At 44.0% G+C, this 72,089-nt stretch overlaps 2 protein-coding genes across 17 annotated transcripts in view; both read right to left on the reverse strand.

The window, feature by feature from the left end:
* Window positions 1-1,465: 1,465 nt before the first annotated feature.
* LOC106560272 (circadian locomoter output cycles protein kaput) lies at window positions 1,466-52,142 on the reverse strand. Of its 13 annotated transcripts, none has more exons than XM_014122990.2 (24): window positions 52,042-52,114; window positions 37,018-37,056; window positions 35,401-35,467; window positions 34,947-35,191; window positions 29,156-29,247; window positions 12,259-12,321; window positions 9,981-10,129; window positions 9,762-9,853; window positions 9,509-9,538; window positions 9,335-9,424; window positions 9,115-9,235; window positions 8,811-8,924; window positions 8,543-8,661; window positions 8,290-8,372; window positions 7,744-7,850; window positions 7,465-7,612; window positions 7,212-7,293; window positions 6,655-6,808; window positions 6,450-6,544; window positions 6,198-6,356; window positions 4,529-4,675; window positions 3,885-4,324; window positions 3,483-3,723; window positions 1,466-3,387 (listed from the first exon to the last, which is right to left on the reverse strand). In XM_014122990.2, exons 5-24 carry the CDS (start codon window positions 29,173-29,175, stop codon window positions 3,124-3,126), a joined length of 2,718 nt encoding a protein of 905 aa, XP_013978465.1. In that variant the 5' UTR covers window positions 29,176-29,247; window positions 34,947-35,191; window positions 35,401-35,467; window positions 37,018-37,056; window positions 52,042-52,114; the 3' UTR covers window positions 1,466-3,123. The 13 variants fall into 13 exon arrangements, with proteins under 13 accessions (XP_013978465.1, XP_013978469.1, XP_013978468.1 ...); XM_014122994.2 differs by having other exon boundaries at window positions 34,947-35,048; window positions 52,042-52,112; XM_014122993.2 differs by lacking the exon at window positions 37,018-37,056 and having other exon boundaries at window positions 34,947-35,048; window positions 52,042-52,142.
* Window positions 52,143-65,946: 13,804 nt separating this feature from the next.
* LOC106560273 (neuromedin-U) overlaps window positions 65,947-72,089 on the reverse strand; it is a 10,121-nt gene continuing 3,978 nt past the window's right edge. The window contains exons 5-9 of one of the 4 annotated variants that reach the window (XM_014122999.2): window positions 71,976-72,008; window positions 71,771-71,821; window positions 70,454-70,534; window positions 66,282-66,335; window positions 65,947-66,187 (exon numbers count right to left, since the gene is read on the reverse strand). In XM_014122999.2, coding sequence (XP_013978474.1) covers window positions 66,152-66,187; window positions 66,282-66,335; window positions 70,454-70,534; window positions 71,771-71,821; window positions 71,976-72,008 — 255 coding nt within the window. In that variant the 3' untranslated portion in view covers window positions 65,947-66,151. The remainder of the gene's footprint in view (window positions 66,188-66,281; window positions 66,336-70,453; window positions 70,535-71,770; window positions 71,822-71,975; window positions 72,009-72,089) is intronic. The other 3 variants (XM_014123001.2, XM_014123000.2, XM_014123002.2) reach the window with 3 other exon arrangements.

The raw sequence follows: 72,089 nt of genomic DNA on the forward strand, positions 1-72,089 counted from the left end.
GCTTAAGAGGATCTGCAGAGAAGAATGGGAGAAACTCCCCAAATACAGGTGTGCCAAGCTTGTAGCGATCATACCCAAGAAGACTCGAGGCTGTAATCGTTGCCAAAGGTACACACAAAGTACTGAGTGAAGGGTTTGAATACTTATGTAAATGTACTATTTTTTATTTTATACATTTGCTAAAATAAAAAATAAAATGTTTTTGCTTTGTCATTATGGGGTATTGTGTGTAGATTGAGGAGGAAAAAAACGATTTAATACATTTTAGAATAAGGCTGTGACGTAACAGAATTAGAAAAAAAGTCTAGGGGTCTGAATACTTTCCCAATGCACTGTAGATTGGAGCAGACAGCCTTGTTAGAGACCGGAGCAAGAAATGACCCCTAGAGGGCCCAGACATTCTACATAGTGTTGTGCTGTGATACCAGAGAGGTTTGATATGTGATTTTCTTCCACCAATAAACTTCCACCAATAAAAAGTGAAATAATGTAGGTTTCACACAGTCCTCAATAAAAATGTTTTGCCATCTATTAAGAAAAGTCAATTGAAATCGAACAGACCACAAAGATAAATGCTACCAATTAAACAATAACTTATTTCTGACCACATGATTGAGGATTGTCACACTGAAAATCGAGGAATGAGGGAAATGCCCAAGCAAGCATAACTAAATAGTTTGGCAATAGTTTTTTTCTTGAGATGAACATAACTAGTCCTGTCCCTTACCATGACAAGCTAACATTCAATACGACTACTACTAAAGTGCCATTCTACAGAGGCCCCTGACAAGAAATGAGCAGCTTGGAAAACCAGAGGCTCGATCCCCAAGAGCCCCACTCCACAACAGTTACAATAGAAACCTGGAAATCCCCTATGGAAGTTAATATGGCAATGTACAGTACAACCAGTTCATAGGACCCCACTCAACAAACATCATTTTAAATTTGCCATGGCAAGCGACACCCCATCAGCACGACAATCAAACCAACACCTTATAACGCAGTTACATGGGGATACGTACTGTCTGACAGAAGCGGCAGAGGAGCAGGAGCAGAAAAACTTAAAACATACCACATCTGTTATCCGTATGATCAATTGTTTCAATTCATTCTCTTGGCAGGTCCAACTAACACCAGTTTCACTTATTTCAGAGGTAATTTGTGTTCTAGGTCATGGATCAAATAGCCTTAGCATTCGCTCTATTCTTGTCTGGACTGGGCTTAGCCATAGTACACATTAGGAAACATTTTTGTAGTTTCTCTCCTCCCATTCAAACAACTGAGAAGCGGAGAATACTGTCTGTAAGGGATACTTAGTGTTAGAGAGGTATAAATAAGTGCTATATGTTTACTTTAATGACCCCAGCAGCTCAGATTAGCATTTTATAATCTCATGGTTAAAACAGTAACCCCCCCATCCCACCACACACTATAATGCCTCCAGCACTGTCTGACTGGCTTTAGATAAAACAGACAAACTCACTTTATTAACACATGAAGATTAACTCAGATCACAATTGCTAGCAGCATTCTGTCCAAACACTTATTTGATGAGATCCACCATCATTTAATGTTCTAAAGAGGAGAGATATCACTAATTTGTTTGTTCTGACATTGCCAACCCATAAAAAGCTTAATAGGAGATAAGCATGCTATAGTTGCAAGTGACAGGAGAAAGTAGGAGCATTTCATTCATAGAACAGACACTAGATTTCTAATGGCGCAAATAGGATAATGTGCAGAAATATCACTGTGTGAATTGCATTTCTGAGTTTAAGGTAATTTTTGTGGCCATTTAAAATGTAATTGAATATATATTTATATGAGAATACTAATTTTTCTACACAAGCCTTTAGGGCTAAAAAAGTACAGTATTGTAAAGCACTAGTATAGTCTGTACCTAGAGGTACTTTGCATGCATCGCTATGAGCGTTACAAGACCACTCTAAAACAGTCATAATGCCTCATATTTAAAGCAACTAATGATAAACACTAAGGACTTTTTAAAAGTAAAAAATGTTTATGAATAGCTATGGTAAATGTTATGAGGCATGATGGCAGAGAAAATAATGAGCTCATAAGCTTTCCATAGGATACATTTAAAGTCTATTTGGTAAACTTTGGGTCTTTGCTTTATTTACAATTTAAAATATTGTTCTGAGTAAAATCATGTATCTATTTAGTCCTCAACATGTCGCTTTGGACCACAATATATATTCTAAAAAAATACTGTAACTTTAAAACATTTCTGTTTTTAATCTCAATAGAGGAGTTTTATTAAAACTACGAAAGTGAGGAAGAGAATGAAACAAACTGTGACACGACCAGCAGCATCAACTACACAGACACCCACGGCCCCAAAAAGACACCTGGCCCACGGGAAGAAAAGATCAGCCATTAAGTGTGTTTAGGTTTCCTTTTTTCCATAGAGTACTAGAAAAAAAGGTATATTCAAAGCTACAAATAACAGACTATGCTTTTCATTTCATGCATCATATAAAATATTAGTCATTTTTCTTTTTTCCCCATATATTTACATATTATTTTTTGTTCTGTACAATAAAAGTTCAATCCACATGACATTCTTAAAAATATTTTCTGACCCATAATTACTTTGACATGAAAAACAATATGAGAAAAACAGAAAACAAACGAGGCGTCTGTCTGCTGTCTGTAGGACTTCTTTGAAGCCTTGATTGAAGCTCCAGAATGGATCGTCCTGCATAAATAAAATCTGTGAGGGTGACGGGAGCACACACTGAACACACAAGAAGAGGGCAGGGTAGGAGACAAGCACTGGCCCCTGTCACAGTGGTGAGGGGACCTTGACAGAGTGGAGGTCTCTGTGGGAAAGTTCTGAGCATGGCCATGAAGTGGAGCGACTCCGTGCTCACTGTGAGCACAGCATTGTTTTCAATCTGACGCGCCAGTGGCTCATGAGTTCAGTGCAGGCAGCCAGAGACCCATCTATTGATCCATCCATCACTAACTCTACAGACCAAGTTGAAGCAGGGTAGCCTCAGAGGCATAGTCTCAATACTGCTTCCTCAACCGATCTCTTCACCCCATCACACAGACAAATAGACTTGGTTCAGTCCACATGTCTGATCGGATGTTGCCAGGTTACTGGGGCTGTGTGCTGGAGCGGCCTGACATGCTATCTGCCCTGTGAGAGGCCAGCTGCTGCTCCTGTTGCTGCTGTTGTTGGAGCTGTTGTTGCTGTTGTTGTTGCTGCTGCTGGAGCTGTTGCTGCTGCTGCTGATGTTGCTGTTGTAGCTGCTGCTGCTGCTGGTGTTGTGTGCTGGCGAAGGCTCCTTGCTGCTGCAGTGGGAACGCTGTTTGCAGGATCAACTGGGTGGACTGGTTTCCATGGAGCAGCCGAGGGCCCTAGAAAGGAAGAACAGAAAGGTGAGTGGCTGGTCAGAATAGGGACAAGTACCGGATCTACCTTTAGAAACGGTACTCTCTGGTGGTCACCTCACCTGGAGGAACTGTGTTTGTTGCTGGGCCAGCCCTTGCTGTGTGGCTTCGGCCTGAGACTGAGCCTGCTGCTCCTGCTGCTGAGGCTGCTGCTGGGCGATGCTGATGGTCTGAGTCTGGCCCTGCTGAGGAGCGAACGCGGTCACCACCTGGCCCATGAACATGGTTGTAGGGACCATGACCGCTCCACACGCCATCGGCCCAGTCACCAGCTTAGTCAGCAACTGAGAGCCAGCAGGGAACCTGAGAGAGATGAGGGAGTGAGCGTGGTAATGAATGAGCAACAGATTTAAAAAAACAAAACAGACACATGAAAATGTATGCAAATCCCGTGGATAATTAGCATATTTCTCAGTAACATCAGCCGCTGAGTGTGGCGCATACCGAGTGAGAGGAGAACATACCCTGTTGGTGGCATCGTGTACCTGATCTGTCCCGAGCGGTCCTGGGCAAAGTTTGCCATGGCAGCTGTGTTGTTGCTGCTGTTCTGGGCCAGGCTGGTGGCGATCTGGACCACATTGGCCTGGTTGGGCTGAGAGATCATCATGGTGTTGTAGAGGGAGGCTGGCAGGGCACTCTGCTGGGGCGGCAGAGAGTGAGTCGACCGCACTGAAGACTGTGAGAGGACAGAGCTGGTGTCTCGTAACAGGTTCTGTTGTTGGGGCTGGGACTGCTGCTGGGGTTGTTGTTGGACCGTATGCTGCTGTGGGGTGCTGCCCTGCAGACTGCCTGCAGACACCACTTGGCCCTGCATGGTGAGAGCACCCCCTGGCTGCATGGTGGTCCCGTGGGCCAGCTGCACAGAGCCCAGGCTCAGCCCACTTGTACCCGGCTGGAGAAACATCTGCACCAGAGCAAATACCACAGAGTAAGACAAATCTCCTTTCATAGACAAACACAGGCATAGTGACACATACATGCATCCATGCAAATGTGCAGACCTTTTGGTTCAAGTACTTACACAGTTCTACATAAGAGGGCAGTGGTGGTTAGTATATGAGGCCCTATAGCGCTGTTCCCCAGACAGACAGTAGGGGGCAGTGCTCACCTGTAGGCCATGGCCCTGCACCTTGTTGAGCTCTTCCTGGATCTGCCTGAGCTCCAGCTGCTGCCTCTGGATGTTGGCCTCGATCATCCTGGTCCTCTGCTCCAGCTGATCCTTCAGGTGCTGCATTGCGTCCAGCTGGGTGGAAAACTGTACCATGGGCTAACAAAGTTACCTGTCTTTCAAAGATAATTTGTAAAAATCCAAATAACTTCACAGATCTTCATTGTAAAGGGTTTAAACACTGTTTCCCATGCTTGTTCAATGAACCATAAATAATTAACAAACATGCACCTGTGAAACAGTTGTTAAGACACTAACAGCTTACAGACGGTAGGCAATTAAGGTCACAGTTATGAAAACTTAGGACACTAAAGAGGCCTTTTTACTGACTCAAAAACACCAAAAGAAAGATGCCCAGGGTCCCTGCTCATCTGTGTGAACGTGCCTTAGGCATGCTGCAAGGAGGCATGAGGACTGCAGATGTGGCCAAGGCAATAAATTGCAATGTTCGTACTGTGAGACGCCTAAGACAGCGCTACAGGGAAACAGGATGGACAGCTGATCATCCTCGCAGTGGCAGACCACATGTAACAACACCTGCACAGGATTGGTACATCTGAACATCACACCTGCGGGACAGGTACAGGATGGCAACAACAACTGCCTGAGTTACACCAGGAATGCACAATCCCTCCATCAGTGCTCAGACTGTCCGCAATAGGCTGAGAGAGGATGGACTGAGGGCATGTAGGCCTGTTGTAAGGCAGGTCCTCACCAGACATCACCGGCAACAATGTCGCCTATGGGCACAAACCCACCGTCGCTGGACCAGACAGGACTGGCAAAAAGTGCTCTTCACTGATGAGTCGCGGTTTTGTCTTACCAGGGGTGATGGTCAGATTTGTGTTTATCGTTGAAGGTATGAGCATTACACCGAGGCCTGTACTCTGGAGCGGGATCGATTTTGAGGTGGAGGGTCCGTCGTGGTCTGGGGCGGTGTGTCACAGCATCATCGGACTGAGCTTGTTGTCATTGCAGACAATCTCAACGCTGTGCGTTACAGGGAAGACATCCTCCTCCCTCATGTGGTACCCTTCCTGCAGGTTCATCCTGACATGACCCTCCAGCATGACAGTGCCACCAACCACATTGCTCATTCTGTGCATGATTTCCTGCAAGACAGGAATATCAATGTTCTGCCATGGCCAGCGAAGAGCCCGGCTCTCAATCCCATTGAGCACGTCTGGGACCTGTTGGATCGGAGGGTGAGGGCTAGGGCCATTCCCCCCAGAAATGTCCGGGAACTTGCAGTTGCCTTGGTGGAAGAGTGGGGTAACATTTCATAGCAAGAACTGGCAAGTCTGGTGCAGTCCATGAGGAGGAGATGCACTGCAGTACTTAACGCAGCTGGTGGCCACACCAGATACTGACTGTTACTTTTGATTTTGACCCCCCTTTGTTCAGGGACACATTATTCCCTTTCTGTTAGTCACAGTTTATGTCTCAGTTGTTGAATCTTATGTTCATACAAACATTTACACATGTTAGGTTTGCTAAAAATAAACGCAGTTGACAGTGAGAGGATGTTTTTTTGTTGTTGCTGAGTTTCTGTGTCACTGACTCTAGCAAAAGAAACTGCCAAATTACCATCATGAGGAAGATTTCTCACCTGGACACTGGGCTGGATCTGAAGCTGCTGCTGCTGCTGTTGTGGTGGTGGTTGCTGCTGTTGCAGCTGTTGTTGCTGCTGCTGCGGTTGTTGTTGTGGAACCATGGATGGGGCCATGTTCTGCCCCGTGTTCTGGGTGTGCTGGGAGCTCATCGATTGCTGTTGGATACAAGCACAGGAACTACATTAGGAACCAAATCACTATCAAATATAGAGAGGCTTGACCGCAAGCTGAAAGAAACCCACTCTGACCTGACTGCTGATGGATGATCTTCGCTGTGATGTCATCTCAATAGCAGAGACGGACTGGCATCCCGGTGTACCCCTGTCTGTCTTAAGCTTAGGTGCTGAGAAGGAAAAAACAAACACCTTACTCTTGGGATCAAAGAAGCTCTCAGGACAGATGACATCATATTAGACAAGATGGATGTAGTAACGTCATGTGGTCAGCGCTTACAGGCTGGGTTGGAGATGGCAGTGTGGGACGAGGACTTGCGGGAGCTGTGTGAGGAGGCCGAGGGCGTGCGGCTGCGGTCAAAGCCCTCTAGGGCCTCCTTCAGACTGGAGGTGTTGAGCTGGTGTTGAGATTCAGAACCAGAGTCCTGAGACTGCTGTGAGATGAGAGAGCAGAGAGAACAGTCAGTAGAGACTCACTACTAGAACTCCCAAGCCTTGTTAGGACACTTGGGAAATACATCCTTCCTTCCTCCCTTGCATGAGGTAATCACTGATCTAACACAGTTGGATTGGTGTAAAGAAGGATCGTACAACTGGGATTGAAGGACGCATTCAAAACCCATAACCCCGCTGTTTGCTCACCAAAGATGTTTTATCATCATCCTTGTTGTCTGAGCACTTAACCATGTCTTACTCCAGTGAGAGTCACAGACAGTGAGACATCTTATCCCTTAAACTGAACAAGACCTCATTAACCAAACTCAGCCACCTCTTTATTCCTGGACTAAGTGATTTCTTATATTCAGCAAGTTCGCACATTGGTCTGATGTGTCTCACCTTATCTACCGCAGAGATCTCTGGCGGTGACTCCTCAACAATCCCCAGCTCTCTGCGCTGTTCAGCCCTCACCTCAGCATAGCTGCTCCACAAGAGAGAGACAGGGTTGAACATCATGCCTGATGGTAGTGTATGTGATAGTGTTTAGGATATCAATGCAATACTGCTGGTTATATGTGGTATGACTGACACATTGATACTTGTTGCGAGATATGCATATGAATATCCTTTTTTGTGATTAGTCGATCTTCACCTGACGACAGTGTGCGTGCAGACGATGAACTCGGGCCTGGAGTTCCACTGGTGGTAGGTGATGTAGTAATGGGTCTGGAGCCAGATCCACTGCTGCCCTTTGGTGAGAAACCTGTAGTAGCACGATTTCCCCTTCCCATACTGCATTACTGCAGAACACAGCAAGAGAGAGAGAGGAGAAAGATGATGTCACAGATCTGTACATGGGACAGTAAAACACAAACACACTCATAAAATGTGCACTTACAAAATACACAAATGCGACAAAAAAATGACTCACAGTGTTCGTGGCATTTGGCCAGTGTCTCCAGGTCATCTACATGGTAGTAGTCATATCCAGATGTACCCAGAACCTCAAACGGCAGGTAACCTATTATGGGCGGAGCCCTGGGGAGAAAAACAAGCAATGTTATTAATGTGACAGCATAACCCATTCAAATACAATGATATACAGTTTCTCAGCCTTTTAAGCAGTAATAACACATTAAAACCCCATACAAAGCATTGTATTACCCTCTGGACAGTGTCTACAAAGGTCCGTATAATAGAGGTTTTCAGTAGCAGTGAAACACTAAGTACTCCATCTAGTGCTGTTGCTCCCAAACACGGTTGAGACTCAGAGCTGTCTCCTCTAGAGAGCAAGCCGACTGACTGGCCCAGATATAGAACACAGCAGCCAGCTAACAGAGTTGAACCAAACACACTCTCACTGGGACTGTGTTCTGACTGCTGTGCTGAGTCTCACACAGCTGGAGGCTAACTCTCTCTTGCATGACATAGGCAAGTAAGCACACACACAGACATGGATATAGACAGCACACATTACCTGTGGTCCAAGAAGAGGAACTTCCATTCTAAGCTGTGTCTAGAGGTGAATTCTTCATTGGGTTCTTCAACAGTGCACATCTCCTGTGGGGTGAGTGAAGAAAAACTAGATGTTTACATCTCATACAAAGAAAATAATTTACAGTGCTCCTACTAAGAACACTTTACAGTACAACATGAGACATACTTGGTTACCTAGCTACCGAAATATGCCGTCTGTGATATATAAGTCTCTAGAATTCCAATTGTCTTACCTTGATAAACTGTGGTTTGGCTAATCTCACAGTTGCTATGAAACAGACTCGGTCCTCAAAAGCGGGCCGGAGTGACCGCTGGATCACCCCTTCCAAGCCATTTCGAGTTGAGTTAGGCACTATAGGAGAAAGGGAAAATTACAACTTAGTCATTGTTGCCTTTTGGTCGGTCTAAGTGCATTTATGGTCACAAACCAAATACAGACCAGCTACTTGTGTACTACATTCAAAGCCTAATTTTTCCTAAATCAATATAATGAAAATTTACCATTATTCAGGGACTTGAAGTTTCCGATGAACTTAACATACTCATACACAGGAGGCTCTTTGGGGTCGATCGTCCCTCGGAGCATGTGGCAACAGAATTCTAACTGGTTTTTCGCTGAAAACAAATGAAATCATACAATAAAGCAGAGTACAATTTGATAGACTTGGTTTAAATAAACTCATCTAGTTCTGAAACAAATCATCTGCTCATGGCATGCTGTGGCCAAATAAACTTGACATAGGCCATTTAGACCATGAACATGATAGAAACTACTAGACAATACAGAAACACCTCCAGTACTTACTCTTGAGATACTCTGGCGTTAGCGTCTCTCCCTCCAGTATGTGAGACGACAGGGCTTTATACACGTCTGAATGTTCCACCAGGGGCAGGAAGTTCAACAGGTTCTGATCCACCAGGTCAGACTGAAACAAACACACACATGTATGTCATCCTTGGTCATGGATGTCAACCTTACATACTGTAGGCATTAACTCATGTATATGTATGGAGTGAATACTTACAGGAAGATGTTCCAGTAGAGATGTAACACTCTCTGAGACATAGATTATGTTCCCATCTGTCATAATTGCTAGGAAGAAGCCGTCTAATGCCTAACAGATACAGAACAGTGTGTTAAAACACCATCTACTTGCAAAATAGAATGTGAGAAAGTGAACTATGTAGAAAACAGGTACCATTGCGCTCAACCTTGAACTTGAATAGTCCTTGGTGCGTTAAACCAAAAAGGGTGGGGGGGTTTTCTTGCTTACACAGCAGGCAGGGAAAAAAATTCACAGACGTTTCGTTGTCAACCTTCTTCAGTTAACTACAAAAACAGTACAGAATGTTGCTACTGATATCCTTGGACTGACATCCTTTCTTTCTAGATACTTCTTAGTGAAAGGATGTGAAAACTACTGTACTTTCAGTGTGTCAAGTGCCACTGACCTCCAGCATCAGCTGTGTGAACTCTTCATTACTAAGAAAAGGAGGTTTCCAGTCCTGTCGGATCTCACTTGACTCTGACTGCGCAGCTATTTCTGACAGAAACACAGATGGGGGAGTAACTAATGTGAAATACTCAGACAGCTTGGTAAAAACACAGAAATGTTCCTATTCTTCCAGACATGTTGATATCCGAGGGCTAGGAGGAGGAGAGGTCCTTACCTTTATGCTTGCGCAGGAAGTCGATGCTCTTCTGTAAGATGGTGGACTTGTCCATCTTCCGGGTGTTACCTGGCAGCATGGTACCCAGCTCCTTGATGAGGACATTGAACTGGTCCCTGCGCTTCTTCTCAGACTTGTTACGGGATACTCTGGAGGGTTGGACATGAGAAAGAAGAATACACATACTAAGATGCCAACAAAAACAACACAATGATTACAGGCAACATTCGCACTGAGCTAAAGGGTAGAGCTGCCACTTTCAAGGAGCGGGACTCTAACCCGGAAGCTTATAAGAAATCCCGCTATGCCCTCAGACGAACCATTAAACAGACAAAGCGTCAATACAGGACTAAGATCTAATCGTACTACACCGGCTCTGATGCTCGTCGGATGTGGCAGGGCTTGCAAACTATTAGAGACTACAAAGGGAAGCACAGTCGAGAGCTGCCCAGTGACACGAGCCTACCAGACGAGCTAAATAACTTCTTTGCTCGTGTCGAGGCAAGTAACACTGAAACTTGCATGAGAGCATCAGTTGTTCCGGACGACTGTGTGATCATGCTCCCCGCAGCCGATGTGTATAAGACCTTTAAACAGGTCAACATTCACAAGGCCGCAGGGCCAGACGGATTACCAGGACATGTACTCCAAGCATGTGCTGACCAACTGGCAAGTGTCTTTACTGACATTTTCAACCTCTCCCTGTCTGAGTCTATAATACCAACATGTTTCAAGCAGACCACCATAGTCCCTTTGCCCAAGAACACTAAGGTAACCTGCCTAAATGACTACCGACCCGTAGCACTCATGTCTGTAGCCATGAAGTACTTTGAAAGGCTGGTCATGGCTCAAATCAACACCATTATCCCAGAAACCCTAGACCCTCTCCAACTTGCACACCACACCAACAGATCCACAGATGATGCCATCTCTACTGCACTCCACACTGCCCTTTCACACCTGGACAAAAGGAACACCTATGTGAGAATGCTATTCATTGACTACAGCTCAGTGTTCAACACCATAGTGCCCTCAAAGCTCATCACTAAGCTAAGGACCCTGGGACTAAACACCTCCCTCTGAAACTGGATCCTGGACTTCCTGACGGGCCGCCCCCAGGTGGTAAGGGTAGGTAACAACACAGCCGCCACGCTGATCCTCAACACTTGGGCCCCTCGGGGGTTTGTGCTAAGCCCCCTCCTGTACTCCCTGTTCACTCATGACTGCACGGCCAGGCACAACTCCAACACCATCATTAAGTTTGCTGATGACACAACAGTGGTAGGCCTGATCACCGACAACAATGAGACAGCCTATAGGGAGGAGGTCAGAGACCTGACCGTGTGGTGCAAGGACAACAACCTCTCCCTCAACGTGATCAAGACAAAGGAGATGATTGTGGACTACAGGAAAAGATGGATCGAGCACACCCCCATTCTCATCGACGAGGCTGCAGTGGAGCAGATTGAGAGTGTCAAGTTCCTTGGTGTCCACATCACTAACAAACTATCATGGTCCAAACACACTAAGATAGTCATGAAGAGGGCACGACAAAGCCTATTCCCTCTCAGGAGACTGAACTTTTTTTGGCATGGGTCCTCAGATCCTCAAAAGGTTTTATAGCTGCACCATCGAGAGCATCCTGATGGGTTGCATCACTGCCTGGTATGGCAACTGCTCGGCCTCCGACCGCAAGGCACTACAGAGGGTAGTGCGTACGGCCCAGTACATCACAGAGGCCAAGCTTCCTGCCATCCTGGACCTCTATACCAGGCGGTGTCAGAAGAAGGCCCGAAAAATTGTCAAAGACTCCAGCCACCCTAGTCATAGACTGTTCTCTCTGCTACCACACATCTAGGTCAAAGATGCTCCTAAATAGCTTCTACCCCCAAGCCATAAGACTCCTTAACAGCTAATCTAATGTCAACCCATAATGCTGCTGCTACTCTCTGTTATTATCTATGCATAGTCACTTTAATAACTCTACCTACATGTACATATTACCTCAGCAGCGGTGCCACCACACATTGACATTGTACCGGTACCCCCTGTATATAGCCCCGCTATTGTTATTTCCTGCTGCTCTTTAATTATTTGTTATTCTTATTTATTACTTTTTCTTTGGGTATTTTCTAAAAACTGCATTGATGGTTCTGGGCTTGTAAGTAAGCATTTGTATTCGGCGCATGAGACAAATAAAATGTGTTTTCATTTGATCAAACTAAGCCTACGTACAGAGTTGTCTTTAATGTAGTGCTTGAGCTCATAAAGACCTCACCGTTTTGCTTTGTCCTTTTCATCTTCTTCCATTAACCCATCAAAGATACTGCTGGCATCATCCCTGAAAAACAAACAACCAACCATTTTTATTTCGGGCCAAAACACTGGTGCAGATAGCGTTGGTCAGACTGCTACCCCAGCCCAGTCCGTAGAGGGCAGTGTGAAGCATAGTCTAAATTTAGACAGAGCCCATGCTCGATGACTCAGCTGGTATTGAGGCAGAATGACCAGGAATGCAACTCATTTGCCTTGGAAGGCAGAACCTTTTACTTACTCAGCAGACTAGAACTGACGTCACTAACATGTAGGTCAGATGGTCATTATTAGAACCTTGACAAGTGGCATTGCTAATGTTCTGCCTGCAGTTAGAAAATAATAATCCTGAAGTAGTGTCAGCATGGATGTGACCTATTGTAGCCTATGGTGTTGTGTACGTGCCAGTATGCATGTAGCTGTGTGTATATAAGTGTGTACACCCAGTAAATGTCAATATATACCTCCAAGAACAGAATTAAAGCGCTCGTCTGTCTGTTTGCATGCGTGGATATTCAGGTGCACTTTCCTCAGGTCCAGGTGAGCGGTCACTGTGCTCCTCAGTCCTTCCAATCAGTTCTACATAGTTTTTATATACACTACATGGCCAAAAGCATATGGACGCCTGCTTGTCGACCATCTCATTCCAAAATCATGGGCATTAATATAAAGTTGGTCCCCCCTTTGCTGCTATAACAGCCTCCGCTCTTCTGGGAAGGATTTCCACTAGATGTTGGAATATTGCGGCAGGGATTTGCTTCCATTCAGCAACAGCAGCATTAGTGAGGTCGGGCACTGATGTTGGACGATTAGGCCTGGCTCGCAGTCGGCGTTCGAAATACATCCCAAAGGTGTTCGATGGGGTTGAGGTCAGGGCTCTTTGCAGGCCAGTCAAGTTCTTCCAAACCGATCTCGACAAACCATTTCTGTATGGACCTCTGTTTGTTCATGGGAGCATTGTCATGCTGAAACAGGAAAGGGCCTTCCCCAACTGTTGCCACAAAGTTGAAAGGTCATAATTGTCTAGAATGTCATTGTATGCAGTAGCGTTAAGATTTCCCTTTATTGGAACTATTCCTCCTCCAAACTTTACAGTTGGCACTATGCTTTGGGGCAAGTAGCGTTCTCCTGGCATCTGCCAAACCCAGATTCGTCTGTTGGACTGCCAGATGGTGAAGCGTGATTCATTTTTCCATAGAACGCGATTCCACTGCTCCAGAGTCCAATGGCGGCAAGCTTTACACCACTCCAGCCGACGCTTGGCATTGCGCATGGTGATCTTAGGCTTGTGTGCGGCTGCTCGGCCATGGAAATCCATTTCATTAAGCTCCCGACTAACAGTTCTTGTGCGGACGTTGCTTCCAGAGGCAGTTTGGAACCCGGTAGTGAGTGATACAACAGAGGACAGATGATTTTTACACACTACACGTTTCAGCACTTGTTGATCTCGTTCTGTGAGCTTATGTGGCCTACCACTTCGCGGCTGAGCCGTTGTTGCTCCTAGCTCTAGCAGGGCCGAAATTTGACGAACTGACTTGTTGGAAAGGTGGCATCCACATTGAAAGTCACTGAGCTCTTCAGTAAGGACATTTTATTTCCAATGTTTGTCTATGGAAACTGCATGGCGGTGTGCTTCATTTTATACACCGTCAGCAACGGGTGTGACTGAAATAGCTGAATCCACTAATTTGAAGGGGTGCCCACATACTTTTTGTGTGTGTGTGTATGTATATTTGTCATAGTTTTTTTCATACACTCCAGATACAAACCACCCATGCTATCCCAATAATAAATTATTCGATTTTTCCATTGTGTCAATGATGGCAGATTGATTGACTTCCAAGTTTTTTCAAGATGAGAAGAGAATCATCCAGCCCATTGCGTATCTCACTACACCCAGTGCTTGACTTGGGATGGAAGAATTGCAGGAGCTGTCTTTTTCCAAGTCGGTACATTAGACTATGTTCACAAATTGCATTATGCTATATAGACCTCTATACTTTGAACCATATTTTCATGACTTATTATAGCCTACATGAAAAAGTAAACATTACTGACACTGGAAAACTTTTGTCTGATCCCATGTAGATATACCAACTCCTGCCGTTGATCAAGGCACTTAACCCCCACATAGAACTGCACTGTTAGTCACATGTTATCAACATGTGGCCAACCCTCCATCAGGAGAGCTCCTGGGTGTGCAGGCTTTACTTTTTCAGCATCACAACCAAATACTTTTGTCTTTATAAAATTATTTCTTCATTCAATAAATCAGGGATCAAATGGATAAGGTAGGCTACATCAAAGCAAGATGTCTAACTAGATGACGGACAGACGGATCAAAGCAAAAGTTTGGACACCTACTCATTCAAGGGTTTTTCTTTATTTGTAGAATAATAGTAAAGACATCAAAACTATGAAATAACACATATGGAATCATGTAGTAACCAAAAAAAAACATGTATTTGAGATTCTTCAAAGTAGCCACCCTTTGCCTTTATGACAGCTTTGCACACTCTTGGCATTCTCTCAACCAGCTTCATGAGGTAGTCATCTGGAATGCATTTCAATTAACCTTATAGCTTGTTAAAAGTTAATGTGCAAATTTCTTTCCTTCTTAATGCGTTTGAGCCAATCAGTTGTGTTGTGACAAGGTAGGGGTGGTATACAGAAGATGGTCTTTTACCAAATAGGGCTAAGTCCATATTATGGCAAGAACAGCTCAAATAAGCAAAGAGAAACGACAGTCCATCATACCTTTAAGACATGCAGGGCAGTCAATATGGAACATTTCAAGTGCAGTTGCAAAAACCATCAAGCGCTATGATGAAACTGGCTCTCATGAGTACCTCCATGTCACAAAAAGAGCCGTGTTGAATAGACCAAACTGCAGCGGGAATATGGATGCTCATGTTTTAATTCAAAAAAGGAGTAACGCATCCACTGGAAAACAATATACACGACAGGAACAGTTTTGCAGGCACACAACACGCAGTGCAAAAACAAACCACCCACAACCCCAAAGAAAAACACACACACCTATATAGGACTTCCAATCAAAGGCAACTATACACACCTGCCTTCAATTGGAAGTCCCAATCATCCACCCAACATTTAACCAATACAAACATGCCACGTCCTGACCCCAAAACTAAAACACTAGCTCCATCTGCTGGTCAGGACGTGACAGTACCCCCCCCCCTCAAGGTGCAGACCCCGGAATGCACCTACCAACAAAAAAAAACAACACAAAACCCATAAACAATAACCCTAAAACAATAAGGGAGGGAAGGGAGGGTGGCTGCCGTCACCGACGGCACTGTGCTACACCCTCCCTCCCCAACCCACCTATCCTGGAGGTGGCTCAGGTGCAGGGCGGGGACCTTGCTCCACCGTCGGCGTAGCCCACTTCGGTGGCGCTGCTAACTGCGCCGGGCAGATGGGCCACTTGGGCTGACCCTGGCAGACGGACCACTCGTGCTGGGCCGGGGGACAGGAGGACCCCTCGGGCTGGGCCGGGGGACAGGAGGGCCCCTCGGGCTGGGCCGGGGGACAGGAGGGCCACTCGGGCTGGGCCGGGGGACATGAGGGCCACTCGGGCTGGGCCGGGGGACATGAGGGCCACTCGGGCTGGGCCGGGGGACATGAGGGCCACTCGGGCTGGGCCGGGGGCAGGAGGGCCACTCGGGCTGGGCCGGGGGGCAGGAGGGCCACTCGGGCTGGGCCGGAGGGCAGGAGGGCCACTCGGGCTGGGCCGGAGGGCAGGAGGGCCACTCGGGCTGGGCCGGAGGGCAGGAGGGCCCCTCGGGCTGGGCCGGAGAGCAGGAGGGCCCCTCGGGCTGGGCCGGAGAGCAGGAGGGCCCCTCGGGCTGGGCCGGAGAGCAGGAGGGCCCCTCGGGCTGGGCCGGAGGGCAGGAGGGCCCCTCGGGCTGGGCCGGAGAGCAGGAGGGCCCCTCGGGCTGGGCCGGAGAGCAGGAGGGCCCCTCGGGCTGGGCCGGAGAGCAGGAGGGCCCCTCGGGCTGGGCCGGAGGGCAGGAGGGCCACTCGGGCTGGGCCGGAGGACAGGAGGGCCACTCGGGCCGATCCTGACAGGCAGGGCACCCTGGCAGATCCGGGCAGGCGGGCACCTCTGGCAGAACCGGGCAGTCTGGCCACCCTGGCACGTCAGGGCAGTCTGGCCACCCTGGCAGTTCAGGGCAGTCTGGCCACCCTGGCAGTTCAGGGCAGTCTGGCCACCCTGGCAGTTCAGGGCAGTCTGGCCACCCTGGCAGTTCAGGGCAGTCTGGCCACCCTGGCAGTTCAGGGCAGTCTGGCCACCCTGGCAGTTCAGGGCAGTCTGGCCACCCTGGCAGTTCAGGGCAGTCTGGCCACCCTGGCAGTTCAGGGCAGTCTGGCCACCCTGGCAGTTCAGGGCAGTCTGGCCACCCTGGCAGTTCAGGGCAGTCTGGCCACTCTGGCAGTTCAGGGCAGTCTGGCCACTCTGGCAGTTCAGGGCAGTCTGGCCACTCCGGCAGTTCAGGGCAGTCTGGCCACTCCGGCAGTTCAGGGCAGTCTGGCCACTCCGGCAGTTCAGGGCAGTCTGGCCACTCCGGCAGTTCAGGGCAGTCTGGCCACTCCGGCAGTTCAGGGCAGTCTGACCTCTCTGGCGACTGTTGACTGGCGGGCAGCTCTGGCGACTGTTGACTGGCGGGCAGCTCTGGCGACTGTTGACTGGCGGGCAGCTCTGACGACTGTTGACTGGCGGGCAGCTCTGACGACTGTTGACTGGCGGGCAGCTCTGACGACTGTTGACTGGCGGGCAGCTCTGACGACTGTTGACTGGCGGGCAGCTCTGACGACTGTTGACTGGCGGGCAGCTCTGACGACTGTTGACTGGCGGGCAGCTCTGACGACTGTTGACTGGCGGGCAGCTCTGACGACTGTTGACTGGCGGGCAGCTCTGGTGACTGTTGACTGGCGAGGCTGGGTTGACACACTAGACTCCTGATGCGTGGGGCTGGTATAGGACGTGCCAGCCTGGAGACACGCACCTCCATGCTAGTGCATCTGGCGGGAAACACCGGACCGAAAGGGCGCACTGGCGGTCTTGAGCGCAGGGTTGGCATCACCCCTTCCGGCTCGATGCCTACTTCGCCCCTGGCACATGCGGGGCGCTGGTACCTTGCCTACCGGCCTGAAAATCCCAGGCCTCACCACAGCCCCAACCCCAAAGCACGGGACCTGTCCAGTCTGCCCCTACAAGGGTACGGGGAGCTGGCCTGGGGCTGTAATCTCGCCCGCCAAATAGCCCTTGTGCCCCCCCTAAAAAATTCTTGGGGCTGCCTCCAACATTCCTCCCTCACTTGCCTCTGTCCTCTTCTCCGCTGCTTGGTCCTTTGGTGGTGGGTAGTTCTGTCACAAAAAGAGCCGTGTTGAATAGACCAAACTGCAGCGGGAATATGGATGCTCATGTTTTAATTCAAAAAAGGAGTAACGCATCCACTGGAAAACAATATACACAACAGGAACAGTTTTGCAGGCACACAACACGCAGTGCAAAAACAAACCACCCACAACCCCAAAGAAAAACACACACACCTATATAGGACTTCCAATCAAAGGCAACTATACACACCTGCCTTCAATTGGAAGTCCCAATCATCCACCCAACATTTAACCAATACAAACATGCCACGTCCTGACCCCAAAACTAAAACACTAGCTCCATCTGCTGGTCAGGACGTGACACTCCACAGGAAATGAAGACCCAGAGTCACCTCTGCTGCAGAGGATATGTTCATTAGAGTTACCAGCCTCAGAAATTGCAGCCCAAATAAATACTTCACAGAGTTCAAGTAAGACACATACACATCAACTGTTCAGAGACTGCGTGAATCAGGCCTTCATGGTTGAATTGCTGCAAAGAAACCACTACTGAAGGACCCCAATAAGAAGAAGAGACTTGCTTGGGCATAGAAACACAAGCAATGGACATTCGACCGGTGGAAATCTGTCCTTTGGTCTGATGAGTCCAAATTTGAGATTTATGGTTCCAACCGCCGTGTCTTTGTGAGACGCAGAGTAGGTGAACGGATGATCTCCGTATCTGTGGTTCCCACCGTAAAGCATGGAGGAGGTGGTGTGATGGTGCTTTGCTGGTGACATTGTCTGTGATTTATTTAGAATTCAAGGCACACTTAACCAGCATGGCTGCCACAGCTTTCTGCAGTGATACGCCATCACATCTGGTTTGCGCTTAGTGGGACATTCATTTGTTTTCAACAGGACAATGACCTAACACACCTCCAGGCTGTGTAAGGGCTATTCGACCAAGGAGGAGAGTGATGGAGTGCTGTATCAGATGACCTGCCCTCCACAATCACCCAACCTCAACCCAACTGGGATGAGTTGGACCGCAGAGTGAAAGAAAAGCAGCCAACAAGTGCTTAGCATATTTGGGAACTCCTTCAAGACTGTTGGAAAAGCATTCCAGGTGAAGCTGGTTGAGAGAATGCCAAGCGTGTGCTAAGTTTTTATATCTGAAATAAATACATTTTATGGGGAAAAACTCATTCTGATTGGCTCTCCAGTGGGTGGGCCTATGCCCTCCAAGGCCCACCCATGGCTGCACCCCTGCCCAGTCATGTGAAATCCATAGCCTAATGAATTTATTTCAATTGACTGATTTCCTTACATGAACTCTAACTCAGTAAAATCTTTGAAATTGCTGCATGTTGTGTTTATATTTTTGTTCAGTATAGTTAGTCCGCAATTATTTTATACCTGCTACTGAAATGACGCACTCTCTCCCCTCGGGCAACGGCCCACTCACACTGGCACACTCGCAGCACTGAAGGGCCATTCCGATAATGGCTGATATGTGCTTTCATGAATTACATGAACAACAATTATGAAACTAATTTCCATGGACTTTTCCTGACTTTACAAACCCTCATCTGGCACATTTTTAATTAGTGCAATCTCGAACAGCCTACTGTCACTCAAGGATTCACAGACTAACGGCAAATAAACTTGAACAAACCGTAAATCAGGAAATGAATGCCCACTCTCCATTGCTATTCAATGAAGATCCCGCCTTCATTCCACTTTGATCAACCTTTTTTGCCAGGGTGTGTGAATCTGGGTCAGCAAAAGGCCAGTACGCAATACCCCAAAAATTGAAAGTGCCAGTATGGTGTTCCGGACAGCTCCGGCCCAAGTCAAGCACTGAATACACACCCATAGGCAAATGTCTTAAGATATGCAGGCAGACAGATTAAAAGTACATTTACATTGTAATACTTCTGACAGCCAACTTTCTAGCGCTGCCCACAACTTCCAGACTTTATAGCATTACCAGAAAGCATGAATTATTGAGTCATTATTAGTTTTACACTTAAGACATGACTCTGCAGTTGTGCTGTAGAATTAGTGAATTCTCTCATGTATAATAAATTCCATACATTAGTTTATACTGGATTAAGCATATATTTTCATTAACCGTAATTTTGTTAGTTATGCGCCAACTTTCCCTCCATCTTGTGCCAACATCAGTTACTTTGTCTTTTTTCCTAAGAGATTGTCAGTTGGATATGCTCTCTGCAAGGTTTTCTATATCTTCCCTGTCATATGAACATCATTTTCTGATTCAAATAAGATTCCCTCAAGGTTGCTCCCTCCAAGGTCTATTTTCACTACACACTTCTCATTGAACAATAATTAATGGACCACTAACCAAGAGTCCTTGGAGTGGTGGGGGGGTGCTGATCTGAGCGTATGACATTCTGTAGAATGACGTATACTGGCACGCTTTTCTGTATGTGTGCATCTGTGCCTAATTTGCCTTCATGCGTTTCTGTGCATGCTGTGTGAGCATGAGAATAATGTGGTGCTTGTGTTTTTGTTTTTTTACCTCAGGGCTACTTCAAACAAATCAGCTTCAGTTACACTCACCAATGCTATTTTTAGACAAACCCATTATAGTCAACAATGTAGAAACACAATAGTTTAATAGCAAACAACAAATACAGTAATGAAGAGTAAAAAAGCATTTTACAACCATGTGCTGGGCGATATGGACCAAAAGTAATATAATAAAATGTAACTATTTTGCTTGATAGTGATAAATACAACGATATATAAATAAATACGTTGATATGTATATATATATATTTTGTTTTTAAATGGACAATTAGGCCTACTTTCCATTCGTGGCAGTTTTTTGTTGTTATGCCAAGACAAGTAACTGAGATGGTATAGCCTATGATAGAAAACGTAAATTATTTCCAGGGAATGCATGATTGATATTTTGATGTGCAACCTGTCAAAATAGGATCCAGAATGATCAGATTTGTTTTGAGGTCTTCAGAGATGAATTTGCTGATGCCTAATTGACCTCGGCCACAGGTGTCAAATTTATTCCAGGGAGGGCCGAGATGTTTGCAGGTTTTCACTCCTCCTTTGTACTTAATTGATGAATGATGGTCACTAATTAGTAAGGAACTCCCCACACCTGGTTGTCTAGGGCTTAATTGAAAGGAAAAACCAAAAACCTGTAGACATTAGGCCCTCCATGGAATGTGTTTGACACCCCTGTTCTAGGCTATATTATTCACCACGTGTGGAAGTGAGAACTCAAAACACTTAGCTAGATTGCTAACTCTAAATATGATCTTGTTGCTAGATTTTTTTTTATTAGCTTATATTAGCCTATATGGCTATCAGTAAATGTAATGTCCAACAAAACTTTCCAGTACTAGGCCTAGGCTACTTGATGTAAGCCTATTCAGCTCAAATGGTGCACTCCGCTCGGTGGGCACATCAAAACCATACTCCGGTTGTAAAGTGGTGGCATGAACTCAATATTAAGAGGTGAGAAATAAACAGTAGTACCTTTGAAAACAGTCTGTCCTGCAATTGCATTTGGAGAATTGGTCATATGCTTGTGCTTATCAGAAAGCATCCCTCCCTCCTCTGTGTGCACAGTGGGGAGAGGGAGAGATCACCGTTGGCCAAATAATAGTTTTAGAACAAAAAAAGATGTGCAGGAACGTTGTGTAGAAAAATCTATGAAAATTACCGACCTAAGCAAACTGCTCCGGTAAGAGGGCAATGTCAGTGTGGGTAATTTGGGGTTTATCATCCCAGCTCTATTGTACATCCCACACCAAGCCAAAGATAAGTGTAGTCAGGCTCTGGCTTATCATTTACCCTAATGGTGTTTGCTCTCATATGAGAATGGGACTCGGGAGAAATGTGAACTGATATGGACGGAAAGAAGAACTTTCTTATTACATTCCCCTTCCTGGAGGTATCAGAGCTTTAACAACATGCCCTTAAAGATGCCACATGACCAAATGAAATTCCACCCATAGCACACAATTAGATTAGGCCACCTAAAGCTGCCAGTGTTTTAATATGATGCCATGTAAAGCCTGAGGATTGTGTATTTAAGATGGTGGTAAGTGTTTGTCAGCTCTAACCTTTGCCTCCTACAGAGGACCTGAGGGCTCTATGGGTGTGGCAACAAAACCCTATTCTCCAAGGGACAATGAGCAACAGGCCCTGCTCACACAAAACATACTTACACAACTGCCATCAACATACAGTCGTATGAAAAAGTTTGGGCACCCCTGTGAGGCTGCATAATAATTTACTCTGTTGTCACAGAAATTTATCACAGTGGCATGCCATTCATTTTCTAATAAAAGCTGAGTACTGGGGTATTGTCCAGACTAAGATTTTTAGTGTAGCAATATTAAGTTGTATCAAATTAAATCAGATGTGAAAAATAGGCTATGCAAAAATTTGGGCACCCTTGTCATTCTGTTGATTTGAATACCTGTAACTACTTAGCACTGATTAATTGGAACACACAATTGGTTTGGTGAGCTCATTAAGCCTTGAACTTCATAGACAAGTGCATCCAATCATGAGAAAAGGTATTTAAGGTGGCCAATTGCAAGTTGTTGTTCTCTTTGACTCTCCTCTGAAGAGTGGCAACATGGGGGCCTCAAAACAAGTCTCAAATGACCTGAAAACAAAGATTGTTCAACATTATGGTTTAGAGGAAGGCTACAAAAAGCTATCGCAGAGATGTAAGCTGTCAGTGTCCACTGTAAGGAACATAGTGAGGAAATGGAAGACCACAGGCACAGTTCTTGTTAAGGCCAGAAGTGGCAGGCCAAGTAAAATATCGGAGAGACAAAGGCGAAGGATGGTGAACGGTCAAAAACAGCCCAGACCACCTCCAAAGACCTACAACATCATCTTGCTGCAGATGGTGTCACTGTGCATCGTTCAACAATTCAGCGCACTTTGCACAAGGAGAAGCTGTATGGGAGAGTGATGCGGAAGAAGCCTTTTCTGCACACACGCCACAAACAGAGTCGCTTGAGGTATGCAAACGCACATTTGGACAAGCCAGCTTCCTTTTGGAATAAGGTGCTGTGGACTGATGAAACAAAGATTGAGTTATTTGGTCATAACAAGGGACGTTATGCATGGCGGCAAAAGAACACAGCGTTCCAAGAAAAACACTTGCTACCCACAGTAAAATTTGGTGGGGGTTCCATCATGCTGTGGGGCTGTGTGGCGGTACTGGGAATCTTGTTAACATTTTACATTTTAGTCATTTAGCAGATGCTCTTATCCAGAGCGACTTACAGTAGTGAATGCATACATTTCATACATTTTTTTCCTGTACTGGTCCCCCGTGGGAACAAGTACAATGTTGAGGGTCGCATGGATTCCACTCAATATCAGCAGATTCTTGGGAATAATGTTGTAGAATCAGTCAAAGTTGAAGTTACGCCGAGGCTGGATATTTCAACAAGACAACGACCCAAAACACTGCTAAACATCTACCCAGGCATTTATGCAGAGGAACAAGTACAATGTTCTGGAATGGCCATCCCAGTCCCCAGACCTGAATATCATTGAGAATCTGTGTGATGATTTGAAGCAGGCTGTCCATGCTCGGCAACCATCAAACCTAACTGAACTGGAGATGTTTTGGAAGGAGGAATGGTCCAAAATACCTTCATCCAGAATCCAGACACTCATTAGAGGCTATAGGAAGCGTCTAGAGGCTGTTATTTTAGCAAAAGGAGGCTCTACTAAATATTGACGTGATTTTTCTATTGGGGTGCCCAAATTTATGGTCCTGTCTAATTTTGTTTTGATGCATATTGAACATTTTCTGTTGATCCAATAAACCTAATTTCACTACTGAAATATTACTGTGTCCATCAGTTATTTGATAGATCAAAATGAAATTGCTGATCCAAACACCCAATTATTTATAAATGGAAATCTTGGAAATTCAGGGGTGCCCAAACATTTTCATACGACTGTACCTTAGACCACGTGTCAAACTCAAGGCCCATTTCAATCTTGTTTTTCAGGGGAAAATTGAATGAAATGACAAAAACCACATGGAAACTGTGTAGAAATAATGGACCTACATTTATAGTCTCTTCACTCTGTCCAGCGTGCTATTAGTCATTGAAACGAAAGCTAGACAGTCAGGGAACGTAGAAAATTCCAGAAGCGATTGATAAGAGGACAATTTTTTGCACGTTTTGATGGCGAGGAAATATCAACATTATGTGCAGCCCTCAACCTCAGTGAAGACCAAATGCAGCCCACAGGTCAAATGAGTTTGACACCCCTGCTAAACTATCAACATACCTTACACAAAACTAACAAAGGACTTTTGACAAAGGGTATTTCTATAGCGGTTGTGCAGTTTGTTTTCAATCCTTACAAATCATTACCATTTATTCCTTTAAGTAGCAGCTAGTGTGAATAAGTAAATGGATTTAAAAATGTTCTAACCTCTATTCAACCCCATACACTTGCTGGAGTTGTCCTATATGAATAGGGCTAAATTGAAATGTTTCTTACAGAAGAAATATGGAAAGCATATGCATAACCATGGCAGCAATTTAAAGGAGAACATTTAGGAGATTATGGGAAAATTATTAGACTAAAAGGTGAGGACAAAACAGTTCATCTGACAAGACTGAATCCAAACATTACACTGTTGGTTATATATGCATTTTACATTTGCTGTACTTTCATTGCATTTGTTAACGAAATCTGACAATACTCTGGATACAGTCAGTAACATGATAAGACTATTCATGGCAAATTTGGGGTAGGTGCAAAATAAGAAACAAAATGACAAGGGTTTGAGTGAGAGGTCTAACTGGTGTCTCCAAGTGACCACATACAGTGTCTTCAGAAAGTATTCATAACTCTTTACTTTTTCAAAATGTTGTTGTGTTACAGCCTGAATTTCAAATTGATTACATTTTGATTTTGTGTTTCTGATATACACACAATAAGCCCATAATGTCAAGTGGAATTGTCTTTGTAGAACATTTTCAAAATTATGAAAACTTACAAGCGGAAATGTTCAGGAGTAAAAATGTGCTTAAAATCACATAAGATGCATGGACTTATTCTGTGTTCAATAATAGTGGTTAACATGATTTTTGAATGACTAGCCCATCTCTGTACCGCACACATAAAAATAATTGTAAGGTCCCTCAAATCGAGTAGTGAATTTCAAGCACAGATTCAACCAAAGACCAGGGAGGTTTTTCAATACCTAACAAAGAAGGGCACCGATTGGTAGATGTCTAAAAAATTTAAAAAAGCAGACACTGAAAATCCCTTTGAGCATGGTAAACTTATTAATTAGACTTTGGATGATGTATCAATACACCCAGTCACAACAACGATGCAGACGTCCTTCCTACCTCAGTTGCCAGAGAGGAAGGAAACTGCTCAGGGATTTCACCATGAGGCCAACGGCAATTTTAAAACGGAGTTTAATGATTGTGATATGAAAAAAATGGAGGATGGATCAACAACATTGTTTGGTGCAAATCCAACACATAACTGAGTACCGCTATTCATATTTACAAGCATGGTGGTGGCTGCATCATGTTATTGGTATGCTTGTCATCGGAAAGGGAGTTTTTTAGGATAGAAAGTAACAGAATACAGCTATGCACAGTCAAAATCCTAGAGAAAAACCTGGTCCAGTCTTCTTTCCAACTGACACTGGGAGACAAATTTACCTTTCAGCAGGACAATAACCTAAAACACAAGGCCAAATCTACACTGGAGTTGCTTACCAAGACGACATTGAATGTTCCTGAGTGACCTAGTTAGTTTTGACTTAAAATCAACTTGAAAATCTATGGCAAGACTTGGAAATAGCATTTTAGCAATAACCAACTTGACAGAGCTTGAAGAATTTTATATTGTGCAATCCAGGTGTGCAAAGCTCTTAGAGACGTATCCTAAAAGATTCACAGCTGTAGTCACTGCCAAAGGTGTTTCTAACATGTATTGTCTCAAGATATATTCATGTTTTATTTTTCATATTTTTTGTTAGAATTATTCTTCCACTTTGACAGAGTATTTTGTGTAGACCGTTAGCAAAAATCACAATTATATCAATTTTAATCCCACTTTAACATGTGGAAAAAGTTGAGGGGTGTGAATACTTTCAGAAGGCACTGTACCTCTCCAAAGTGTGCACTGTTCCTACATAATTTCAATGTACTTTTATGACTCAAAGAAGAGTCAACTATAAAAGGTGCTATTTTGAGCTCTCAGGTGTGCTGTCGAGGAACTAGAGCAAGCAGACTTGTTTGTTTTCTTTTGGAACACAGCCCAGCATCCCCACCATCACACAATTACTGTTGTTGTTTATGCATTCCAAAAATGGTCCATTATAATTCACAATCCGGTCTGGTGGGCATCATTTGAAAGCATGTTCTATTGCCAACATGGCTAACTAAGTTGTAAAATACGATCTTACAGTGTTAGGCTTTCACAGGGAAAGTGCACATACAGTGGATTCGGAACGTATTCAGACTCCTTGACTTTTTCCACTTTGTTACGTTACAGCCTTATTCTAAAATCGATTTTTTTTATTTATTTCCCCTTCATCAAACTCCACACAATACCCCATAATGACAAAGCAAAAAAAACAAGTGTAGAAATTTTTGCAAGTTCATTAAACATAAAAAACTGAAATATACATTTACATAAGTATTCAGACCCTTTACTCAGTAATTTGTTGAAGCACCTTTGGCAGTGATTACAGCATCGAGTCTTCTTATGATGCTACAAGCTTGGCACACCTGTATTTGGGGAGTTGCTCCCACTCTTCTCTGCAGATCCTCTTAAGCTGTGTCATGTTGGATGGGGAGCATCGCTGGACAGCTATTTTCAGAGCCCGGACTTGATGAAACCAATCAAGGAAACCAATCTTGGTTTCATCAGACCAGATAATCTTGTTTCTCACGGTCTGAGAGTCATTTAGGTGCCTTTTACTGAGTAGCGGCTTCCGTCTGGCCACTACCATAAAGGCCTGATTGGTGGAGTGCTGCAAAGATGGTTGTCCTTCAGGAAGGTTCTCCCATCTCCACAGAAGAAATCTGTAGCTCTGTCAGAGTGACCATCAGGTTCTTGGTCTCCTCCCTGACCAAATCCCTTCTCCCCCGATTGCTCAGTTTGGCCGTGTGGCTAGTTTTAGGAAGAGTCTTGGTGGTTACAAACTTCTTCCATTTAAGAATGATGGAGGCCACTGTGTTCTTGGGGACCTTCAATGCTGCAGAAATGTTTTGGTACCCTTCCCCAGATCTGTGCCTTGACACAATCCTGTCTCGGAGCTCTACGGACAATTCCTTCGACCTCATGGCTTGGTTTTTTCGCTGACATGCACTGTCAACTGTGGGACCTTATATAGACAGGTGTGTGCCTTTCCAAATCATGTCCAAACAATTAAAAATTTACCCCAGGTGGATTCTAATCAAGTTGTAGAAACATCAAGGATGATCAATGGAAACAGGATGAACTTGAGCAAAATTTCAAGTCTCAACACAAATGGTCTGAATACTTATGTGAATAAGATTGTTCTGTTTTTTTATTTTTAATACATTTGCATTAAAAAAATAACTGTTTTCACTTCGTCATTATGGGGTATTGTGTGTAGGTTGAGGAGGAAAAAATTTATTCAATACATTTCAGAATAAGGCTGTAACGTAAAACAAAATGTGGAAAAAGTCAAGGGGTCTGAATACTTTCTGAATGCACTGTAGAAAAGAGTGACGAGCGCATTCAGATGAGTGTTCCCTGCCAAATGTCTTCACAATAAGACAAGCATAGGCTCATTCTGTTCAGGACAACCCAGTGTATGACACCATGTCATCTTGTAACTGTACATCAAGCAGAGTGATCATAAATGTTGATACTATGAAATTTGTTTTATGATATGGAAATGTGAAGTGCAGATTTAGACTAACGGGTGTTTGGCCTGCTTGTATGACATCAAAGTGGTATTGATTATAATCCTTAACGACTCAATATATTTTGAAAGATGAGACCTCTATTCAGAGCATTTCCTTTACTCAGACAACAACAAAAAACTGCAGGAGGTGGGGCAACTTCTTGTCACACACAGTGTTCACGTTCAGAACGGCTGTCTGTCAAAACCAATACTGAGCTGTAAAGCGGAGACCTTGAGTTGACATCATATATAGCATGTTTTTGTACACCCACTGCATTTCAATTTAGGCATTTATCAGCATCCAAATCTGCTATTTTAACCCTTATACGGGTATGAGTGTAAAGAGTTAACCAGGCAAGTCCATTAAGAACAACTTCTTATTTACAATGACGACCTGGCAAGGTATAGTATATCCCTTCCAGAAGGGAATGAGTATACTCTCCATAGTGAATAACAGCCATAAACTCAGCTGGGTACTTCTAGCAACCCAACTTCTCCTTCTAGGAAACTATTTGCCTTTGATTGGCCAAATTAAGCCCCTCCTTCAGCATGAGGTCATGTTCCATACTCTCTACTGACCACCCACCGCACCCCTGCCTCCCCTGCTCTAATGACAGTAAAGGGGGAGTTCAGTGGTGCCAACAGAAGCCCCAGCCCCTGGGACGGCACACACACACACACACACACACATCAGGGGAAGAGTAAAAACACCAACCATGGCCTCCCGAGTGGCGCAGTGGTCTAAGGAACTGCATCACAGTGCTAGCTGTGCCACTAGAGATTCTGGATTCAAGTCTAGGCTCTGTCGCAGCCGGCTGCGACCGGGAGACCCATGGGGCGGTGCACAATTGTCCCAGCGTCGTCTGGGTTAAGAGAGGGTTTGGCCGGCAGGGATGTCCTTGTCCCATCGCACACTAGCGTCTCCTGTGGCGGGCTGGGTCAAGTGCACGCTGACACGGTCACCAGGTGTACAGGGTTTCCTCCGACACATTGGTGTGGCTGGCTTCCGGGTTAAGTGGGCATTGTGTCAAGAATCAGTGCAGCTTGGTTGGGTTGTGTTTCGGAAAATGCACGCCTCTCCCGAGTCCGTACGCGAGTTGCAGCGATGACACAATTGGATACCACGAAAAAGGGGTAAAACATTTTTTTTTTCATAAATATATATATATTTTTTTAAAAGCAAAAAACAAACAAAAAAAAAAAACACTCAAAACGGAGCAGGGTTGAGCGACATGCTAATCCTGGGATGAAGGCGGGAGATCCCGTGCTGGTGGGACATTCCTGCTGTCACTCAGCTACCCCAGCCAGTTAAAACAGGTCCAGAGCCACAGAGTCCACCCACACACAGGTCAATCACACACACCTAAAAGGTCCACCAAATGTTGCTTGAAATCACCATGACGACTAAATCCAGGCAAAGTAAAGCACAGATTGAGAACATTTAAAAAACGTTTTATTTTATAGATTGTTAGTCACAGATGATTTGACAGACAGCTACCAGTTAGATGAGCAGGTAGGGTAGGATATCAATCTCTCTCAAGTGTAGGAGGAGATTGGTAGACTAACTCACCCGCCTATACTGGAAGTCATCTTGAAGCCTGTTCAGGGTCGCAGTTATGGAGAGGGGCCTTTTAATCGTGAGGTAGACATTTGTGAATGAACCTGTCAGAAAAAGCGAGATTAACAGGGAAATTACAGTACATGGCCTGAAACTAAAAATAATGTACAGTACCAGTCAAAAGTTTGGACACACCTACTCATTCAAGGGTTTTCCTTTATTTTTACTATTTTCTACACTATAGAATAATAGTGAAGACATCAAAACTATGAAATAACATATATGGGATCATGAAGAAACCAATTAAAAGTTATTTTGTGGAATTTCTTTCCAGGAAAGAAATTCCACAAAATAAGCCAATCAGTTGTGTTGTGACTCCTTCAAGACTGTTGGAAAAGCATTCCTCAAGAAACAAAATGTTGGACTCATCAGACCTGGGTCTTCCTTTCCTGTGGCGGTCCTCATGACAGCCAGTTTCATCATAGCGCTTGATGGTTTTTGCAAATGCACTTGAAGAAACTTTCCAAGTTGTTGAAATGTTTCGTATTGACTGACCTTCTTGTCTTAAAGTAATGATGGACTGTCATTTCTCTTTGCTTATTTGAGCTGTTCTTGCCATTATATGGTATTTTACCAAATAGAGCTCTCTCTGTATACCACCCCGACCTTGTCACAACACAACTGATTGGCTCAAACTCATTAAGAAGGATAGAAATTCAACACATTAACTTTTAACAAGGCACAAATGTTAATTGAAATGCATCCCAGGTGACTACCCTACTGTGTATGTGTGTGTGAGATATATATATATATATATACTGCTCAAAAAAATAAAGGGAACACTTAAACAACACAATGTAACTCCAAGTTATTCACCCTTCTGTGAAATCAAACTGTCCACTTAGGAAGCAACACTGATTGACAATACATTTCACATGCTTTTGTGCAAATGGAATAGACAACAGGTGGAAATTATAGGCAATTAGCAAGACACCCCCAATAAAGGAGTGGTTCTGCAGGTGGTGACCACAGACCACTTCTCAGTTCCTATGCTTCCTGGCTGATGTTTTGGTCACTTTTGAATGCTGGCGGTGCTTTCACTCTAGTGGTAGCATGAGACAGAGTCTACAACCCACACAAGTGGCTCAGGTAGTGCAGCTCATCCAGGATGGCACATCAATGCGAGCAGTGGCAAGAAGGTTTGCTGTGTCTGTCAGCGTAGTGTCCAGAGCATGGAGGCGCTACCAGGAGACAGGCCAGTACATCAGGAGACGTGGAGGAGGCCATAGGAGGGCAACAACCCAGCAGCAGGACCGCTACCTCCGCCTTTGTGCAAGGAGGAGCAGGAGGAGCACTGCCAGAGCCCTGCAAAATGACCTCCAGCAGGCCACAAATGTGCATGTGTCTGCTCAAACGGTCAGAAACAGACTCCATGAGGGTGGTATGAGGGCCCGACGTCCACAGGTGGGGGTTGTGCTTATAGCCTAACACCGTGCAGGACGTTTGGCATTTGCCAGAGAACACCAAGATTGGCAAATTCGCCACTGGCGCCCTGTGCTCTTCACAGATGAAAGCAGTGAGCACATGTGACAGACGTGACAGAGTCTGGAGACGCCGTGGAGAACGTTCTGCTGCCTGCAACATCCTCCAGCATGACCGGTTTGGCGGTGGGTCAGTCATGGTGTGGGGTGGCATTTCTTTGGGGGGCCGCACAGCCCTCCATGTGCTCGCCAGAGGTAGCCTGACTGCCATTAGGTACCGAGATGAGATCCTCAGACTCCTTGTGAGACCATATGCTGGTGCGGTTGGCCCTGGGTTCCTCCTAATGCAAGACAATGCTAGACCTCATGTGGCTGGAGTGTGTCAGCAGTTCCTTCAAGAGGAAGGCATTGATGCTATGGACTGGCCCGCCCGTTCCCCAGACCTGAATCCAATTGAGCACATCTGGGACATCATGTCTCGCTCCATCCACCAACGCCACGTTGCACCACAGACTGTCCAGGAGTTGGCGGATGCTTTAGTCCAGGTCTGGGAGGAGATCCCTCAGGAGACCATCCGCCACCTCATCAGGAGCATGCCCAGGAATTGTAGGGAGGTCATACAGGCACGTGGAGGCCACACACACTACTGAGCCTCATTTTGACTTGTTTTAAGGACATTACATCAAAGTTGGATCAGCCTGTAGTGTGGTTTTCCACTTTAATTTTGAGTGTGACTCCAAATCCAAACCTCCATGGGTTGATAAATTGGATTTCCATTGATTATTTTTGTGTGATTTTGTTGTCAGCACATTCAACTATGTAAAGAAAAAAGTATTTAATAACATTATTTCATTCATTCAAATCTACGATGTGTTATTTTAGTGTTCCCTTTATTTTTTTGAGCAGTGTATATATATAAAATAAATAGATAAATAGATATATATATATATATATATATATATATATATATATATATATATATATATATATATATATATATATAGTTGAAGTCGGAAGTTTACATACACTTAAGTTGGAGACATTAAAAATCATTTTTCAACCAATCCACAAATTTCTTGTTAACAAACTATAATTTTGGCAAGTCGGTTAAGACATCTACTGTGTGCATGACAAGTAATTTTTCCAACAATTGTTTACAGACAGATTATTTCCCTGCATCACAATTCCAGTGGGTCAGAAGTTTACATACACTAAGTTGACTGTGCCTTTAAACAGCTTGGAAAATTCCAGAAAATGATATCACGGCTTTAGAAGCTTCTGATAGCTTCTGATAGGCTAATAGACATCATCTGCGTACCTGTGGATGTATTTCAAGGCCTACCTTCAAACTCAGTGCCTCTTTGCGTGACATCATTGGAAAATCAAAATAAATCAGCCAAGACCTCAGAAAAAATGTATAGACCTCCACAAGTCTGGTTCATCCTTGGGAGCAATTTCCAAATGCCTGAAGGTACCACGTTCATCTGTACAAACAATAGTACGCAAGTATAAACACCATGGGACCACGCAGCTGTCATACCCCTCAGGAAGGAGACGCGTTCTGTCGCCAAGAGATGAACGTACTTTGGTGCGAAAAGTGCAAATCAATCCCAGAACAACAGCAAAGGACCTTGTGAAGATGCTGGACGAAACAGGTACAAAAGTATCTATATCCACAGTAAAAAGAGTCCTATTTCAACATAACCTGAAAGGCCACTCAGCAAGGAAGAAGCCACTGCTCCGAAACCACCATAAAAAAGACAGACTACGGTTTAAAACTGCACATGGGGACAAAGATCATACTTTTTGGAGAAATGCCCTCTGGTCTGATGAAACAAAAAAAGAACTGTTTGGCCATAATGACCATCATTATGTTTGGAGGAAAAAGGGGGGAGGCTTGCAAGCCGAAGTACACCATCCCAACAGTGAAGCACGGGGCGGCAGCATCATGTTGTGGGGGTGCTTTGCTGCAGGAGGGACTGGTGCACTTCACAAAATAGATGGCATCATGAGGGAGGAAAATTATGTGGATATATTGAAGCAACATCTCAAGACATCAGTCAGGAAGTTAAAGCTTGGTCGCAAATTGGTCTTTCAAATAGACAATGACCCCAAGCATACTTCCAAAGTTGTGGCAAAATGGCTTAAGGACAACAAAGTCAAGGTATTGGAGTGGCCATCACAAAGCCCTGACCTCAATTCTATAGAACATTTGTGGGCAGATCTGAAAAAGCGTGTGCGAGCAATGAGGCCTACAAACCTGACTCAGTTACACCAGCTCTGTCAGGAGGAATGGGCCAAAATTCACCCAACTTATTGTGGGAAGCTTGTGGAAGGCTACCCTAAAACGTTTGACCCGAGATAAACAATTTAAAGGCAATGCTACCAAATACTAATTGAGTGTATGTAAACTTCTGATCCACTGGGAATGTGATGAAAGAAATAAAAGCTGAAGTAAATCATTCTCTCTACTATGATTCTGATATTTCACATTCTTAAAATAAAGTGGTGATCCTAACTGACCTAAGACAGGGAAATTTTACTAGGATTAAATGTCAGGAATTGTGAAAAACTGAGTTTAAATGTATTTGGCTGAGGTGTATGTAAACTTCCGACTTCAACTGTGTGTGTGTGATATATATATATATATATATATATATACTGCTCAAAAAAATAAAGGGAACACTTAAACAACACATTCTAGATCTGAATGAAAGAAATAATCTTATTAAATACTTTTTTCTTTACATAGTTGAATGTGCTGACAACAAAATCACACAAAAATAATCAATGGAAATCCAATTTATCAACCCATGGAGGTCTGGATTTGGAGTCACACTCAAAATTAAAGTGGAAAACCACACTACAGGCTGATCTAACTTTGATGTAATGTCCTTAAAACAAGTCAAAATGAAGCTCAGTAGTGTGTGTGGCCTCCACGTGCCTGTATGACCTCCCTACAACGCCTGGGCATGCTCCTGATGAGGTGGCGGATGGTCTCCTGAGGGATCTCCTCCCAGACCTGGACTAAAGCATCCGCCAACTCCTGGACAGTCTGTGGTGCAACGTGGCGTTGGTGGATGGAGCGAGACATGATGTCCCAGATGTGCTCAATTGGATTCAGGTCTGGGGAACGGGGGGGCCAGTCCATAGCATCAATGCCTTCCTCTTGCAGGAACTGCTAACACACTCCAGCCACATGAGGTCTAGCATTGTCTTGCATTAGGGTGAACCCAGGGCCAACTGCACCAGCATATGGTCTCACAAGGGGTCTGAGGATCTCATCTCGGTACCTAATGGCAGTCAGGCTACCTCTGGCGAGCACATGGAGGGCTGTGCGGCCCCCCAAAGAAATGCCACCCCACACCATGACTGACCCACCGCCAAACCGGTCATGCTGGAGGATGTTGCAGGCAGCAGAACGTTCTCCACGGCGTCTCCAGACTCTGTCACGTCTGTCACGTGCTCAGTGTGAACCTGCTTTCATCTGTGAAGAGCACAGGGCGCCAGTGGAGAATTTGCCAATCTTGGTGTTCTCTGGCAAATGCCAAACGTCCTGCACGGTGTTGGGCTGTAAGCACAACCCCCACCTGTGGACGTCAGGCCCTCATACCACCCTCATGGAGTCTGTTTCTGACCGCTTGAGCAGACACATGCACATTTGTGGCCTGCTGGAGGTAATTTTGCAGGGCTCTGGCAGTGCTTCTCCTGCTCCTCCTTGCACAAAGGCGGAGGTAGCGGTCCTGCTGCTGGGTTGTTGCCCTCCTACGGACTCTTCCACATCTCCTGATGTACTGGCCTGTCTCCTGGTAGCGCCTCCATGCTCTGGACACTACGCTGACAGACACAGCAAACCTTCTTGCCACAGCTCACATTGATGTGCCATCCTGGATGAGCTGCACTACCTGAGCCACTTGTGTGGGTTGTAGACTCCGTCTCATGCTACCACTAGAGTGAAAGCACCGCCAGCATTCAAAAAGTGACCAAAACATCAGCCAAGAAGCATAGGAACTGAGAAGTGGTCTGTGGTTATCACCTGCAGAACCACTCCTTTATTGGGGGTGTCTTGCTAATTGCCTATAATTTCCACCTGTTGTCTATTCCATTTGCACAACAGCATGTGAAATGTATTGTCAATCAGTGTTGCTTCTTAAGTGGACAGTTTGATTTCACAGAAGTGTGATTGACTTTGAGTTACATTGTGTTGTTTAAGTGTTCCCTTTATTTTTTTGAGCAGTATATATATATATATATATATATCTCACACAGAATACCCCACAGCCTCTATTCCTGAAGGGCAGCAGCACCCGGCCCAACCTTACCTCCTGTCTAGCAGACTGTGTGGGAGGATGAGGAGTGTGGTGTAGGATGAAGGTCCACCCTATGTGTAGGCACTGTGGGGATGGCAGAGGTCTGTGTGCCCCCTAGGGGAGGGGGGAAGTTACAAGAGTCACTGGGAGGATCCTTTGTCAAAGGCCAGTGGTTGTCAACGGCTCCTTGCTGAGCTGAGCATTCCACCGTGCTCGGCTGTGGACGTACCACATGACAGCTACATCGGATGCTCTAACTGGTTACAAAACAGAAGACATTACATGAGTTAACCTGTAAAGTGTTCTATTTACTCAAGCCCGATTCAACCATAGACAAGAACCTACGGTACAGAGGCTATCTGAAATGAATTTATTCGATAAATGTTAAATGGCAAAAATTCCACTTAGCATATCAGGGGGCTAAGCAGAGCTATATGTTTAGAACAGAGCAGAGGTGAGCACTTACCGATCACATGGTTTGTCTGGAGCCGCTATGGCACTGGAATAGAAAAGAGACGTTTTCCTTCAGGGATCTAAAATAAGAAAACACACACATCCTTAAACCCTGCAACAGACACACAAATAACCTTACATATAGACGTACACATGACCTTATATCCTTAGTGATGACGCATGATTATGGAAAAGCTGATTCAACCGATCGCTGCAGCTGTACATAGCCCATCTGTAAATAGCCCACCCAATCTAACTACCTCATCCCCATATTGTTTTTATGACTTTTCTGCTCTTTTGCACACCAGTACTTCTACATCATCATCTGCTCATCTATAACTCCAGTGTTAATTTGCTAAACTGTAATTACTTCACTACTGTGGCCTATTTTTTGCCTTACCTCCTCACGCCATTTGCACACACTGTATATAGACTTTCTTTTTTTCTATCGTGTTACTGACTGTACGCTTGTTTATTCCATGTGTAACTCTGTGTTGTTGTTTGTGTCGCAGTGCTTTGCTTTATCTTGGCCAGGTCGCAGTTGTAAATGAGAACTTGTTCTCAACTAGTTTACCTGGTTAAATAAAGGTGAAATAAATTAAAAGAGCCAGAAAGGTCATGACAGCCACAGCCTCAAATACGCAACCAAAAACACAAACTGGCATGATAAAATCCTGGTTTAGACACAGGCCCTAGTCTCTAAACTGGTTAGGGATCCTAATCATGCCTATTTGTGCCAATGCAAGGACGTCAACAGTGGAGCTCGACTGACCAATATAAATCTGTAATAGTGAGCTGAACATATTTTTGGGAAAGAAAGAGAGCGACCAAGAGAAACAAAGACACAGAGACAGACATTGGGGTGTGGTGGCTGTGGCGGAGTGTCTAGGTGAATGAGGGGAGCGCTGGGAAATCTATAGAGCATCTACAGATGGACTACCCAAATAAAGTGTGACCCCAAGTGCCTGAAAGGAAGGGGGAGGGGCCATTGTCACAGCCCATTGACTTCAGCTATGCCCATTTTTCTGCTCTCTGGATGTGACTTAAATGCAAGTAAAACTAAATGCATGCTATTCAATCAATCACTGCCCGCACCTGCCCGCCCGTCCAGCATCACTACTCTGGACGGCTCTGACTTAGAATACGTGGACAACTACAAATACCTAGGTGTCTGGTTAGACTGTAAACTCTCCTTCCAGACTCATATTAAGCATCTCCAATCCAAAATTAAATCTAGAAAAAGCCACCTTCACTCACGCTGCCAAACATACCCTCGTAAATCTGACCATCCTACCAATCCTCGACTTCGGCGATGTCATCTATAAAATAGCCTCCAACACTCTACTCAACAAATTGGATGCAGTCTATCACAGTACCATCCGTTTTGTCACCAAAGCCCCATACACTACCCACCACTGCGACCTGTACGCTCTCGTTGGTTGGCCCTCACTTCATACTCGTCGGCAAACCCACTGGCTACAGGTTACCTACAAGTCTCTGCTAGGTAAAGCCCCGCCTTATCTCGCCTTATCTCAGCTCACTGGTCACCATAGCAGCACCCACTCGTAGCACGCGCTCCAGCAGGTATATCTCACTGGTCACCCCCAAAGCCAATTCCTCCTTTGGTCACCTTTCCTTCCAGTTCTCTGCTGCCAATGACTGGAATGAACTGCAAAACAAACAAAAAAAATAGTAAAAACAAATTACTAAAAAAAAAAAAATCACTGAAGCTGGAGACTCATATCTCCCTCACTAGCTTTAAGCACCAGCTGTCAGAGCAGCTCACAGATCACTGCACATAGCCCATCTGTAAACAGCCCATCTACCTCATCCCCATACTGTATTTATTTATTTATTGCTCCTTTGCACCCCAGTATCTCTACTTGCACATTCATCTTCTGCACATCTACCATTCCAGTGTTTAATTGCTATATTGTAATTACTTCGCCACCATGGCCTATTTATTGCCTTAACTCCCTTATCTTACCTCATTTGCACTCACTGTATATAGACTTTTTGTTTTCTTTTTTTCTACTGTATTATTGACTGTATGTTTTGTTTATTCCATGTGTAACTCTGTTGTTGTATGTGTCGAATTGTTATGCTTTATCTTGGCCAGGTCGCAGTTGCAAATGAGAACTTGTTCTCACCTAGCCTACCTGGTTAAATAAAGGTGAAATAAATAAAAAACAGATACATTTGACCTGCACAAGCAGCAGGACACACAGGCTCTCACACCACAAACACATCACACAGAGAACGACGACTCTGTCCATAACATAAAATGTGAGGGTCTCTGTCGATAACATAAGGTTACAGGTTTAATAAATTCTCAACATGACCATGTATGTAACAGCAGCAGCAGAGTTTCTATCCACCTTATGTAACCTGGCAACAACGGCGCCATCTGATTGGTCCAGAAACCGATGGGTTGGGCCAGAGCCAGAACACGTGGACAAGCAGCGATTTGAAAATTGGTCATTGGCTTTGATACTCATTGGTTAGAGATGCTCAAAAATCGCTGTTGACGCCTCTCGTCACCACAAACGACTTCAATGATGGCCGTCTCACACTCAAGCATGTGGCAAACAACAGAGCAGCGGAAGAAATGAGTGTGAGTGATCAGGCTATAAATAAAGTGCACAGAATTGAAAGATATGGTAATTTCATGGTGGGGAAAAACATTGAAAAATGTGTTTTCGTAGTATAAGCACTCGGAAGCCGACATTAGCATAATTAGCATTCCCATAAAGTTAACATGGCAGGTTAGCTAGTTAGCTTTGAGGCACAACAGAAAATATCCTAATGTTATTTACATAAAACATTTTGGCACTGTTTGTCTTTTGTCATTGATATTCTGCATTAACGACATTGTCCAGTCAAGCATTGATTGAAAAAAATATGTCTAACATTTAAAATGTTTTCATACATTTTCCTCAACAGATAATAATTAACATATTTCAGATTCTGTGCACATTATTTAATAGTTTTGACAAATGTAATTCATATTTTACAATGGTTTTTCTTGTGTGTCAATGCGCAGGAATTTGAAAGACAAACGCGTTCAAAATAGCTTGGGTCAAGTGGGCAGGGCTACATAAGGGGAATATGGGTCACAGCAAGTGAGTGGTGTCTCATCTCACCTACAGCTTTTGGAGGGGTAATCAGACCAAAGCAGAGAGCACTGTTTCATTCATACACTGTTCTTTTAAAAGCTGACAATCACTAAAACTTTGTCAACACTGAAAAGAGTCAGTGTTGACAGTGGGAAAAGACATGCAGACAAAGCATTATGTGAGAGCAGAGGAATGATAGGAAGTAGGGTTAATAGCAACATTTCTGTTTCCTTTAAAGCAGCAATAGTTGCAGTAGCAGCAGCAACACAAGCGGTAGCTGCAGCAAAAAGCTGTGCTTGTATAACTGCACTCAGTGCTTCACTGACCTGCTGACACAATGACCTACTTTCTTCCTCCTTCCCCTTTAAACTTCATCACAGCTCCACAGGCAGCCAATAACAGAGCACTTTCAGTCACCGTAAAACCCTGAGCAGCCAACCAGTGAGCAGAGTATGTCACCATGAGCCCTGAACAACCAATCAAGTCCCTAACCGGCATTTTACAACATTTGGAAGCCAATCACACAGTAACCAAATGCATCCTGGCTTCCCCGGGGCAGTAGTGAGACAAAGGAACTACGAAGAGAAGAGATGGAGGGAAATGGAAAATGAATTGTTGGAAGGGAAAGAGAAATGTTTAAAGAAGCCACTCAAATCACTGACGCCGCAAATGTTCTCTTTCTCCCTCATATACACCCAAACAGATAAATACACCTCCCACACAGAAGCCCCTTCATCATTTCTCAGTAGCCTCAAATACATAGCTTCTCGCACTCACAAAATCTCACCATTTCTACACACACAAATTGTGCTGATGTGCTGTGCGTGAAGTGGATCCTCGGTGCCGCTTGTCGTCACGCACTCATAGCGACGGTGCCCATCGGCAAAGCCATAGCAACCGCCCGCGCCTTGCAGGGTAAAAATAGCCTAGCTGAATTCCTCTACAGTTGAGACTCCATCACGGAGTGAGCCTCCCCTATTCTAAAATAGAGCAGAGAGAGAATCCCTTTATATCTGGCTGAGGCTGCCCTATGATGGTCTAACTACCGCAGAGAGGACCTACCTCCATCACTGGATGCTGCTTGCTAGCAGTCTAAACCATCCATTACCGTTTGAGTGTTCCGTAATGCTATAGAGAAGAGACTGTCTCCATACGTGTGCTTTCTATGTTATACAGTAGAAACTCCCTGTTTTTAATGAGAGAGAGAGACTCAATCACCAAGCATGCCCACCCCCTGCCATTATACAGCAGAAACTCTTTCCATCAAGGAAAGTGCTTTCCCCATTCTGGTCTAGAATAATTGTAAAAATAAAACAGGGTTAAAATGAATATAGCAGGGTAAACAGAGCAGAACAAAGGAATACAGAAAATAAAGGTAAGGAAAACAGAACCAAAAAAAACGTACCTAGATTAAACAAAAAAATCTGATCCGGATCATATGGACCTTGGCATACAGAACGGGTCCTCTCTAAACTGAGCCTAAGCCTGTATGTACCAGTCCTGACACCTGAAACCAATGAGGATTTGTGGTCCATTTATTAATGAGTGGGTAGGAAAGCCCGAGTGTCGACATCTGAAAAGTAGCAGCAGGGAGCTTACAGTAGGGATGGGAAAAATGAGTCCGCCATAGCCATAGAAACGGGTCCATCGGCTCGCATCGCCAACATTTAAAACCTTCAGACAATAAACTGGAGGAGAGGTTGTGCTCTATGGCTGCGTTGACACAGGCAGCCCAATTCTGATACATTTTTTTCACTAATTGGTCTTTTGACCAATCAGATCAGCTCTGATATGATGTGAAATGATCTGATGTGATTGGTCAAAAGACCAATTAGTGGGAAAAAAATATCAGAATTGGGCTGCCTGTGTAAACGCAGCTATTGTGGCAGAGAATCCCTCATTAATCTAATGCAGTCAAAAACCACCAACGAGCATCAACACATTCACTGCTGGGAACTGCAACCAAATACACATTTACACACACTTTGCATATACAACTTCTCTCTCTCCCGCTATCAGATCGGAGGCTGCACCTCTCCCTGTTAATCACGTTCAGACAATAAGAGAGGGTGTGCCTGCTACAGTGCACACTGTAGTTAATGGCTTATAATTAGTAGGCTGACATTTCCAAGAAAACAGAGAATACAGTGGATTTCTTGGTAAGTGGAGTTACTGACAAACAGCAGCAGGCTTGATTCTTCTGATGGTCATTGACCCATACTGTAGCTGGGCTTAGGCTAAAGCCTAGGTCTGGAGCTATTCCTCTATCCATGCTGCTACCCAGTGCCCTGCCCACCCCAGCCAGTCTCTCCACCACTGGGCAGCTGAAACCCCCCAAAGTTGGGCAGCTGAAGCCCCCCAGAGCTGGGCAGCCAGCTGTGTTCCACCCAAGAACATACATCCGCAGCCCCGGGCAGCACAAAAGGAGTCTTTGCTTGCATGTGTCCCACAGCCCACAGACAGGAATGTCTGAGAGTAGAGCAGTGGTTTCCACCAGCAGCGGGAGAAGGGAGAGGCTGGCAGGGGTCCCACCACTGTCCCACAGGGGCCTGAACCATACCAAGGGTCCCGCACTGCAGCCAACTGGGTCAGTGGGGTTAAAAAAAAGAGAGAAAGAGGGGGAATGAGCACTGCCAGGCCAGCACATGAAAGGAGGAAATGAAAAGATGCCATGCCAACTGGTCACCACCTACTCCCATATGCATCATGAGTGTAGGCCTACATGAGCGTTTTTCTCTGCATGTGAAAAAGTCCTGCAGACACGCCTGGTCCAAAGGTAGTCTTTATTGGCTGGGGTCAAACAGACTAACAAAAACATTTCCAATTTCATAGTCACCTGCTACACTAGCATGACTCATCAGACAACAGAGTCAACAAACACCTCACCTACTGCACACACCTATGGCAACAATACCTCCATGACACTGATTCTCAACACGGGGGCCCCACATGGGTGCATCCTCAGTTCCCTCCTGTACTCCCTGTGTACCTGGGCACGCCCCCATCCTCAAATCTAATTTTATTGGTCACATACACATATTTACCAGATGTTATTGGGGGTGTAGCAAAATGCTTATGTTCCTAGCTCCAACAGTGCAGTAGTATCTAACAATTCACTCATCTAAAAGTAAAAGAATAGAATAAAGAAATATATAAATATTAGGACAAGCAATGTCAGAGTGGCATTGACTAAAACACAGTAGAATAGAACACAGTATACACATGAGATGAGTAAAACAGTATGTAAACATTATTAAAGTGACTAGTGTTCTATTATTAAAGTGACCACTGATTCCATGTCTATGTTTATAGGGCAGCAGCCTCTAAGGTGCAGGGTTGAGTAGCCGGGTTGAGACAGAAGCTGTTTTTCAGTCTCTCGGCCCCAGCTTTGATGCACCTGTACCGACTTCGCCTTCTGGACGATAGCCGGGTGAACAGGCAGTGGCTCGGGTGGTTGATGTTCTTGATGATCTTTTTGGCGAGCCTGTGACATCGGGTGCTGTAGGTGTCCTGGAGGGCAGGCAGTGTGCCCCCGGTGATGCATTGGGCAGACCGTACCACCCATTGGTGAGCCCTGCGGTTGCAGGCTGTGCGCCCCCGGTGATGCATTGGGCAGACCGTACCACCCATTGGTGAGCCCTGCGGTTGCAGGCTGTGCAGTTGCCATACCAGGCGGTGATACAGCTTGACAGAATGCTCTCAATTGTGCATCTGTAAAAGTTTCAGAGGGTCTTAGGGGCCAAGACAAATTTCTTCAGCCTCCTGAGGTTGAAGAGGTGAGTACAGGAGGGGGCTGAGCACACACCCTTGTGGGGCCCCTGTGATGAGGATCACATAGTGGAGGTGTCGTTTCCTACCTTCACCATCTGGGGGCGGCCCGTCAGGAAGTCCAGGACCCAGTTGCACAGGGCGGGGTTCAGACCCAGGGCCCCGAGCTTAATGATGAATTTGAAGGGTACTATGGTGTTAAATGAACAGCGTTCCTACATAGGTATTCCTCTTGTCCAGATGGGATAGGGCAGTGTGCATTGCGATGGCGATTGAATCGTCTGTGGATCTATTGAGTCGGTAAGGGAAATTAAGTGTGTCTAGGGTGTCAGGTAAGGTGGAGGTAATATGATCTGTCATGACGTTGGTCTGTTGGGGGAGGTTTATGACCCCCATAAATACCTTTCCCCTTTTCTCTCTTTCTACTTTATAGAGTTGACTCTTGTAAAGCCTTTGTAACAAAAAGAGTCTGGTAACATCAAAAGGTGGGAAACGGAACCATACCAAACTCTGCTCACTCAGAGGCCCCGCCCAAGTGAACAGACATTGGTTGTAAACTATGAAACAAGCCCTTCTTTCACCACTATATAAACCCGTTGACGAAAATTAAACTTTCTGTTCCAAGGACGTGAGGACTTGACGTTGAAAGGACAAAGATCACCTACAGAACTAAGCCAACCTCCGCGTGAGCTCTGGTTGAACGACAAGAACCTAATGAAATTAGCATCGAATTTCAACGTGAAGATGACGATCAACACGACGAAAGGATGAATTTCGACTATACCAGCCAGAATATAGCACGAGCTTAAAAGTATGGCAACTTGGTTTGAACTCTGATTCACTCCAGAAGTGATACCTCCTAGCCGTTGAATTAGCAGCAGCCGCTGTAAACGTGGGCTATGAAAGGACGGACGACGTATCCAGTCTAACACACACACACACACACACACACACACACACACACACACACACACACACACACACACACACACACACACACACACACAACGATACTACAACGTAACCAGTTTACCACCAGAGACATTCTTCAGAGGACAAGAGATCCATGCTGGACAACCCGGCTTTCTATCTACGACCAATCTACCGAAGCGCAGCTCAGAGTAAATATTTATTGCACTTTCCTTTTTCAAATGGCCGGTTATTTAGAATGCATAAGATACTATATTTACGATAGCATAGCTGCCTACGGCCCGATAGAGACAAAATCTTTTTGTTCCTCAGTCTTCCCGCTCTTTCACTCTAACCCAACCCCCTTTCTTTGTGTAACCAGCCATCATATCTGTTCCGTCCGCAAGGGACATTTTCCTTTATGGCATAATTTGTAGTCAATGTATGATCCATTCTGTGTAGATGTAATTCTGTGTGATTATTTATGTATTTAGTAAATAAATAATTAACCCCAAATTTTGTATTGCTGATTCAACTTGTTAGCCAGGGTTCGTAAATTCCAAGAATTTACAACTTTCAGATGAGACTGAATAAGGTGAGGATTAAATATTGACTGCTACTGATGTAAAAGATTACTAGGTCTTTAAGAGTTTATTCGGAAGATAACAGCTCTATAATCATTCTTTCATGGTGCCCCGACTTTCTAGTTAATTACATTTACCTGATTAGCTTAGTCAGGTAATATTAATTACAGAGAAATTATTTTATAGAATAGCATTTCATATCACTTAATCCGACATAGCCAAAGACACGACAGATCCTTAACTAGCCTCTCAAAGTACTTCATAATGACAGAAGTGAGTGCTTCGCGGCGATAGACATTTCGTTCAGTTGACTTTGCTTTCTTTGGTACAGGAACAACTGTGGACATCTTGATGCAAGTGGGGACAGCAGACTGTGATAGGGAGAGATTGAATATGCCCGTAACACTACAGCCAGCTGGTCTGCACATGCTCTGAGGACGCGGCTTGGGATGCTGTCTGGGCCGGGTTAACATGCCTTGTGAGGGTTAACACGCTTTAATGTCTTACTCACGTCGGCCACGGAGAATGAGAGCCCACAGTACTTGGGAGCGGGCCGCGTCGGTGGCACTGTGTGATCCTCAAAACGGGCGAAGGCATTTAGCTTGTCTAGGAGCAAGACGTCCTCAACGTGGCTGGTTTTCCCTTTGTAATCTTGTGATGGTCTGTAGACCCTGCCACATACGTCTCATGTCTGAGCTGTTGAATTGCAACTCCACTTTGTCTCTGTACTGACGTTTTGCTTGTTTGATTGCCTTACGGAGGGAATAACTACACGGTTTGTTTTCAACCATATTCTCAGTCACGTTGCCATGGTTAAATGCGGTGGTTCGCGCTTTCAGTTTTGCGAGAATGTTGCCATCCATCCACGGTTTGGGTAGGTTTTAATAGACACCGTGGGAACAACATCCCTATACACTTCCTGATGAACTCAGTCACGGTGTCCGGGTAAACATCAATGTTATTCTCTGAAGCTACCCGGAACATATCCCAGTTCGCATGATGAAAACAATCTTGAAGCATGTATTCCTATTGGTCAGACCAGACTTGAATAGTCCTTAGCACGGGTACTTCCTGTTCAAGTTTCTGCCTATTGGAAGGGAGGAGCAAAATGGAGTTGTGATCTGATTTGCCAATTGGAGGGTGGGGGATTGCCTTGTAGGTGAGTAGCAGGGACCTAATGTTTTTCCTAAGCGAGTACTACAGTCAATGTGTTGATAGAACTTCGGTAGAGTTTTTCTCAAAATGGGATTTGTTAAAATCCCCAGCACCAGTAAATGCAGCCTCGGGATGTAGTTCCCAGTTTGCATAAAGTCCAGTGTAGTTCCTTGAGGGCCGTTGTGGTATCGGCTTGAGGGGGAATATACACGGCTGTGACTATAACTGAAGAGTATTCTCTTGGAAGGTAATATGGTCGGCATTTTATTGTGAGGTATTCTAGGTCGGGTGAACAAAAAGGACTTGAGTTTCTGTATGTTATCACAATCACACCATGAGTAGTTAATCATGAAACATACACCCCTGCCTTTCTTCCCAGAGAGTTCTTTATTCCTGTCTGCACGATGAACTGAGAACTCAGATGGCTGTATGGATGGGGAGAGAGCCATGATTCTGTATGTTACAGTCCCTGATGTCTCTCTGGAAGGAGATCCTCGACCTGAGCTTGTCTACTTTATTGTCCAGAGACTGAACATTAGCGAGTAATCTAATCGGAAGCGGTGGATGGTGTGCCCGCCTCCTGAGTCGGACTAGAAGTCCACCCCGAATACCCCTTCTCTGCCGACGGCGTCTTGGAGCAGCCTCTGGGATAAGTTCAATTGCCCTGGGGGGTACGAACAAAGGATCCAATTCTGGAAAGTCGTATTCCTGGTCATCAACGGGATCAAAAACTAAGTTCCTCAGCGTACACATCTCCAAGGAGCTGAGATGGTCAAACCACACCAACACCATGGTGAACTAGTCACGACAGAGTCTTCAACCTCAGGATGCTGAAGAAATGTAGACTGTCTCCGAGGGCACTTCTTGTTCTACAGGGGCACCATCGAGAGCATACTGTCGGGCTGCATCACAGCCTGGTACGGCAACTCCACAGCCAGGGACCGCAAAGCACTACAGAGGGTGGTACGCTCAGCCAAACACTGCCTGCCTATGACAATTAAACTTCTAATCTAATCATCATAAAAACACTGGAGTGCACAGCAGCATATAGGCTAGCATCACAGCCAATGGTGATGATGATCAGGGATGTCAATTTATCAAAGCCTCAGTTTTGAGCCTTTAATCCCAATACTTGTTGCTTAGTTTTCTTCCAAAATCCGTTTGCCACATACATCCCAAAAGGTTTAAATTTACCCTACAGATGACCAACTACAGCCCAGCAACAATGTATTCCTGCTGAGATCAACTCCATTAGGCCTAATGTTCATATCATCAAGCTCAGTCATGGGGCTGAATGGAGGGAGGGTGGAAGGAGACATCAGTTCAGTGGTTGTCTGTCTGCTGTAGCCCAGACAGTGAGATCATTGGCTATAGGGGAAATTCCCACAGTTACAGACTGCTGAATGAGGAAGAGTGTGCTCTCTGGAGATGCAAGATACAGATAGACTGCTCTGGCAAAGTCATCAAGGAGCCCTCAGTATGTCCAAGCTTTCTAAGACTAGTCTATATCATATCACTACACCAACAACACAAACAAAAACAAGTACAACAGTAGACAATCACACCAACATCAGAAACAGTATACAATAGATGTTTTACCTATTTATCTCAAGATATTCAGGCTATCATAATTTTTTTGGGTTTATATTTTTGTTGTTTTAAAAATCAGGCCATGATCCCAAAACACTTACGTAACACCATTTTCACTTATTACCTGGACACATTTTACCAACGACTTTACTTTGGCAAACCCAAAGACCAGCACTGAGAAACCCATCCCCCAATTGGCTGCCACATAGCTAGATCATCAAATCTAAATTACATATACACATAACTTAAATTCGTCACAGCGTTTATGCAGAAATTATTCAGACCGTCACACCAATGGTGCCAGTCTAAATTGAATCCTTGCATACAGACTGTACATTCCTCAAAATCCATGCAGCCTTTTTCCTCATCTCCTTACTTCCTTCACTTTAAGAGATGCCTTGTAAGGCAACTAACCCTCTGCAGCCTGTGATCTCAGCACATCCGCCTTGTTCAAAACGTCCACATGGAAAATAGCAACAAAAAAAAGGCCAATGATAATCACACTCAAATGATATCAAGATTGCCCTGTGGTTTGGGATAGTCTACATGGTAGGAATATGAAACAGTTGTTACCTAACATTCTTGTGACGTGACCCTCCTGAAGCTTCTCAAATGTCCTTGTGACCAGCCAAAGAAACAAACAATGTATCGTGCCAGAATGCAGTCTTTAGCAGGCAGAGACCCAGAGGGAATTGGATACTAGCCTAATACAATCCACTATTTGGGAAAACAGCCTCAAAACACCCATCACATTCTTTAAGTCCGCAGTTTTGGTTTATATTAATCCAATAAGCTGTTGGACCGAGGATGGTGTTATGGTGTCGATTTGGGTTTCATCGGCGTTGGCTGTGGTGGACTGTGTATGTTTTCAGAGGACAAGGTGGTGCCATGTGAGAGAAGCGCAGTGCTGACGGTTCTGTTCTAGAACAGAAATTTGGCTAAAGGCTTGCTATTCCAGACAATGGTCAAAGACGTGAAATATTGTTGTCGGTGACGAAAGCTTTGGTGCTGTGCTATAACAAATGTAATTTCAGGCAGCACCACAATAGCGTACAAATGCCATAGACAGGCTTATGCTAGAAGAAAAGGCCATCTGCGTCCATTTCTGCCTGAACATCATGACATAGAGTGGTCAGTTCGCATCAAACAGTTGACATTCATCCCAAGAAGAGAGGTGGTGTACCACACTGAGTTAGACCTAGATACATTACTGGGAAAAAAACACCTCTATACCTAAAAAGGGGACAGAAGTGTCAAGTAGGCTTATTGGAACGAGCTGGATTTGCATATTAGCCTCCATTCTACTGGAAGATCATAATGAAAATGAGGGTAAGTTCAGAGTAGCTACACAAGGGATGTGGGCTTACAGCTATACTACCACGTGCCTGTTTCTATCTCTCCTCACTCTGCCACCTTTAAAAAGGACATTCTGTTTGTGTGTTTCCTCATTAATTATTTCCAACAAAGTCATCACACCCCCACATCATGGATCAATTCCCGAACTCCACAGCTTATTATGTACACATTTCATAAAGGTTTGGATCGATTGTTTAACACTGCAATTGATTTCAAGAGAGTCAAAGGTCTTTTGCAGTGAAGAACTAGTAACACGCTCCAAGATCAAAAGCCCTAAGGACATAGTACTCAGGCTGTAATGTAACTGTAGTCGGTGGGCATACGATCTGAGCTGCCATGCCCTGCTGCAGTGAATCAACTGTCAGGTTCAGCTTAGAGATCCCTAGGCTGTTGTGTTGTGCTTCTGTAAAAGCAAAAGACTGGCAATCAACTAGCCAGCTAATTCACCCCACCTTCAAATCAATGGGACTTGTAACAGAGAGCATCCTGACTCATTGCATCACTGCCTGGTACGGCAACTGCTCGGCCTCCGACCGCAAGGCACTACAGAGGGTAGTGTGTAAGGCCCAGTACATCACTGGGGCTAAGCTGCCTGCCATCCAGGACCAGGTGGTGTCAGAGGAAGGCCCTAAAAATTGTCAAAGACCCCAGCCATCCCAGTCATAGACTGTTCTCTCTACTACCACATGGCAAGTGGTACCGGAGTGCCAAAAGGCGTCTCAACAGCTTTTACCCCCAAGCCATAAGACTCCTGAACAGGTAATCAAATGGCTACCCGGACTATTTGCATTGTGTGCCCCCCCCCCCCAACCCCCAACCCAACCGCTCTTTTACGCTGCTGCTACTCTCCGTTTATCATATATGCATAGTCACTTTAACTATACATTCATGTACATACTACCTCAATTAGTGCCCCCGCACATTGGCTAACCGGGCTATCTGTATTGTGTCCCGCCACCCACCACCCGCCAACCCCTCTTTTACGCTACTGCTACTCTCTGTTCATCATATGTATAGTCACTTTAACCATATCTACATGTACATACTACCTCAATCAGCCCGACTAACCGGTGCCTGTATATAGCCTCGCTACTGTTATAGCCTCACTACTGTTATTTTTCACTGTCTTTTTACTGTTGTTTTTATTTTTTACCTATTTCACCTAATACCTTTTTTTATTTTTTATTTTTTTATTTAATTGCACTGTTGGAAAGAGCCTGTAAGTAAGCATTTCACTGTAAGGTTTACACCTGCTATTTTCGGCACACGTGACAAATAAACTTTGATTTGATTTGACTTAATCTTGGCATCAAATGAACAACATCATACGTCACTCCATCTGAGGGCAGCTAATATTGTATGCCGGAGTCTAGGTGTCAAAATGCACATCGCCTCAAACATATTTCCTTACTGTGCAGTTTCTAAGAATACAAGGTTTAGGCAAAGAAATAAACAGTGTACTATTTGGGGAGTGACTGACACACCTAACTTGGCCACAGTCAAACCAAAAGTCACTGTGCAGTTTCTAGAATTCAGACAACAGGCTACTGTGCAGCAGGTTATGGCTTCCTGCCCAATATTGTGTGAGAGCTGTGACGTGGCACCCAATGATGGTTTGAGGGAAGAGAGCTGCCAAGGGCCATAAAGACCATGCTCTGTGCAGTACTCAAGGACAACTTCTCCACGAACTCCTAAACACAAACAACAACACTAAGGTCACTCAGACAAGTCACACGGACACAACACTAAAGATATCACAAGATGCAGGGCAAAGTATGTATCTCTAGTACTGTCAACAAAACAGATACAGCTCAGAGTGGATAACTATTAAGAATGATAAGAATGTGTATGCTCTGATGAAGGTCTTGCAACTGAAAGCTTAGCCTAATTAAATTAGTGCATTGATCCTGAGTGTGCGGAATCTTTATTTCATTACGGAATAAGAATTACTAACCATGGCCTGCCCTCAACTTGTTCAACTATAGAGCCACTGAACAACTTGTTATTCCATTTGCGTGGTTAAATGGATGTTTCAGCATTGGTTACACGCTGCGTCCGTCAGTGCAGATATTGGATCGGCATAAGTCAGAGGGCAACTTATCAATAACAGATGACGTATCCATCCTGGACTAGACAAACATTGGCCATTGTTAGATGATACTGGGCAATTCCATGGTAACAGAGTGCAGATGCAAAGTTTAGTAACAATGACTGCACAACCAGTGCATCACTCTGTTACTAAAATTGTGTATAGAGTTGTATGGTTTGTTTAACTTTGCAATCATTGGTTTTTGTTTAACGTACATTTTAAAGTGAAAAATCACTGTTACCTACCATGGAATTGCTTGTTTTACAGCTGATTAAGAAACATATCGGTATGTTTTCAAGGCTGTCCAACACTACTGAGCATCACAGGAGCCAGTGAACCCAAATTGCCTTTGTCAGGCATTCCGTGCATAAATAAACAACATTTGTAGTCTACATCAAGGCAGTAAAATAATAGAATGAAGATGGTCAGATAGTTCTAGTAAACCAATCAGTTGAGTAACCTATAGCCATTTAGACTTTTACCAGTTGAATACATTGTAGCCGAGTCAAAAGCCATATACACTGAACAAAAATATCAACTCAACACATAGTGTTGATTTCATGAGCTGAATTTTTTTTTTAAAGACCAGAAATGTTTCAAATTTCTCTCAAAATCTCCACCAATTTGAGCATTGCTACTTTGCCAAGATAATCCATTCACCTGACAGGTGTGGCATATCAAGAAGCTGATTAAACAGCATGATCATTACACAAGTGCACCTTGTGCTGGGGACAATAAAAGGCAACTCTAAAATGTGCAGTTTTGTCAAACAACACAATGCCACAGATGTCTCAAGTTGAGGGAGCGTGCAATTGGCATGCTGACTGCAGGAATGTCCACCAGAGCTGTTGCCAGAGAATTGAGAGTTAATTTCTCTACCATACGCTGAGGAGTATTTCTGTCTGTAATAAAGCCATTTTGTGGGGGAAAACTAATTCTGATTTGCTGGGCCTGGCTCCCCAGTGGGTGGGCCTATGCCCACCAAGGCCCACCCATGGCTGCACCCCTGTCCAGTCATGTGAATTCCATAGATTAGGGCCTGATGAATTTATTTTAATTGACTGATTTCATTATATGATGTGTAACTCAGTAAAATATTTGAAATTGTTTCATGTTGCATTTATATTTGTGTTCAGTATACATGCTCAAAATGTTGCTTACAAGAGCCACTGTATCTGCTTACAACTATAAGTGGTCTGGATTTTTTTTACCCATAGCCTACATTGTGTATTTTTCTCAAATGTTCCAAACTGCAGCTATTTAGTTTACTGGTGCACAATGCGCCAGTAAACTATGAGCCAAAATCCGAGGTTCGAATTGTAACTGTAGCTCATTCTTGATTACAGTGTCCATTATGCCCATTGGCAGCATATCTGATCACTGACAAACCCATTCAAGCTCATGCTAAATGTTCATCCCCGTTATAGACAACTGATTTCCTCTGCATAATATTGATTGGAATTCCTCACTGGATCAACCCGCTCGCTACGTTTACAGGTTGCGTCCGCGGAACCTGGGTGAAAATGTTCTGGGTAACTTGGATTTGTTTCACACGGGAGAGCCCAAATCCATGAGAAAGCATCCGATTGCACAGTAAAAACGTAACAATCGCATCCACAGCTAATGGCCACTTCGCTGCACAACCGCAGCGTTCAACCCCAAAATGACCATCGCTAGAAATTACTGTGAAACAGACGCAACTGTGCTGTCATTCCAAACGCGCACCCGAAACCAACTGCGCGTTTCATCACTCCAAAACAGCGGTCACTGCGAGCAACCAGGTTAAATATAGAAACAAAGTTAACACATTATGCGACAGATATATCAACAATATTACAGAAGATTGTAAACATACGAAACCCGAGGATTATTTAAACAGCAAAAACATCTGCGGCATTCTGCTGCTCACTCTCCGGTATTTGTAGCCTAGATTATGAATGTGGGTCACCAGGCCTTCTGAATCAAGCAAACATAGCAACAACAAAAAAACATCTCCGTTTACTCCTCTTCAATATGACTGCGTCCGCACTATGACAGGCGCGTTTCCAAATTATTGTGGATTTTGTCGGTGAAAATGTAATTCTTACCTTCTCTGTTCATCGGGATTTTCCTGCTCCTTGTTTTTCTGCGCTGGGTTGAACTGGAGTTGGATAAACAGCAGGGCCTACCGCGGTCTCCTGACGCGCATGCGCATTTTTACTGAGCATTCAATTTGGCACAATAAACTCATCAATATCTTACAAATATTGTAAGACGTTTGAGTGAATTATGTTTCGCTTAGATAATAACACAAAGCATATAGCCTAGCACAACAACCATAACCATAATAGTTTTGTTGTTGAATTATTATATTTTTGGAAAGAAGTAGCCTATACATTTTGGAGGCACTTCAAGAAAGTGTTCTGCGTATAGGCATATATACGGAATTATTAACTTTAAAGTCAACATGGATAAATGGCTAATTTAGTATTTTATCGGAATATTAAATACAAAACCAGATGTTTCATATAAATCCTATATATTCAATGATTTATTAGGTTTCATAGTTTATATTAGTGGTCCATTATCTGTAAACTAAAAGGATTAACACCACACAGCCAAACACATTTTTGTTTCTTCCATGCAATATTGTAAAGTAATATTATTTTTGTGTCTTCTTGTCATATTTACTTTAATTTTATTATAGTTGTTGTGTATCTATAACGGGTCTATTGCTGCGTTTATGCACTATCCGAGATATTGGAAGTTCCTAGTTCCTACTCGTAAGTTTCACTTGAAAGACCCTTCAAGTCTGAATAAGTTTACAAGTGGGGAACAAAAGATGATAACAAATCCGTTTTAAACAACTACAGATATTGTCATTGTTAAGAAAGCTAGATAAGTTAACTATAAGCAACGTTAGCTAGCCTATCAACCTTATCAAGATAGCTAAAGTCTTATTATAGGTTGAAGAATTGTTCCCGACCAAAAAGTACATGAATGAAACGAAGTCGTATTTCCGACATCACAGGTAGGAAATAGGAAGCTCCGACAAGCATATGAACGCAGCACATAGCCTATTATTTGTTGCTACTGAACACTTTTTCTCATAATAGCCTACCCTACAAACATTTTCTTCATGTAGGCCTATGTAAACTGAACAAAAATATAAACACAACATGAAAAGTGTTGGTCCCATGTTTCATGAGCTGAAATAAAAGATTACAGAAATGTTCCACATGTAAGTGGTATATTTTCAAAGCTCTGAACAAAAATATAAACACAACATGTAAAGTGTTGGTCCCATGTTTCATGAGCTGAAATAAAAGATTACAGAAATTTTCCACACACACAAAAATCTTATTTCTCTAAAATGTTGGGCACAAATTTGTTTACATCCCTGTTAGTGAGCATTTCTCCTTTTCCAAGATAATCCATCCACCTGACAGGTGTGGCATATCAAGAAGCTGATTAAGCAGCATGATCATTACACAGGTGCTGGGGACAATAAAAGGCATTACACTGGGGACAATAAAAGGCAACTCTAAAATGTGCAGTTTTGTCACACAACACAATGCCACAGATGTCTCAAGTTTTGATGGAGCATACATTTGGCATGCTGACTGCAGGAATGTCCAATAGAGCTGTTGCCAGAGAATTGAATGTCAATTTCTCTACTATAAACCACCTCCAACGTAATTTTATATAATTTGGCTGTACATCCAACCAGCCTCACAACCGCAGACCACATGTACCCACGCCAGCCCAGGAACTCCACATCCAGCTTCTTCACCTGCTGGATTATCTGAGTAAAATCTTTGAAATTGTTGCTTTTTGCATTTATATTTTTGTTCATTATTGAAATGTGCTTTTAGTTGTATATATACTTATCATAAAACAGAATGACAGCAAACACAATCCTTATTTTGCTATTAGATGGTGTTAACAACATGTTGGCTACTATGTTTGTTTCATGTGAATCTTTTTAAGAATGGTCAGGTTTTTGGCTACGCACGCGCTCTCTGAATTCCTGTTATACAAACGTTCCAAATCTTTGGCCTTCATGAGCGCTCACAGCGTTGGCAGAGTGCCAATTAGGTCAAACTCACGAGTCAACCAACCTTTACTGTGCGCGCGGGAAAATAGATGCTTGGCAGCTGATGTGTCGTATCACTGGATTGTGCGTTTTCACAACAGGATTTACGTCAAACAGAACGTCCCTTTAAAAGTTGGGCACGAGCTTTCAATATTTTTGGTTATTTTATAGCTCAATGGTTCCTACAGTTAAAATTGAAAGCAATTTAAGAAAAGCTCCTGCATTTTAGGACAAAGTGGGAGCTAGCGTCACTATTTCAACTATCCGTTTCTTAGATTTCTGAACAAATAAGAGTGGAACAAGGAGAGATATACTGTATAATCGAAATGTACCAGGACTATTGTTCAGCTCAGTTGTAAACCCACACAATCCATCGAAATAACAAAGCCAGTAAGACAATATTAGCCTACTACAGAACTTAATATTTATGTGTGGTCTTCAGACATGATCTGACCTGGTTATTTGAAAATGATGGACTTTTGTTTTAGCAATTGTTATCACCATATTATAGCCTACTCTGAAATGTATCCCATTGATAAGGGTATAAAGTACAGCAAGAACATGAAATCTGGCACAGTACTTGAACTATGGTCTTTATTGTGTTATCACTATTGACCTCACATTCCATTAATGATAGCTCTCTGGGGCATAGTTCAGTGCAAAGTCAGTTTGCAGGTTTGCAAGCTGACAAATAAACTGTATTTAGGCTACTGTTTTACTAAAGGTTTTGCAGCATGCTGGATGTGGGAGATGTACTGTATAGGCCTACATAGTCATTGTAATAAGAATGTGTTCTTAACTGACTTGCCTAGTTTAATAAAGGTTAAATAAAACAATGTTTAAAATAATAATAAACATAGTAATAATAGTGTAGGACTACTGGACCTAACTACCATCATGACGCAAAGTTCTGTCTGCTTTAGGATATTCTGTGGCCCCTGCTAAAATGTACTGTTGCCCTGAATGAATTGAGAAAAAACAAACAAGCACTCAGAACCTGACCCAATAGCTGAGAAAAAACAAACACTTTATTTTGTATGGTTTTCAACCCTATGATAATAATCTTAAACAAATGTACACAATTTCTAAATGAGGGAACATTTTGATGTTTCTCTCATTGTAGAACCGTATTAATCTGAAACTACTAGTGGCATAATTGCTATGAGAAATGTCTGCTAAGTGAGTTGATGAAGCATATAATATTTTGCTGCAGTTCTATGCTTTCCAAGGGCGGCTTTAGCTGATGGAAATTATATCCATTTAAGAAACGGTGTTTAAGTACATACATTTGCAACTAGTGAAGTTTTATTTGTTGCAGCATGTGGATATCTACTGTTCAGAGGAAGAACTGCGCCTTGGCTTGGAGCAGCTATCTTCTATTTCTTTTATCCCCTCCACAAAACAAAGGATTTGTCAAATCAGTTTGATCAAGCGAAGAGACCAGCCTATCTCCATTTAGGGTCAAGGTTTTCAACAGTCTTAAATGAAAGGAAATGTACCATTTCCTTGGGATAAGCTTGGTGCTGAAGAGAGAAGGACTATGTTCTTTTTGCAACCACCAGATAGCGCTATTATCAAATATTATTTCAACACAAACAGTTTTTTTCAGTCATTCTGGTACATTTTTCAGATGTAAGTGGTATATTTTCAAAGCTCTAAGTACAAAACTCTGAACTTATAACACTTGTAATGCCTCTTATCTTATGTTCAGAACCTTTGATTGAGCATTTATTGGGGTTTCAAACATCTTTCAAAAGTAATTCATGCAAAATCAGTTTTGCTGAGAAATTGTTGTCACCAATTCATCAGATAAGGATAAATAGGCTCACCATGTAGTGACTGATTAACTACCATTTAATCTAATAGCTAAAAATACAAGGTAGACACTTCAAAACTGTTATTTTTAAAGTGATGAATAGAAATAGACGGTAAATATCATTTTCTATACAGTATTTTCTATAACTTGACATGCACAATTTCTTTATAATTTGTATCCAATGGCAGGTTGTGAGCATGTTGTAAATATGTCTTACAGTGTCATTATCCTTATACAGTACATACAGTTGAAGTCTGAAGTTTACATACACCTTAGCCAAATACATTTAAACTCAGTTTTTCACAATTCCTGACATTTAATCCTGTTTTAGGTCAGTTAGGGTCACCACTTTATTTTAAAAATGTGAAATGTCAGAATAATAGTAGAGAGAATGATTTATTTCAGCTTTTATTTCTTTCATCACATTCCCAGTGGGTCAGCAGTTTACACACACTCAATTAGTATTTGGTAGCGTTGCCTTTAAAATGTTTAACTTGGGTCAAATGTTTTGGGTAGCCTTCGACAAGCTTCCCACAATAAATTGAGTGAATTTTGTCCCATTCCTCCTGACAGAGCTGGAGTAACAGTCAGCTTTGTAGGCCTCCTTGCTCGCACACACTTTTTCAGTTCTGCCCACACATTTTCTATAGGATTGAGGTCAGGGCTTTGTGATTGCCAATCCAATACCTTGACTTTGTTGTCCTTAAGCCATTTTGCCACAACTTTGGAAGTATGCTTGGGGTCATTGTCCATTTGGAAGACCCATTTTTGACCAAGCTTTAACTTCCTGACTGATGTCTTGAGATGTTGCTTCAATATATCCACATAATTTTCCTTCCTCACGATGCCATCTATTTTGTGAAGTGCACCAGTCCCTCCTGCAGCAAAGTACCCCCACAACATGATGCTGCCACCCCTGTGCTTCACGGTTGGGATGGTGTTCTTCGGCTTGCAAGCCTCCCCCTTTTTCCTCCAAACATAACGGTTCTATTTTTGTTTCATCAGACCAGAAGACATTTCGTCAAAAAGTACGATCTTTGTCACCATGTGCAGTTGCAAACCGTAGTCTGGCTTTTGTAAGTGTAACGCCCTGGCCATAGAGAGGGGTTTTTGTTCTTTATTTTGGTTAGGCCAGGGTGTTACATTGGGTGGGCGTTCTATGTTCATTTTTCAATGTTTTTGTATTTCTTTTGGGCCGTGTGTGGCTTCCAATCAGGCACAGCTGTAGTTCGTTGTTGCTGATTGGGAGTCACACATAAGGAGCCTGTTTTTCCTTTGGGTTTTGTGGGGGATTGTATCTGTTTAGTGTTTTGCACCTGACAGGACTGTTTGGCTGTCGGTTTTCTTGTTTTGTGTGTATAGTGTTCTTACGTTTATTAAAATTCAAAGATGAACACTAACTCCGCTGCACCTTGGTCTACTTCCACAGACAGCCGTTACAGAATTCCCCACCAAAAACGGACCAAACAGCGGAGGAACTAGAAGCACCAGGAGAGGGGAAATATGGACTCATGGACTTTTGAGGAGATGGAAAGGTGCGTTCAGGATTCCTGGAGATGGGAGGAATTGCTCGACGGAGGTGGACCGTGGGCTCAGGCTGGGGAGTATCGCCGCCCGCAGTGGGAGATCGAGGCGGCGATAGCTGAGAGGCGCTGGTACGAAGCGAGGGAGCGCAACAGACACGAGAGGCAGCCCCAAACATTTTTTTGGGGGGGGCACACGGGGAGTGTGGCGGAACCAGGAAGGAATTCTGGGCCAACTTCCCGTGCTTACGGCAGGCAGCGTGGTACTGGTAAGGCACCGTGTTATGCTGTGAAGCTCACGGTGTCTCCAGTGCGAGTGCATAGCCCGGTGCGCTATAGGCCAGCCCCCCGCAAGTGCCATGCAAGTGCAGGCATCGAGCCAGGACGGATTGTGCCGGCTCAGTGCGTCTGGTCTCCAGTGCGCCTTTTCGGTCCAGGTTATCCTGCACCGGCTCTGCGCACTGTGTCTCCGGGGCGCTGGGAGGGTCCAGTTCGCCCAATGCCTGCGCTCCGCCCGTGCCGGGCCAAAGTGGGCATTCAGCCTGGAGTGTAGGTAAATAGCCTAAGTACCAGAACTCCAGTGCTCCCCCACAGCCCGGTTTATCCTGTGCCTCCTTCTCGGTCCAGGCCTCCAGTGGGTCTCCCCATCCTGGTCCGTCCTGTGCCTCCTCCTAGGACCAGGCCTCCAGTGGGTCTCGCCAGTCCGGAGCCGCCAGAGCCGCCTGCCAGTCCGGAGCCGCCAGAGTCGCCCGCCAGTCCGGAGCCGCCAGAGCCGCCCGCCAGTCCGGAGCCGCCAGAACCGCCCGCCAGTCCGGAGTCGCCAGAGCCGCCCGCCTGTCCTGAGCCGCCAGAGCCGCCCGCCTGTCCGGAGCCGCCAGAGCCGCCCGCCTGTCCGGAGCCGCCAGAGCCGCCCGCCTGTCCGGAACCACCAGAGCCACCCGCCAGCCTGGTGAGTCCTGTGCCTGCGCCCAGGGCCTCCTTCATGTCTCCCCAGCCTGGTGAGTCCTGTGCCTGCACCCAGGGCCAGGCCTCCTTCATGTCTCCCCAGCCTGGCGAATCCTGGGCCAGAGCCGCCCACCAGCCCGGAGCCGCCGGAGCTGCCAGAGCAGCCCGCCAGCCTGGTGAGTCCTGTGCCTGCGCCCAGGGCCAGGCGTCCTTCATGTCTCCCCAGCCTGGTGAATCCTGGGCCAGAACCGCCGGAGCCGCCCGCCAGCCCGGAGCCGCCGGAGCCGCCAGGGTCGCCCGCCAGCCGGGCGCAGCCAGGGACGCCCGCCAGCCGGGCGCAGCCAGGGACGCCCGCCAGCCGGGCGCAGCCAGGGTCGCCCGCCAGCCGCACGCAACCAGAATCGCCCGCCAGGCGGGCGCAGTCAGGGTCGCCCACCAGTCCTCCGGCGCGGCCAGGGGCGCCACCTAAGTGGGCGACGCCGAGGGTGGAGCGGAGGCCACGTCCCGCACCTGAGCCGCCGCCGTAAGAAGGCCCACCCGGACCCTCCCCTTCAGAGTCAGGTTTTGCGGCCGGAGTCCGCACCTTTGGGGGGTACTGTAACGCCCTGGCCATAGAGAGGGGTTTTTGTTCTTTATTTTGGTTAGGCCAGGGTGTTACATTGGGTGGGCATTCTATGTTAATTTTTCGATGTTTTTGTATTTCTTTGTTTTGGGCCGTGTGTGGCTCCCAATCAGGCACAGCTGTAGTTCGTTGTTGCTGATTGGGAGTCACACATAAGGAGCCTGTTTTTCCTTTGGGTTTTGTGGGGGATTGTTTCTGTTTAGTGTTTTGCACCTGACAGGACTGTTTGGCTGTCGGTTTTCTTGTTTTGTGTGTATAGTGTTCTTACGTTTATTAAAATTCAAAGATGAACACTAACTCCGCTGCACCTTGGTCTACTTCCACAGACAGCCGTTACAGTATGGCGGTTTTGGAGCAGTGGCTTCTTCCTTGCTGAGCGGCATTTCAGGTTATGTCGATATAGGACTCGTTTTACTGTGGATATAGATACTTTTGTACCTGTTTCCTCCAGCATCTTCACAAGGTCTTCTGCTGTTGTTCTGGGATTGATTTGCACTTTTCGCACCAAAATACGTTCCTGAGCGGTATGACGGCTGCGTGGTCCCATGGTGTTTATACTTGCGTACTATTGTTTGTACAGATGAACGTGGTACCTTCAGGCATTTGGAAGTTGCTCCCAAGGATGAACCAGACTTGTGGAGGTCTACAATTTTCTTTCTGAGGTCTTGGCTGATTTCTTTTGATTTTCCCATGATGTCAAGCAAAGAGGCACTGAGTTTGAAGGTAGGCCTTGAAATACATCCAAAGGTACACTTCCAATTGACTCAAATTATGTAAATTTGCCTATCACAAGCTTCTAAAGTCATGACATAATTTTCTGGAATTTTACAAGCTGTTTAAAGGCACAGTCAACTTAGTGTATGTAAACTTCTGACCCACTGGAATTGTGAATTATATGTGAAATAAACTGTCTTTAAACAATTGTTGGAAAAATTACTTGTGTCATACACAAAGTAGATGTCCTAACCGACATGCCAAAACTAGTTTGTTAACAAGAAATTTGTGGAGTGGTTGAAAAATGAGTTTTCATGACTCCAACCTAAGTGTGTGTAAACTTCCGACTTCAACTGTACATAAGACAAATCATCAGAAATAAAGTTACTGTAAAGCAGTTGGTTATGTGGCACGGTGTCGTATGCCATTTCTGCACCATGCAACATTATACAAGATCACCTTTTCTACGTGACTTGTAATCTGATACAGTATCGCCTGTCTCTCTGCTTGAAATTCATCAGCTTAGAGTGTATCAATGAAATTCAGATGAGTGGAATATATTGTTACTATATGTACAACCTAGGTGTTTCAGCAGTGCATTGAACAGAACAATATAATTACAAATGGTAGCACATTGTGACTATTTTCACTTTGTCCTATTGAAGCCGCCTGGCTGATGGAGAATGATGATTTAATATTTACCGCCACATCCATATGTGATTTGTTTTTTAAAATGTTTGTCAAATTGATACATTTATGAGGTAAACATATACATTTACAGTATTCAGCAATCAGCTGTTATCAAACTATATTCGTTACAGTTTTTATTAAATCACATTGGTGCAATTTTCACAAGTATGTGGTACATTTTTACAACTCTTAGTACAAATTTCTGATAAACAGATAATCAAAAAGGCAGTTGTTTCAAAACTGTAAGCACATTTTCAATTGACTAAAAGTATAACACAAACAATCATACAGTCACTTTTTCACCAAACTTAATCAGTATTTCATCTAGAAATACATGTTTCTGTCATAAGCGTCGTAAGGGACAGACCAAGGCGCAGCGGGTATAGTGCTCATCTTCTTACTTTATTTAGAGAGAACACTAACAAAATAAACAAACAACAAAACAGTTTTGTAAGGCACACAGGCTATACAGAAAACAACCACCCACAAACCCAAAGGAAAAAAGGGCTGCCTAAGTATGGCTTCCAATCAGAGACAACGAAAGACACCTGCCTCTGATTGGAAACCATACTCGGCCACACATAGAAAACGAACATAGAAAATGAACACTAGAACAAATCCCCTCTAAATAAACCAACCCCAAAACACACAAAAACATATACATTTACATTTAAGTCATTTAGCAGACGCTCTTATCCAGAGCGACTTACAAAATGGTGCATTCACCTTATGATATCCAGTGGAACAACCACTTTACAATAGTGCATCTAAATATTTTAAGGGGGGGGGGGTTAGAAGGATTACTTTATCCTATCCTAGGTATTCCTTAAAGAGGTGGGGTTTCAGGTGTCTCCGGAAGGTGGTGATTGACTCCGCTGTCCTGGCGTCGTGAGGGAGCTTGTTCCACCATTGGGGTGCCAGAGCAGCGAACAGTTTTGACTGGGCTGAGCGGGAACTGTGCTTCCTCAGAGGTAGAAAAACAACACCCCCTGCCACGCCCTGACCATACTACAATGACAAATGACCCCTTTACTGGTCAGGATGTGACAGTTTCACGTTACTTTTGATATGATTATCTTCTCAATAAAAAAAAAATACATTTTACTAATATAAAATCCTTAATTGATGATCACTAAAAGGAGGAAGTACCAGTGACTCGCTCAATACGGAAATAGTCAGATGATGTTACAGGACTGTGTTACTAGCACAGACTGGAATTTGTTTCGGGATTCATCCAATAGCATTGAGGAGTATACCACCTCAATCTCAGGCTTCATCAATAAGTGCATCGACGACGTCATCCCCACAGTGACCGTACGTACATATCCCAACCAGAAGCCATGGATTCCAGGCAACATCCACACCGAGTTAAAAGCCTAGAGCTGCCGCTTTCAAGAAGTGACACTAATCCAGACGTTTATAAGAAATCCCGCTATGCCCTCAGACGAACCATCAAACAGGCAAAGCGTCAATACAGAATTAAGACTGAATCCTACTACACCGGCTCTGACACTCATCGGATGTGTCAGGGCTTGCAAACTATTACGGACTACAAAAGGAAAAGCAGCTGCGAGCTGCCCAGTGATGCAAGCCTACCAGATGGCCGAAATGCCTTTTGTGCTCGCTTCGAGGCAAGCAAAACTGAAGCATGCATGAGAGCACCAGCTATTCCAGACGACTGTGTGATCACACTCTCCGTAGCCGATGTGAGCAAGACCTTTAAACAGGTCAACATTCACAAAGCCGCGGGGCCAGACGGATTACCAGGACGTGTACTCCGAGCATGTGCAGACCAGATGGAAAGTGTCTTCACTGACATTTTCAACCTCTCCCTGACATAGTCTGTAATACCTACATGTTTCAAGCAGACCACCATAGTCCCTGTGCCTAAGAAAGTGAAGGTAACCTGCCTAAATGACTACCGCCCCGTAGCACGTCGGTAGCACGTCGGTAGCCATGAAGTGGCCAAGCATGACTCCAACACCATCATTACGTTTGCTGACGACACCTCAGTGGTACGCCTGATCACCGACAACGATGACACAGCCTATAGGGAGGAGGTCAGAGACCTGGCAGTGTGGTGCCAGGACAACAACCTCTCCCTCAACGTGAGCAAGACTAAGGAGATGATCGTGGACTACAGGGAAAGGGATGGCCAAACATGCCCCCATTCACATCGATCACCAACAAATTATCATGGTCCAAGTCAGGAGACTTGGCATGGGTGCCCCAGATCCTCAATAAGTTCTACAGCTGCACCATTGAGAGCATCCTGACTGGTTGCATCCCCGCCTGGTTTGGAAACTGCTCGGCATCCGACCGTAAGATGTTACAGAGGGTAGTGCGTACAGCCCAGTACATCACTGGGGCCAAGCTTCCTGCCATCCAGGACCTCTATACTTGGTGGTGTCAGAGGAAGGCCCAAAAAATTGTCAAAGACTCCAGTCACTCAAGTCATAGACTGTTCTCTCTGCTACCACACGGCAAAGCAGGTCTTGGTCCAAAAGGCTCCTTAACAGCTTCTACCCCCAAGCCATAAAACTGCTGAACAATTAATCAAATGGCCACAAGGACTATTTGCATTGACACCCCCCCCCTTCATTTTTACACTGCTGCTACTCGCTGTTTACTATCTATGCATAGTCACTTTACCCCTACCTACATGTACAAATTACCTCGACTAACCTTTACCCCTGCACATTGACTCGGTACCTGAACCCCCTGTATATAGCCTAATTATTGTTATTTTATTGTGTAACTTTTTTTTTACTTTAGTTTATTTAGTAAATATTTTCTTAACTCTATTTTCTTAAAACTGTATTGTTGGTTTCGGGCTTGTAAGTAAGCATTTCACTGTAATTTCTTCACCTGTTGTATTCGGCACATGTGACAAATACAATTTGATTTGATTTAACTTAAACAATAGTTAAACCTGTAGATTTTACATGCAAACTTGTTTGTCTACCACAGATTTTGAGAAGTTCAAAATGAAAATGGTATGACTGCAAAGTGATTTGGTGCAGTGAACGAGTGACTGTGTGAATTTGTTTGTTATACTCAATCAATTGAAAATGTGCTTCGAGTTTTGAAACATGAGTGATCTGTTTTGATTTTTGTGCTTAGAGTTGTGAAAATGTACCACATAGTTGTGAAAATTGCACCAAACGTATTGAAAAATACTGTAACTGATCCTGCATCACGGTACAGATGTGTGTAAATCTTCTGTTTTATCTGGGGAAATATTATGTCTACCTGGCAGGTATTGTATTTTACCAGCCCTTCTCTCACCCTTTGACAGAGCATTCTGGCTGGTGACAGAACATAGGCTTTCCGCTTGGCTGAGTTCTCACACTCAGAGAGTTGTCTTGGGGGATGCTTGTCGTTTCACACCCCCAACCACCTCAACCCCCCACCCAGCTCTGGCTTGCCAGGGCACCGCAGCCTGCTCATGGACTAATGTGTCACTGTCAGTCCACTGTCTTCCAGATACTTCTTTCAAATAAATACACCCACAGTGAGAAACCAGAAAGGAAAAAGAGACAGACACTGATATGAATAGTTTTTAGGTAACAGAAAACAAAGTATACATTTTTATTCTATATTTTAGACCAGACAAAACCATTAATTATGCTACAATGCTGTAAGGTAAATACAATTAGTAAGTCATCAGAATGAGTTTAGTTCTTCACCTGAATGTAACAGTTGGTAGCTGAAACAATTTGAACTGTTGGCAAAATATAACAATTACATGCCATTTAGCAGAAGCTTTTATCCAGTGCAATTTACAGTCATGCGTGCATACATTTTACATATGGGTGGCCAGGGAAATCAAACCCATAATCCTGGCATTGCAAATTCCAATGCTCTACCAACTGAGCCATACAGAACCATACAGGACTATGGGTGGGAGGCTGAAGGAGTTGGGGGTGTCAAACGATAAGCCACCCCCAAGACAACTCTCTGTGTGAGAACTCAGCCAAGTGCATAGCATGTGTTCTGTCACCAGCCAGAATGCTCTGTCAAAGGATGAGAAGGGCTGGTAAAATACAATTTATTTAACCTTTATTTAAATAGGCAAGTCCGTTAAGAACAAATTCTTATTTACGATGACGGCCTACACAATACCTGCCAGCTGGACATAATAGTGCACCAGATAAAACAGAAGACGTACACACATCTATATCATGATACAGGATCAATTACAGTTTTTTTCAATCACTTCAGTGCAATTTTCAGAAGTAATGTATGTGGCACAAAAAACAAAACAGATAATCAAAATGGCTCATGTTTCAAAACTCTACAACCAAATTCTCAAAGTCACTTGTTCACTGCACCAAATCACTCTTTCAATTTGTATAGATATTCAATCTGCTTTTTAAAATGAAATATTCACTTTACTTTTGAAATTATTTTCTTGTAATTTGTTAACAATACAATTAAAGATTCACTATGCAGATATCACTCCGCCATTTCATAGTTGCTAAAATTCGAATAGTTCGCCTAATTTCAGTTTGTGACAAAACAAGCAAATATAGTGTAGAGAATCATTGTACCGTCTAAACCACCATAAAATATATTTTACATAACCAAAAATATTGTAATTTCAGCTGTTTGAAGCTGCTTTACAAAACCGAAAGTAAAAGATGCAAAAATAAATGTAAGAACGGGAAGCATAGAAATAGCGCACATAGAACAGATCTAACACTTCTTAGACTATGTGAATTTGGTTGGGTCGCCCAAACTTAACTATCACTTAATTAAACTGCTCAAAACCGAAAACTACTGAACCAAAATTATGTAGTGCCTAGTCAACAGTTTTTTTCAATTGCTTTGGTGCTAGTTTCACAAGTATGTGGGGAATTTTCAAAATTCTTAGTACGAGCAAACGGGAACACTTGTTATGCAGCCAGTCTTAAAGTCATTGGTATGTTCCCACTGGGCACAGACGTCAGTTCAAAGTCTAGTTGATTTACATTTGGTTGAGTTGTCAACTAACGCGAATTCAATGTGAAATCAACAAAAAAATGTCAGCTTGTCATTGGATTTAGGTTCAAACTTGGGTGAAAAAAATACGAAATCCAATCAGTTTTCCATGTTGATTCAATGTCATAAAATGTATTTTTGGGAGTTTAAATGACGTGGAAACAACGTTGATTTAACCAGTTTTTGTCCAGTGCATTGAGACAATAAGCAGCCTTTCTGGTCTAGTCTGTTTAGAAAGGTGGATATGAATCGTAACAGAATGTGGTGCAGCACAATAGTGTTGGGTGAGATCTCAATCTTGTGTTATTATAGGAGATGTTTCAGAGAAAGACAACATTTGTGTGTGTAGTTTTTTTGAGCACACTAAGTAGGCTATGGTCACGAATATTTCAGCTAACACACACACACACACACACACACACACACACACACACACACACACACACACACACACACACACACACACACACACACACACACACACACACACACACACACACACACACACACACACACACACTCTGCTTTCGTGTTCACGGACAATTTTCCAGTTGCGTCAGGACCTCTTTGTGCAAGTCTCTTATGCAGTATCTGTCTTTCTGCAAAATCATGCCACCACAAAAATAACAATATAACAATGCTTTTAATTCAAGACACCTCGTAACACAAATAAGACTTTTGGACCAACAAAGACTATTTTATTTGGATTCTTTAATTTCATTGTGTACATTCAACACCACTGTACAATGGTCATTAAGGGGTTGTGGCAGAGGTCTGGACCACTCTATGAAGGTTGTGGCTGTTCAGTTCAATACCCCATACCTTACGTTTAATCAAATTCTAGGGATCTTCTTCCATTTCTTGGCTGCAAGTAAGATAAGGAAATGTTACAGATGAATGAAATCAAACAAACATTTTAACAGAGTTTATTCCTGTCCTCTGAATGTGTGTATTCATACCCGATATAAGAAGTATCCTCTGCTCTGAATTCCCTCAGGTCCCTGGAGATCATCCTAAACAGATTGCACAGTAGGACAGAATATATCAATGAACAGGTGCTCTACATTCAGGTATGGTCTCATTTGAGTATGGCAGTATTTATTCAGCCGACAACTGCTTCCCGATGAAAAGAAAGTCTTACAATTTCAGTTGGAACAGAAAGCAGTGTGCTAGATATCCTTGTTGAAGCTTATTTCCACTTATTTCATTCTTTCGTAGGCAAAACCATTAGAGTAGAGATCACTCCCATTGAGTTTCCACTGTAAACAGACACACACTAAGCTGAGCACTTTTCCTCTCACAGTTCTGCTGTAGTTACTATGTCAACACCAATCCCATGTAGGATGAAGGATTAATTATGTTGAGTTAAAGCACAGCAATGTGGAAGTTCACCTGTCAGATGCACTAATTTTAGACCGTAATTACCTGAATCATGGAAAAGAACAGCTAATGTAGACAGAGCGAGTACTGAGTGACAGTATGTGTGTAAAACAGGTAGCCTCGATACGCACAATGAATCACATGCATATACTGTACACAAACAGACATCACATACACAACAGTCTCATAATAGGGTAACGCACTGAAAAAATGACAAATCCTGTACACATTGACAAAGTGAAAAGAGCATATCCTCCAGATGCCCAATATTGACTCCTGAGTGTCGCAGCGGTCCAAGACACTGCATCTGTGCTACAGACCCTGGTTCGATCCCGGGCTGTATCACAGCCGGCCGTGATCGGGAGTCCCATAGGGCGGCGCACAATTGTCCCAGCGTCGTCCGGGTTAGGGGAGGATTTAGCCAGGGTCGGCCGTCATTGTAAAATAAGAATTTGTTCTTAACTGACTTGCCTAGTTAAATAAAAGAAAAATTGACTGCTAAGGGCACATCAAGAGTTTTAGCTCTCCCGTGTAAATAAAAGAGATTTAAAAGATCTTTCATCTGATCATTACTATCACACTATAACAAAGTATTGTCAATTGTGGTGGCTTTGTTGTAAACTCAGCAAAAAAAGAAACGTCCCCTTTTCAGGACCATGTCTTTCAAAGATAATTCGTAAAAATCCAAATAACTTCACAGATCTTCATTGGAAAGTGTTTAAACACTGTTTCCCATGCTTGTTCAATGAACCATAAACAATTAATGAACATGTACCTGTGGAACGGTGGTTAAGACACTAACAGCTTACAGACGGTAGGTTAATTAAGGTCACAGTTATGAAAACGTAGGACACTAAAGAGGTCTTTCTACTGACTCAGAAAAACACCAAAAGAAAGATGCCCAGGGTCCCTGCTCATCTGTGTGAACGTGCCTTAGGCATGCTGCAAGGAGGCATGAGGACTGCAGATGTGGCCAGGGCAATAAATTGCAACAGCTGATCGTCCTCGCAGTGGCAGACCACATGTAACTACACCTGCACAGGATCGGTACATCCGAACATCACACCTGCGGGACAGGTACAGTATGGCATCAACAACTGCCCGAGTTACACCAGGAACACACAATCCCTCCATCAGTGCTGAGACTGTCCTCAATAGGCTGAGAGAGGCTGGACTGAGGGCTTGTAGGCCTGTTGTAAGGCAGGTCCTCACCAGACATCACCGGCAACAACGTCGCCTATGGGCACAAACCCACCGTCGCTGGACCAGACAGGACTGGCAAAAAGTACTCTTCACTGATGAGTCGCGGTTTTGTCTCACCAGGGGTGATGGTCGGATTCATGTTTATCGTCGAAGGAATGCGCGTTACACCGAGGCCTGTACTCTGGAGCGCGATCGATTTGGAGGTGGAGGGTCCGTCATGGTCTGGGGCGGTGTGCCACAGCATCATCGGACTGAGCTTGTGCGTTACAGGGAAGACATCCTCCTCCCTCATGTGGTACCCTTCCTGCAGGCTCATCCTGACATGACCCTCCAGCATGACAATGCCACCAACCACACTGCTCATTCTGTGCGTGATTTGCTGCAAGACAGGAATGTCAGTGTTCTGCCATGGCCAGCGAAGAGCCCGGATCTCAATCCCATTGAGCACGTCTGGGACCTGTTGGATCGGAGGGTGAGGGCTAGGGCCATTCCCCCTAGAAATGTCCAGGAACTTGCAGTTGCCTTGGTGGAAGAGTGGGGTAACATCTCACAGCAAGACCTGGCAAATCTGGTGCAGTCCATGAGGAGGAGATGCACTGCAGTAATTAATGCAGCTGGTTGCCACACCAGATACTGACTGTTACTTTTGATTTTGACCCCACCTTTGTTCAGGGACACATGATTAAATCTGTTAGTCACATGTCTGTGGAACTTGTTAAGTTTATGTCTCAGTTGTTGAATCTTGATATGTTCATACAAATATTTACACATGTTAAGTTTGCTGAAAATAAGCGCAGTTGACAGTGAGAGGAGGTTTCTTTTTTTGCTGACTTTATGTCTAAATAATAATAATTTGGTGGGTGCCTATATTCTATTTCACACATGTACAAGTGTGCATTCATATGCATGTGTGAATTAGAATAGTTTTTTTTGCATATCCGAAATCTCCCTGAGAAACTCTTGGAGAATGGGGCCATGGTCTGCTATTATCAACGGCAACCCTGGAGCAATAAGGATTAAGTTCCTTGCTCAAGGGCACATTGACAGATTTTTAATGTTGTCGGCTCGGGGAGTCAAACTAGCGACCTTTCGGTTACTGGCCCAATGCTTTAAACGCTAGGCTACCTGCCACCAGCTAATAAAAGATTACCGCAGGGGTCTCCAACAGGTCAATCGTGAGCTACCAGTAGCTCGCAGACCACCTATGAGTAGCTAGCCAAACAATTATGAAAGTACATGCAATTGTCACGTGTTCCAGAGCAAACTGTCATAAATAAATCTCACATATATCAGACAGCCAAGCTCCCAGCTACTGTCTAACCAACACAACATTAACATTATCCCACACCTGGTTAGCCACTATTGGCTTAAAAAGCCAAAACTAACACAATATCTGCCAATTAATTTCCAGCAATATTGCCCCTTTCTATCTGTGCGGTGCGGGCCTTTGTCTATCACTCCGTGTGTAGCCAATAGTGATGGGTCGTTTGCAAACGATTGGCTCTTTTTGAACGCCTCTTTTTGGTGAACGTCGGCTCCCATATTTGCATACTTTTACTACTGCTTTTTGACCTCCAGGCGTCGATTATCTGCAGATAAATTATAAAAACATTATCTGAAGATGGTAATTCCTCAGTGCGGGAACAATATAGTGAGGAGAGAGCCTTATCCTAGTCCACGCAAATCTTTTCAGTGTGTAACTGTCTTCATTTATTTTGTAGGCAATCTAATAATTTGGTCAGGAAATGTTTTATTTGAACTCACATTTCACGATCTGACATTATGTTAGGCAACGTTTTAGGCTTTAAAATTAGAGATATACAATTTTTCCATGGTTTTAGGTCAGTTTCTAAGCATTACTTAACAAAGAGCCAGTTGGGAGCCAAAGGTCTCTTTTAGGTGAACTGAACCAAATGATCCGGCTCAAAGAAAAGACTCGGAATGCCCATCACTAGTAGCCAGTTGATGTGATAACCATCTTGTGGGACGACAGAGATAGTTTTCCCAAAACCTTCTCAATTAAATGTTAACTGCAAAGTAGTCTTACCTGGCAGAAATATATCATGAGTAGGTACAGTATATAATTTGTATCTATTGTTATTTTCAAACTTTACAATGAAATGAGCAGCAGCAGTACAGAACCATTAGTAGCTTGTGACATGTTTCATTTTTTTAAAGTAGCTCTCATGCTAGAAAGGTTGGAGACCCCTGGATTAGTGTGATATTTCCTCTCCAAAGAATCAAATCAAATTGTATTTGTCACATGCGCCGAATACAACAGGTGTAGAGCTTATAGTGAAATGTTTACTTACATGCCCTTAACCAACAATGCAGTTAAGAAAAATACAAAAAAAAGAAAATAAATAAAAGTAACAAATAATTAAAGAGCAGCAGTAAAATAACAATAGCGGGGCTATATACGGGGGGTACCGGTACAGAGTCAATGTGCAGGGGCACCGGTTAGTCGAGGTAATATGTACATATAGGTAGAGTTATTCAAGTTATAATGATGCAGATATGTAAAAAGGAACATGCAGATGGTACATACGCGGACCACAAACTCCTCTCCTCTCTCTCGTCTGGTATTGAGTTGAGGAACTAGCTGCAGGAGAGGATGCATCACAGGGGACTGACACATCCACAAAACATACGGACAGACATGAAGAAACATGAGAACCATGAACAACTGCCCTGAGACAGAGACAAAGGGCTGGGGGCTGCAGAGAGGACTCCATATACACACTAGACACCCCATCCATACAGACACACACACACACACACACAGAACACACACACACACACACACACACACACACACACACAGTCCTCAGTACAACCCTGTGTTCATTTGCAGACTCTGCATTCATGTTTAGATCAACAAAGCACATAGTGACAGCACGCTCTCCACATGCAGGCCATGCACAATGTCTAGGAAATACGTCATATTTTCATTGTTATCTGGTTGACATATTTTACATTTTGTCAACTCAACGTGATTTTACTGTGCTAACATCCTCTGAGGATAAACTATAACAAACCTTTGCAAAGCCAATCTCTGCCCAGTGACTGTAAACAAAGCTATATCCTAAATGAATGAATGAAGCCTTCACTAGAAATAGAGGATGGCATTTTGGTTCCATTACAATAACTTGGAGACTTGAGAAGAAAATGGTTGGCACTTAAAAATACAGTCTGCCATGAATTATTCAGATGGGGCAGAAAATGTGTCCGTTCCTTGTCACTTCTGTTTATCTAATTTACACTGATGGTGTTCCCCACGTCAGTCAAACTGATGACACAGCGGAAGGGAGGGGGAATGAGGAATTCAAAGTAACTTGTGCAAACAAGACAAGATATATGGATGTGGACCTAAATGCAGCACCTAAAATTGTTTCCAAGAAAGTTGCATGCAGAGCAAGAGACAAGGAGAAGGGAAGCACTGTGACAGGTGGAGCAGTGTTTTTCCAACTTTCTTTATACCACAGAAAACTATGGTATTTCCTATACCAAGAACCAGAAATGTAGGGGACTATCTCCTTGGAGGACAGCTATTGAGAACTGACTATGTTAACAAGCTGATGGACTGAGCAGCAATAGGGTCTGTGTTTGTCTGCGTGTATGCATTTTGAGAAGGTAAGAGCTGGGGTAATGTAATATGCAGAAGAGTTTGCAATTCATGCCTCATAATATTTTTGTTAAACTGGAAATAAAAACTAAGCTAAAACGTAACACTTTTTCAGGATAAAAATTCATGTTCTAGAGTAAATAAGTAATACAATACTAAAAGCACAGTACAAGTAACAAAGAATAACAAAATGCAGTGTGCCTTGTCAAGCAGTGCAAAGTGACCTTTAACCCAACTTACCGCTCCCTCTGTTGGGCCAGCACCTTGTTGCTTAGCATAATGAAATAAAAACTATACACAAGCAAACACACACACACAAATAAAACATTTCAAACGTTTTTATGTTGATTGCATTGATAGGCGTTCACTAAAGGGAACATATTTCAATAGACAGATGAAAGACATGATGAAGCAGACATGATAAAACAGACAATGTCACACTTACCCTTTTACTAGGATTGTCTCGCACTTTCATGTCCTGCAATGTCAAGAAAACAAAACTAAATGTACTATTGAAAATGATTAAAGGAGTAGTTTACTATTTTACAACTTGATGTTA

The sequence above is a fragment of the Salmo salar genome, chromosome ssa10 (genome assembly GCF_905237065.1).
Source record: "Salmo salar chromosome ssa10, Ssal_v3.1, whole genome shotgun sequence".
NCBI lineage: Eukaryota > Metazoa > Chordata > Actinopteri > Salmoniformes > Salmonidae > Salmo > Salmo salar.

What these genes read in the sequence shown, in the direction of transcription:
- LOC106560272 (XM_014122993.2), bottom strand. Translation starts at nt 29,175, where the DNA reads ATGACTTCCAGTATAGGCGG. An exon ending in CTTCCTGCGCAAGCATAAAG is followed by an intron (nt 9,854 to 9,980) that starts GTAAGGACCTCT and finishes TGTTTCTGTCAG; the next exon opens with AAATAGCTGCGCAGTCAGAG. An exon ending in TGCAGGGCCATGGCCTACAG is followed by an intron (nt 4,325 to 4,528) that starts GTGAGCACTGCC and finishes GCTCTGGTGCAG; the next exon opens with ATGTTTCTCCAGCCGGGTAC.